Raw genomic sequence first — 65,764 nt, 5'->3', positions numbered from 1 at the left:
GGCTCACAGTCTAAAAGGGGGAGACAGAGAACAAAACTAAACATACTAACAAAATAAAATAGAATAGATATGTAGAAGCAAAATAAATAAATAAATAAATAGAGTAATAAATATGTACAAACATATATACATATATACAGGTGCTGTGGGGAAGGGAAGGAGGTAAAATGGGAGGATGGAGAGGGGGACGAGGGGGAAAGGAAGGAAGGGGCTCAGTCTGGGAAGGCCTCCTGGAGGAGGTGAGCTCTCAGCAGGGCCTTGAAGGGAGGAAGAGAGCTAGCTTGGCGGATGGGCAGAGGGACGGCATTCCAGGCCCGGGGGATGACGTGGGCCGGGGGTCGATGGCGGGACAAGCGAGAACGAGGTACGGTGAGGAGATTAGCAGCGGAGGAGCAGAGGGTGCGGGCTGGGCTGTAGAAGGAGAGAAGGGAGGTGAGGTAGGAGGGGGCCAGGTGATGGAGAGCCTTGAAGCCGAGGGTGAGGAGTTTCTGCCTGATGCACAGATTGATTGGTAGCCACTGGAGATTTTTGAGGAGGGGAGTAATATGCCCAGAGCGTTTCTGGACAAAGATAATCTGGGCAGCAGCATGAAGTATGGATTGAAGTGGAGAGAGACACGAGGATGGGAGATCAGAGAGAAGGCTGATGCAGCAGTCCAGACGGGATAGGATGAGAGCTTGAATGAGCAGGTAGCGGTATGGATGGAGAGGAAAGGGAGGATCTTGGCAATGTTGCGGAGCTGAGACCGGCAGGTTTTGGTGATGGCTTGGATGTGAGGGGTGAATGAGAGAGCGGAGTCGAGGATAACACCAAGGTTGCGGGTTTGTGAGACGAGATGGATGGTACGGGACGGGATGATACACCAGGCCCCACCTCCAACGTTTTTAACGATTTTGAACACTTTCTCACCTTCCTTCTCTTCTTTTCCATGCCCACTCTGATCCTTGGAAAATTTAACATCTATATGGATGTTCCTGGTGACTCCTCTGCCGCCCGCCTTCTTTCTCTCCTTGATGCTGCAAACCTCCTGCTCCACCTCACCTCGCCCACTCACCAACTTGATCACACCCTTGACCTCATCATCTCCTACCGCTGCACTATCGCCACCCTCACCAACTCTGAAATCCGTCTCTCTGATCATAACCTTCTCACCTGCCTCCTCACTCACACTCCTCCCCCTTGTAAATCTATATTAGTACCCCACAGAGACCCCTGCTCTCTCGACCCCATCCATCTTTCTCAACGCATCACACCCTACCTCACCTCCCTATCCTGTGTACCCAATCTTGATGACAAGATTACTGCTCTCAACTCCACCCTCTCTACTCAACTCAACTCACTCGCTCCCCTTTCCCTTCACCGCTCTCGTACCACTAACCCACAGCCTTGGATCACTGCCACTGTCTGCCTCCTTCGCTCTGATGCTCGACCTGCTGAAAGCTGCTGGCGAAAGTCTGAACACCAAGCCAACCTTGTTCACTTCAAGTTTATCCTTTCATGCCCTATCTCTGCCCTCACCTCTGCCAGGCAAAACTATTTTTCCTCCCTTATTGACACCCATGCCCATCATCCCCATCAGCTGTTCTGTACATTTACCTACCTTCTCAGACCCCCTGTTCCTCCCCCTCCTCTGTCCCTCAACCCCAAAAATCTGGCCTCCTACTTCATTAGTAAAATTAACTCCATCAGGTCTGAGATCACCAAAGTCACCCCTCCCCATTCTCCATCCCCCCCACCCCCGCTCTCAAAGCTCTCCGCTACTCTCCCATCCTTCCCAGAAGTATCTTCTGATGAGAGCTCCTCCCTCCCCTCAAGTGCTACTCCATCCACCTGTGCTTCACACCTCATTCCCTGTCATTTTACTGTATCAGCCTCCTCTCCAATCTCCCATCCTCGTGTCTCTCCCCACTTCAATCCATACTTCACACCGCTGCCCGGATTGTCTTTGTCCAGACACGCTCTGGGCATGTTACTCCCCTCCTCAAAAATCTCCAGTGGCTACCAATCAACCTACGCATCAGGCAGAAACTCCTCACCCTCGGCTTCAAGGCTCTCCATCACCTGGCCCCCTCCTACCTCACCTCCCTTCTCTCCTTCTACAGCCCAGCCCGCACCCTCTGCTCCTCTGCCACTAATCTCCTCACCATGCCTCGTTCTTGCCTGTCCCGCCGTCGACCCCCGGCGCACGTCATCCCCCTGGCCTCCCTCCCCACATCCGCCAAGCTAGCACTCTTCCTCACTTCAAGGCCCTACTGAGAGCTCAACTCCTCCAGGAGACCTTCCCAGAATGAGCCCCCTCTTTCCTTTCCCCCTCCTCCCCCTCTCCATTTCCCCCGCCTTACCTCCTTCCCTTCCCCACAGCACCTGTATATATGTAAATATGTTTGTACATATTTATTACTCTATTTATTTATTTATTTTACTTGCACATATCCATTCTATTTATTTTATTTTGTTAATATGTTTTGTTTTGTTCTCTGTCTCCCCCTTCTAGACTGTAAGGCCACTGTTGAGTAGGGACCGTCTCTATGTGTTGCCAACTTGTACTTCACAAGCGCTTAGTACAGTGCTTTGCACACAGTAAGTGCTCAATACATACGATTGATTGATTGATTGATTTTATGAAATCTCTCGGCCCTTCCCTCCTCCCCTCCTTAGCGTCCATCTTCAACCGCTCCCTATTCACTGGTTCCCTCCCCGCTGCCTTATCTTTCATCCCAAACCCTGCCCTCTCCATGACTTTCCCATCAGTGTAGACAACACTATCATTTTTCCCATTTCACAAGCCCGCAACCTTGGTGTCATCCTCGACTCCGCTCTCTTGTTCACTCCCCAAATGCAATCCATCACCAAAACCTGCCAGTCTCACCTCCTCAACATCACCAAGATCCGCCCTTTCCTCTCCATCTAAACCGCTACCTTGCTGGTTCAGTCTCTCATCCTATCCCGACTGGATTACTGCATCAGCCTCATCTCTGATCGCCCATCCTCCTGTGTCTCCCCACTTCAGTCTATACTTCCCCCTGCTGCCCGTATCATCTGTGTGCAGAAACGCTCTGTGCATGTTACTCCCTTCCTCAAAAATCTCCAGTGGCTGTCTGTCAACCTACGAATCAAGCAAAAACTCCTCACTCTCGGCTTCAAGGTTCTCCATCACCTCGTCCCCTCCTACCTCACCTCCCTTCCCTCCTTCTACAGCCCAGCCCACACTCTCTGCTCCTCTGCCGATAACCTCCTCACTGTACCTCGTTCTCACCTGTCCCACCATCGATCTCGACCCATGTCCTGCTGGCCTGGAATGTCCTCCCTCCCACATCTGCCAAACTAGCTCTCTTCCTCCCTTCAAAGCCTTACTGAGAGCTCAGTTCCTCCAGGAGGCCTTCCCAGACTGAGCCCCTTTTTCCTCTCCTCCTCCTCATCCATCCCTCTGCCCTACCTCCTTCCCCACCCCACAGCACTTGTATATATTTGTACAGATTTATGACTCTATTTTATTCGTACATATTCACTATTCTATTTATTTTGTTAATGATATGCATTATAGCTATAATTCTATTTGTTCTGACGATTTTGACACCTGTCTTTATGTTTTGTATTGTTGTCTGTTTCCCCCTTATAGACTTTGTGCCCGTTGTTGGGTAGGGACCGTCTCTATATGTTGCCAACTTGTACTTCACAAGTGCTTAGTACAGTGGTCTGCAGACAGTAAGCGCTCAATAAATACGATTGAATGAATGAATGAATATATAGCTATAATTCTATTTATCCATTCTGATGGTATTAACACCTGTCTACTTGTTTTGGTTTGTTGTCTGCCTCTCCTTTCTAGAATGTGAGCCCATTGTTAGGTAGGGACCGTCTGTATATGTTGCCGATTTGTACATTCAAGCGCTTAGTACAGTGCTCTGCACACAGTAAGCGCTCAATATATACGATTGAATGAATGAGTGAATGAATGAATGAATGACAGGCTACCGCTCTCCCAAACTTTAAAGCCCCACTAAATTCATATCTCCTCCAAGAGTACTTCCCTGCTTAAGCCCTCCTTTTTCTTATGTTCTCCCTCCCTTCTGTATCGCCTGTGCACTTAAATCTGTACGCTTTAAGCACTTTGATATTTACCCCCACTCAGCCGCACATATCCTTATACTGTATTGCTTCCCATACCTGTAATTTACATTAATGTCTGTCTTCCCCATTATATCGTAAACTCCTTGAGAGTAAGGATCGTGTCTACCAATTCTTCTGTACTGCATTTTCCCAAGTGCTTAGTACAGCACTCTGCACACAGTAAGTATTTAGCAATTGCCATTGACTGATTAATAGATTGATTATGTGGGGAACCAATCCCTTGGTAACAGAAGGAAAAATAAGATAACATAGAAGGCATTAATCTAGAAAAAGCCGAGGGAATGTATATATGTATTGTTTTTGGACCAAAGATATCCTTCAGGACTATTGTTAGAACTGGTCATTCCCGACCTTCATTTAAATGATTTCCACCTAACAAATAACCGAAGAGATTTTAGAGTACAAGAAAGAATAGGGGTTATCCTGACCAACCTTTGATTTAAAATCCTAAAGTCTCTTGAGAGATAAAGATCTCTAGAAGGAGTATACTTTCTCATTACTTTCATCTGAACCAGAGCTGGAACTTCTGGTCAGCCTTCCAGAGGGTTCCTAATAGGTTTTTAACTACAAAATTTGTACAATCTACAAATTACAGAACTACAAAATATTCACGGGCTTGGGAGTAAGAGGTCTTGGGTTCTAATCTCAGCGCTGCCACTTGTCAGCTGTATTACTTTAGGCTAGTCACTCAACTTCTCTGTGTCTCAGTTACCTCTTCTGTAAAATGAGGATTGAGACTGTGAGCCCCATGTGGGACAACCTGATAACCACAATTGTATCTATCCCAGTGCTTAGGACAGTGCTTGTCATATAGTAAGTGTTTAACAATTATTATTATTATTATTATTATTATTATTAATTATTATTATTATTATTATTATTATTATTAAATAATGGAAAGAGCACTGGACTGGGAGTCAGGAGAGCTGGATTCTAATTCTGGCTCAGACACATGACTGCTGTGTGGCATTGGGCAAGTCACTTAGCTTTTTAATGCCTCTATTTCCTCATCTGTAAATTGAGGATTCAGTGAATGTTCTCCCTCCTCACTCAGCTGTGAGCTCCATGTGGGACAGGGACTGCATCTGATCTGATAATATTATATCTTCTCCAGTGTAGAGTTCAGGGGCAGGGACACAATGAGCACGTTACAAATAATACCATTACTGTCATTGATTACATGGCTCCACAGTGGTCTGCCTGCCAGAGTTTTCATTAGAGATGCAGTTTTATCTGAGGCCTTGTTTTATTGTATCACTGAAGCACTTCATCCACTTCACTTGCCAAAAGGCTGCCCAGTTTCAGCTCAATCCAGAGCAGCAGCTGACTCAATCTTGCAATCCCACATCTCCACTCCCTAGGGAGACCCTCACTGACAATCAATCAATCAATCGTATTTATTGAGTGCTTACTGTGTGCAGAGCACTGTACTAAGCGCTTGGGAAGTACAAGTCGGCAACATATAGAGACAGTCCCTACCCAACAGCGGGCTTACAGTCCAGAAGGGGGAGACAGAGAACAAAACCAAACATACTAACAAAATAAAATAAATAGAATAGATATGTACAAGTAAGACAAATAAATAAATAAATAGACTAATAAATATGTACAAACATATATACATATATACAGGTGCTGTGGGGAAGGGAAGGAGGTAAGATGGGGGATGGAGAGAGGGACGAGGGGGAGAGGAAGGAAGGGGCTCAGTCTGGGAAGGCCTCCTGGAGGAGGTGACCTCTCAGTAGGGCCTTGAAGGGAGGAAGAGAGCTAGCTTGGTGGATGGGCAGAGGGAGGGCATTCCAGGCCCGGGGGATGACGTGGGCCGGGGGTCGATGGCGGGACAGGTGAGAACGAGGTACGGTGAGGAGATTAGCGGCAGAGGAGCGGAGGGTGCGGGGTAGGCTGTAGAAGGAGAGAAAGGATGTGAGGTAGGAGGGGGAGAGGTGATGGAGAATCTTGAAGCCGAGGGTGAGGAGTTTCTGCCTGATGCGCAGATTGATTGGTAGCCACTGGAGATTTTTGAGGAGGGGAGTAACATGCCCAGAGCGTTTCTGGACAAAGACAATCCGGGCAGCAGCATGAAGTATGGATTGAAGTGGGGAGAGACACGAGGATGGGAGATCAGAGAGAAGGCTGATGCAGTAGTCCAGACGGGATAGGATGAGAGCTTGAACGAGCAGGGTAGCAGTTTGGATGGAGAGGAAAGGGCGGATCTTGGCAATGTTGTGGAGCTGAGACCGGCAGGTTTTGGTGACGGCTTGGATGTGAGGGGTGAATGAGAGAGCGGGGTCGAGGATGACACCAAGGTTGCGGGCTTGTGAGACAGGAAGGAAGGTAGTGCCGTCAACAGAGATGGAAAAGTCAGGGAGAGGGCAGGGTTTTTGAGGGAAGACAAGGGGTTCAGTCTTGGACATGTTGAGTTTTAGGTGGCGGGCGGACATCCAGATGGAGATGTCCTGAAGGCAGGAGGAGATGCGAGCCTGGAGAGACGGGGAGAGAGCAGGGGCAGAGATGTAGATCTGGGTGTCATCAGTGCAGAGATGATAGTTGAAGGCGTGGGAGCAAATGAGGTCAAGAAGGGAGTGAGTGTAGATCGAGAACAGAAGGGGACCAAGCACTGAACCTTGGGGAACCCCCACAGTAAGGGGATGGGAGGGGGAGGAGGAGCCTGCAAAAGAGACTGAGAATGAACGACCGGAGAGATAAGAGGAGAACCGGGAGAGGACGGAGTCAGTGAAGCCAAGGTCAGATAGCGTGTTGAGGAGAAGGGGGTGGTCCACAGTATCGAAGGCAGCTGAGAGGTCGAGGAGGATTAGGATAGAGTGGCAGCCGTTGGATTTGGCAAGCAGGAGGTCATTCATGAACTTTGAGAGGGCAGTTTCTGTGGAATGTAGGGGATAGAAGCCAGACTGGAGGGGATCGAGGAGAGAGTTGGTGTTGAGGAATTCGAGGCAGCGCGTGTAGACAACTCGTTCAAGAAGTTTGGAAAGGAATGGTAGGAGGGATATGGGGCGATAACTAGAAGGTGAGGTGGGGTCAAGAGAGGGTTTTTTTAGGATGGGAGAGACATGGGCATGTTTGAAGGCAGAGGGGAAGGAACCAGTGGAGAGAGAGTGGTTGAAGATGGAAGTTAAGGAGGGGAGAAGGGATGGAGCTAGAGATTTCATGAGATGAGAGGGAATGGGGTCTGAAGCACAGGTGGCCGGAGTAGCACTTGAGAGGAGGGAGGAGAGCCCCTCTGAGGATACCGCTGGGAAGGATGGGTGAGTAGCAGAGAGTGTTGAGAGCCGGGGGGTTGGAGAAGGGGAGGGGTGACTTTGGGGAAGTCGGACCTGATGGATTTAATTTTGTTAATGAAGTAGGAGGCCAGATCGTTGGGGGTGAGGGAAGGAGGAGGGGGAGGAACCGGGGGCCTGAGAAGGGATTTGAATGTACGGAAGAGCTGGCGGGGATGATGGGCATGGGTGTCAATAAGGGAGGAGAAATAGTTTTGTCTGGTAGAGGAGAGGGCTGAGTTAAGGCAGGAAAGGATAAACTTGTAGTGAACGAGTTTGGCATGGTGTTTAGATTTTCGTCAGCAGCATTCGGCAGCTCGAGCATAAGAGCGAAGGAGGCGGACAGTGGCAGGGATCCAGGGCTGTGGGTTAGTGGTACGAGCACGGCGAAGGGAAAGGGGAGCGAGTGAATCTAGCTGAGTAGAAAGGGTAGAGTTGAGAGCAGTAATCTGATCATCAAGACTGGGCAGAGAGGATAGGGAGGCGAGGTGGGGTGTGAGGCGCTCAGAAAGATGGATGGGGTCAAGAGAGCGGAGATCTCTGTGAGGGAGTAATATGGATTTACAGGGGAAAGGAGTGTGAGTGAGGATGCACGTGAGAAGATTATGATCAGAGAGAAGGATTTCAGAGTTGGTGAGGGTTGACACAGTGCAGCGATAGGAGATGATGAAGTCGAGGGTATGACCAAGTTGGTGAGTGGGTGAGGTGGGGTGGAGCAAGAGGTTGGCAGCGTCGAGGAGAGATAGAAGGCGGGCGGTAGAGAAGTCATCAGGGATATCCATGTGGATGTTGAAGTCTCCGAAAATCAGAGTGGGCATGGAAAAAGAGAGAAGGAAGGTGAGGAAGGGGTTAAAATCGTTAAAGAAGGTGGAGGTGGGGCCGGGGGGGGGCGGTAGATGACGGCTACAAGAATCTGGAGGGGGTGGTAGAGTCGAATAATGTGGGCTTCAAAGGAAGGGAAGGAAAGGGAAGGGGGAGGAGGGATAGTGTGAAAGCGACATTGGGGGGCGAGAAGGAAACTGACACCTCCTCCTTTTCCGGTGAGTCTGGGGGAATGGGAGAAGAAGAGGCCTCCACTGGAGAGAGCAGCAGAAGAGACCGTGTCGTCCAGAGACAGCCATGTTTCAGTTAGGGCGAGGAGGAGTAGAGAGCTGGAAAGGAATAGGTCCAGGATGAAAGGGATCTTACTTAAAACGGAGCGGGGGTTCCAGAGGCCACACTTGGCAGTAGACGCCGAGGGAGTGGAGGGAGGGGGGAGGGTGCGAGGGGTGGGGAGGGTTTGGATTGGGATGAGTTGGCGGGGACCTAGGCGGGGAGAGTGGGAAGAGGGGTGGCGATGGGAAAGGAGGAGTGGGATGGGGTTGGGGCAGGGAGAAGGGGAGGGAGGGGGCTGGGAGAGAGGAGCAGAGGACTGATACTGGTACAGAGGGATCCTTGGTAGGGGGTGTGGGGGAGTGGTCTTGGTGGGGGAGAGGAAGGGAAAAAGCTGGGTGGGAGAGGGGAAGGGGAAGGTGAGGAATGGGAATGGCAATTGGGAGCAAGGGAATTAAAAGTTCATAATGAGGTCAGCAGGGCGAGTGACAGTACAGCGGGAGGTTAGCAATTGAGATGCTGAAACGATAAAACAGTAGCAATGATATAAGTAGGCGATGGCATCACAGGGGGTAGTTAAACAGTTAACATAGTACGGCAATAATAAAATTGGCAGATAATGATGTCATAAAGAGCAGATACAAACTATTAGGTGCTGGAGTAGGGTGGACCTGTTAAGGGGGTCAGGGAGCAGAGATACCTGCGGGGAGGAGTGAACAGCCAACTAGCATGGGAGGGCTGAGTAGGCGCGAATGAGGTTGTCGTTAATGTAATTTGGTGATAACAAGGGCCAGAACCAGGCCAGGATGAACATAAAGACAAACATTAGGCTAAAGGTCAGGGGCACAAATTCCCAGAAGCCCCCTATTTTCTTCCCTGAGTCAATAATTCTAATCCTGGCTGCTCACCATTTGTTTGTTGTGTGACTTTGTGCAAGTCACTTTACTTTCCTGTGCCTCAGTTACCTCATCTGTAAAAGGGGATTAAAAGTATGAGTCCCACGTTGGACAACCTGATTACGTTGTATGTACCCCAGTGCTTAGAACAGTGCTTGGCACATAGTAAACACTTAACAAATATCATAATTATTATTAGAAAAACATTTAAGTTGAATCTACAACTATGCATAAAACGGGAGTGACTTAGTTTTCTGCCCTCCTGTTGCAAGGATCTGGATCCAGGTCCAAAGAGAGCCTCTTATTCCTTTCTATAAATAGGCTCACCCCTCAATCCCACTTTCTGCTCCTTGGAGAGAACCCATTAGAAAGCCCAGTGTGAACTCAAATTGAAATACCACTCCAAACACATCACTCCCCTCATCAAAAGCCTCCAGGGTCTATTCACTTCATCTCACATAAAATGAAAACACCTAACACTGGTTCAAGGCTAATCTAATAGCTGTCTTCCTCTGCTCTATTTTACCTCTTCTACCCTGATAGCCCAACTCACTCTTCACTCTTTGAAACTTCCATTTTTGCCCCATTTTGCAGGTCTTTATCCTTGAATGGCGTTTCCTCCCCACTCAAATGTATCAATCTCCACCTCTTCCAGGAGGCATTCCCTGACTAATCCCCCACATTCCTGATCATGTTAACCATCAGCCTCATATAATATTCACTAGGTGCTTTCTTATGCAAACCATTGTGCTAATTGGATTTATTATTCATCTGGTTGCTTTCCTTTTAATCACTTGCAGCTATACTTTTGTTCTTCTCTCTTTTGCATATTTGGTAGTGAACATCCGCTTCTGTCCATCATTATATCATTATCCCCTCAAACACAGAATTTCTGTCTTTTGTTACATCTTCCCAAGTGCATAATAGAGTGCTCTGCATAATTATAATGATGAAAATAATAATGATAGTAATAATGGCATTTGTTAAGCGCTTACTGTGTGGCAAACACTGTTCTATGCTCTGCAGAAGATATAACGTAATCAGGTTGGACACAGTCCCTGTCCCACATGGGACTCACAGTCTCAACCCCCATTTTACTGAGGCATAGATAACTGAGGCCCAGAGAAGTTAAGTGACTTGCCCAAGGTCATACAGCAGACAAGTGGCAGGGAGCAGGGATTAAAACCCACAACCTTGCAGAAGGTACTCAATAAATAATGTTGATATTGATACTGCTGCTGTGCATTGGGAAAATTCCATTAGCAAAGGGTTTAAGCTTATTTCTCTCAGGTAGAGAAGGTAGCCTTGAAAGGATACTTTGATTTAGCCAACCCGCAAAAGTGGAAGTGGATGGGGCCAACAGAGTTGAGTCCTGCAGAAGCTGAACATGTATCACAAAATTTCTCTTGCCACATTAATTTATTCAAAATCAAAGTTCCTTTTTCTCCCCACTACCTATCTCACTCCTCTCCCTCTACAACCCAATGTGCCTACTTGGTTCCTCGAATGCCAACCTTCTTACTGTACCTCACTCTAATCTCTCTCTCCATCAACCTTTTGCTCACACTTTCCCTCTTGCCTGGAACTCTTTCCCCCTTCAGAACTGGTAGGTCTCCACTCTCCCCATCTTTAAGGTCGTACTAAAGTCATATTTACTCCAGGAAGACCTTCTTGACTAATCTCTCATCCCGTCATCCTATTTTCCCACGCTACTATGTCATCTATGCACTGGAGAAGCAGTGCAGTTTAGTGGAAAGAGCATGGGCTCGGGAGTCAGAAGTCGTGGTTTCTAATCCCAGCTCCACCATTTACCAGATGTGTGACTTTGGACAAGTCACTTAACTTCTCTGTGCCTCAGTTACCTCATCTTCAAAATGGGGATTAAGACTGTGAGCCCCACGTGGGACAAACTCATTACCTTGCATCTACCACAGAGCTTAGAACAGTGAGTGGCACATAGCAAGCGCTTAAGAAATACCATTATTATTGTGTCCTCAACCCCTAAACATTTTGATATGCACTCCACTCTCCCCCCTGCAGCACTTGTTATGTATCTTTATACACTGTTGCTGCCCCTTACCTATAAAGTTGCCTGTCTCCCTTGCTAGATTGTAAGCTTCTTCAGGGCAGGGATCATGTCTCCCCATTCTATTGCATTCTCCAACAGGTTAGTATTGTGCTCTTCAACAATAAATAACCCTCTAGACCGTAAGCTCATCCCCCTAGACTGTAAGCTCATTGAGGGCAGGGACTGTATTTATTATTATATTATACTCTCCCAAGTGTTTAGTACAGTGCTTGGCCTATGGTAATAATAATAATTATAATAATGATGATGATGACATTTGTTAAGCACTTACTATGTGCAAAACACTGCTCTAAGCGCTGGGGAGGATACAAGGTGATAAGGGTGTCCCATAAGGGGCTCACAGTCTTAATCCCCATTTTACAGATGAGGTAACTGAGGCACAGAGAAGTTAAGTGACTTGCTCAAAGTTACATAGCTGACAAGTGGCACAGCTAGGATTAGAACCCATGACCTCTGACTCCCGAGACTGTGCTCTTTCCACTGAGCCACATTCCTTGTGCTCAATAAATATGACTGATCGATTGAATGAATGAATGAATAAGCAACATGGCTTAGTGGATAGAGCCCAGGCCTGGGAGTTAGAAAGACCTGGACTCTTATCTGAGCTCTGCCACTTCTCTGCTATGTGACTTTGGGCAAGTCACTTCACTTCTCTGTGCTTCAGTTACCTTATCTGTAAAATGGGCATTAAGATTGTGAGCCCTTAGTGGGACATAGACTCTGTCCAACCTGATTAGCTTGTATCTACCACAGCACATAGTACAGTTACTGGTAAAATGTAAGCACTTAACAAAAACCATAAAAAATGACAAATTAATGTGTTGGAAATTCCAGCTCATCTGGTCTTCAACCAATGGTAAAGACAGAAGAATTCAAAAGGATCCAACAACCCTAATATGTTCTTGTCAATGATTGGTTTTCATGATGATTGGGCAGTTTAGTGATTGAACATAGAAAACTCATTTTAGTAGTTTTTTTCAATAACTCATATAGAGTTTAAAGATATCATTAAAGGTCATCTAATCTATCCCCAACTTCATCTGAACCAACTGAGATAGATAAAAATTTGCTTATTATGGATCCTGCCTTAATGTTGTCTTTTTCAGCTCTCCTCAGAATTTTATTAAAAACTATTTCAGTTCCTGTGTGTAATTTTTAATGAGATAAATAATTAGAAGACAAGAATGTTCTAGGAGGTCAAGGTGCATGTTTGAGGGTCTGAATTTCTGAGAGTTCCAAATACAATGAACTCTTACTACTTATGAACTTTAATGTTTTATGATCTCACCTTATATTTGCATTTTTTCCTAGGAAAACTCTGCAAACCATGCAAGTCTCAGATGGACTCTTTCCCTTCTGCAGCATCAAAGTCCTAGCAGCATGTGGGCTAATTGTATCTATAATTAAGTTAATATCTATGATCATCCAGCCTAATCTCTCCTGCAACCATGAACTCAACAAAATGTGGACTAACATTAGCTTGTCAACTGACAGGAGTTACTGTCTTCAAGGAAATCCTCTAGAGATATTGACTGCATTGCAGCAACTAGAAAAGCAGTGTGGTTTATGGTCAAGAGCACAGTCTTGGGAGTCAGAGGTCGTGTGTTCGAATCTCAGCTCCACCACTTACCAGCTATGTGACTTTGGGGAACTCACTTAACTTCTCTGTGCTTCGGTTACCTCATCTGTAAAATGAAGATTAAGACTGTGACCCCACGTGGGGCAACCTGATTGCATTGTATCTACCCCAGCACTTAGAACAGTGCTTGGCACATAATAAGCACTTAACAAATACCATCATCATTATTATTATTATTTTGGTGGGAGATAGCGTGATCTCAGCTCATTCAAAATTCAAGCATGCAAGGAAGTGAGGTTTCTAATAATAATAATAATAATGGTATTTATTAAGCACTTTCTATGTGTGAAACACTGTTCTAAGAGCTGGGGTAGATACAAGGTGATCAGATTGTCCCACGTGGGGTTCACAGTCTTAATCCCCATTTTACAGATGGGTAACTGAGGCCCAGAGAAGTGAAGTGACTTGCCCAAAGTCACACAGATGACAAGTTGGGGAGCTGGGATTAGAACCCATGGCCTCTGCCTCCTAAAACCAGGTTCTTTCCACTGAGCCATGCTGCTTCTACCTGGCCAATAGACCTCCAGGGATAGAGGAGGACCTACTCCTGAGTGATTTCTTTTCCATTTGTGATTTTCCCACTTAAGACAGTCTGTGGGGTACTATATGGCACTCCAGAACCTATGACTAATGAAGTACAGGGATATTTGAAATGGATAATATTTTAAGGATACAATTGATAGAATGTAGATTGTTTCCTGCTAAAAAGAAAAACCCAAAGAAATTATTGTACAATACATAATGTATTGAAATATAAGGTTTAATCAAATACGTGCTATTTTTCTTATCAAACTAGGAAGATGAAAACTAGAACAAAACAGTAAAATAAATCAAGGAGATGAGATTTATTCTCAGATTCTCCTCTGAGCGCCGCCATAAACGCCCGGGACTCCGTTCCCGAGAGGCCCGCCCGCCCGCCATCACACCGCGAGACGCCCAGCACTCCGTTCCCGAGAGGCCCGCCCGCCCGCCATCACACCGCGAGGCCTTGCTGCTCCCGGAAGGATCCTCTCCTCAGAGCGCCGCCATAGACGCCCGGGACTCCGTTCCCGAGAGGCCCGCCCGCCCGCCATCACCCCGCGAGGACTTGCCGCTCCCGGAAGGCTCCTCTCCTCAGAGCGCCGCCATTGACGCCCGTGACTCCGTTCCCGAGAGGCCTGGCCGCCCACCCTCCCGCCATCTCAGCGCCCCCACGGACGCCCCGCCTGCTTCCACCCCCCCCACTTAGGAGGCCTTCTGTAAAGTGCCCCTCATCCCCCCCCCCTTCCCGGTCGGGTCCTGACTCTACCCCCGCCCGCCCCCAGGTAAAAAGCCCTTGTTAGCACCTTGTTAGCACCATGTTACATGTTACATTAACGACAACCTCATTCACACCTCCTCAGCCCTCCCATGCTAGTTGACTGTTCGCTCCCCTCCCCAGGTATCTCTGCTCCCTGACCCCCCTTAACTGGCCCACCCTACTCCAGCTCTTAATAGTTTGTATCTGCTCTCTGTGGCATCATTGTTTGCCAATTCTATTATTGCCATAGCATATTGATTGCTCAACTACACCCTGTGATGCCATCGCCTACTTTTATCATTGCTACTGTTTTATTGCTTCTGCATCTCAATTGTTAACCCCCCACTGTACTGTCACTCACCCTGCTGACCTCACCATGAACTTTCAGTTCCCTTGCTCCCAACTGCCATTCCCATTCCTCACCTTCCCCTTCCCCTCTCCCACCCAGCTGTTTCCCTCCCTCTCACCCACCAAGACCGCTCCCCCTCAACCCCTACCAAGGATTCCTCTGTACCAGCGCAGGTCCTCTGCTTCTCCCTCCCGACCCCCCTCCTCCCCTTCTCCCCGCCCCCACCCCATCCCAGTTCTCCTTTCCCATCGCCACCCCCCTTCCCACTCTCCCCGCCCAGGCCCCCGCCAACTCATCCCAATCCAAACCCTCCCCACCCCTCGCACCCTTCCCCCTCCCTCCCCACCCTCGACAGCTGATGCCAAGTGTGGCCTCTGGAACCCCCGCTCCGTTTTAAGTAAGATTCCTTTCATCCTGGACCTTTTCCTTTCCAGTTCTCTACTCCTCCTCGCCCTAACTGAAACATGGCTGTCGTCGGACGACACGGTCTCTTCTCCTGCTCTCTGCAGTGCAGGCCTCTTCTTCTCCCACTCCCCCAGACTCACTGGAAAAGGAGGAGGTGTCGGTTTCCTTCTCGCCCCCCAATGTCGCTTTCGCACTATCCCTCCTCCCCCTTCCCTTTCCTTCCCCTCCTTTGAAGCCCACATTATTCGCCTCTACCACCCCCTCCAGATTCTTGTAGCCGTCATCTACCGCCCTCCGGGCCCCACTTCCAACTTCTTTAACGACTTTGACCCCTTCCTCACATTCCTTCTCTCCTTCTCCATGCCCACTCTGATCCTTGGAGACTTCAATATCCACATGGATATCCCTAACGACTCCTCTGCCGCCCGCCTTCTATCTCTCCTTGACGCTGCCAACCTCTTCCTCCACCCCACCTCACCCACTCACCAACTTGGTCATACCCTCGACCTCATCATCTCCTACCGCTGCACTGTGTCCACCCTCACCAACTCTGTGATCCCTCTCTCTGATCATAATCTTCTCACCTGCCTCCTCACTCACACTCCTTTCCCCTGTAAATCCGTATTACTCCCTCACAGAGATCTCCGCTCTCTGGACCCCACCCATCTTTCGGAACGCCTCGCACCCCACCTCGCCGCCCTCTCCTCTCTACCCAGTCTTGATGATCAGATTACTGCTCTCAACTCTACCCTTTCTACTCAGCTAGACTCGCTAGCTCCCCTTTCCCTTTGCCGCTCTCGCACCACTAACCCACAGCCCTGGATCACTGCCACTGTCCGCCTCCTTCGCTCTTATGCTCGAGCTGCCGAACGCTGCTGGCGAAAGTCTAAACACCATGCCAACCTCGTTCACTTCAAGTTTATCCTTTCCTGCCTTAACTCAGCCCTCTCTTCTGCCAGACAAAACTATTTCTCCTCCCTTATTGACACCCATGCCCATCACCCCCGCCAGCTCTTCCGTACATTCAACTCCCTTCTCAGGCCCCCGGTTCCTCCCCCTCCTCCTTCCCTCACCCCCAACGATCTGGCCTCCTACTTCATTAACAAAATTAAATCCATCAGGTCCGACCTCCCCAAAGTCTCTTCCCCCCTTTCTCCAACCCCCCGGCTCTCAACATTCTCTGCTACTCTCCCATCCTTCCCAGCGGTATCCTCAGAGGAACTCTCCTCCCTCCTCTCAAGTGCTACTCCGGCCACCTGTGCTTCTGACCCCATTCCCTCTCATCTTATGAAATCTCTCGCTCCATCCCTTCTCCCCTCCTTAACTTCCATCTTCAACCGCTCACTCTCCACTGGTTCCTTCCCCTCTGCCTTCAAACATGCCCATGTCTCTCCCATCCTAAAAAAACCCTCTCTTGACCCCACCTCACCTTCTAGTTATCGTCCCATATCCCTCCTACCATTCCTTTCCAAACTCCTTGAACGAGTTGTCTACACGCGCTGCCTAGAATTCCTCAACAACAACTCTCTCCTCGACCCCCTCCAGTCTGGCTTCCGTCCCCTTCATTCCACGGAAACTGCGCTCTCAAAGGTCACCAATGACCTCCTGCTTGCCAAATCCAACGGCTCATACTCTGTCCTAATCCTCCTCGACCTCTCAGCTGCCTTTGACACTGTGGACCACCCCCTTCTCCTCAACACGTTATCTGACCTTGGCTTCACAGACTCCGTCCTCTCCTGGTTCTCCTCTTATCTCTCCGGTCGTTCTTTCTCAGTCTCTTTTGCAGGCTCCTCCTCCCCCTCCCATCCTCTTACTGTGGGAGTTCCCCAAGGTTCAGTGCTTGGTCCCCTTCTGTTCTCAATCTACACTCACTCCCTTGGTGACCTCATTCGCTCCCACGGCTTCAACTATCACCTCTACGCTGATGACACCCAGATCTACATCTCTGCCCCTGCTCTCTCCCCCTCCCTCCAGGCTCGCATCTCCTCCTGCCTTCAGGACATCTCCATCTGGATGTCCGCCCGCCACCTAAAGCTCAACATGTCGAAGACTGAGCTCCTTGTCTTCCCTCCCAAACCTTGTCCTCTCCCTGACTTTCCCATCTCTGTCGACGGCACTACCATCCTTCCCGTCTCACAAGCCCGCAACCTTGGTGTCATCCTCGACTCCGCTCTCTCACTCACCCCTCACATCCAAGCCGTCACCAAAACCTGCCGGTCTCAGCTCCGCAACATTGCCAAGATCCGCCCTTTCCTCTCCATCCAAACCGCTACCCTGCTAATTCAAGCTCTCATCCTATCCCGTCTGGACTACTGCACTAGCCTTCTCTCTGATCTCCCATCCTCGTGTCTCTCTCCACTTCAATCCATACTTCATGCTGCTGCCCGGATTATCTTTGTCCAGAAACGCTCTGGACATATCACTCCCCTCCTCAAAAACCTCCAATGGCTACCGATCAATCTGCGCATCAGGCAGAAACTCCTCACCCTGGGCTTCAAGGCTCTCCATCACCTCGCCCCCTCCTACCTCACCTCCCTTCTCTCCTTCTACTGCCCAGCCCGCACCCTCCGCTCCTCCACCACTAATCTCCTCACTGTACCTCGCTCTCGCCTGTCCCGCCATCGACCCCCGGCCCACGTCATCCCCCGGGCCTGGAATGCCCTCCCTCTGCCCATCCGCCAAGCTAGCTCTCTTCCTCCCTTCAAGGCCCTGCTGAGAGCTCACCTCCTCCAGGAGGCCTTCCCAGATTGAGCCCCTTCTTTCCTCTCCCTCTCGTCCCCCTCTCCATCCCCCCGCCTTACCGCCTTCCCCTCCCCACAGCACCTGTATATATGTATATATGGTTGTACATATTTATTACTCTGTTTATTTATTTATTTATTTATTTTACTTGTACATTTCTATCCTACTTATTTTATTTTGTTGGTATGTTTGGTTCTGTTCTCTGTCTCCCCCTTTTAGACTGTGAGCCCACTGTCGGGTAGGGACTGTCTCTATGTGATGCCAATTTGTACTTCCCAAGCGCTTAGTACAGTGCTCTGCACATAGTAAGCGCTCAATAAATACGATTGATTGATTGATTGATTGATTGATTTACAAAACATGAAGACATGTCATGAGGTGCTGCTGCAAACTTACTTGTAGAAGAACTCATTTAGGACAGATAAGATGAAAAGGAGAATTTAAATCGTTTTCAGTAACGAAAGCTGATAACACAATTTCATCACTGGAACCAGACTGTTTTTAATGCTTTTTAAAAGGCTTCCTTCACATCCTTGTTCCTCAAAATATAGATCAATCAATCAATCAATCAATCAATCGTATTTATTGAGCGCTTACTATGTGCAGAGCACTGTACTAAGCGCTTGGGAAGTACAAATTGGCATCACATAGAGACAGTCCCTACCCAACAGTGGACTCACAGTCTAAAAGGGGGATACAGAGAACAGAACCAAACATACCAACAAAATAAAATAAGTAGGATAGAAATGTACAATTAAAATAAATAAATAAATAAATAAATAGAGTTATAAATATGTACAACCATATATACATATATACAGGTGCTGTGGGAAAGGGAAGGAGGTAAGACGGGGGGATGGAGAGGGGGACGAGGGGGAGAGGAAAGAAGGGGCTCAGTCTGGGAAGGCCTCCTGGAGGAGGTGAGCTCTCAGTAGGGCCTTGAAGGGAGGAAGAGAGCTAGCTTGGCGGATGGGCAGAGGGAGGGCATTCCAGGCCCGGGGGATGACGTGGGCCAGGGGTCGATGGCGGGACAGGCGAGAGCGAGGTACAGTGAGGAGATTAGTGGTGGAGGAGCGGAGGGTGCGGGATGGGCAGTAGAAGGAGAGAAGGGAGGTGAGGTAGGAGGGGGCGAGGTGATGGAGAGCCTTGAAGCCCAGGGTGAGGAGTTTCTGCCTGATGCGCAGATTGATCGGTAGCCATTGGAGGTTTTTGAGGAGGGGAGTAATATGTCCAGAGCGTTTCTGGACAAAGATAATCCGGGCAGCAGCATGAAGTATGGATTGAAGTGGAGAGAGACACGAGGATGGGAGATCAGAGAGAAGGCTAGTGCAGTAGTCCAGACGGGATAGGATGAGAGCTTGAATTAGCAGGGTAGTGGTTTGGATGGAGAGGAAAGGGCGGAACTTGGCAATGTTGCGGAGCTGAGACCGGCAGGTTTTGGTGACGGACGGCTTGGATGTGAGGGGTGAATGAGAGAGCGGAGTCGAGGATGACACCAAGGTTGCGGGCTTGTGAGACGGGAAGGATGGTAGTGCCGTCAACAGAGATGGGAAAGTCAGGGAGCGGACAAGGTTTGGGAGGGAAGACAAGGAGCTCAGTCTTCGACATGTTGAGCTTTAGGTGGCGGGCGGACATCCAGATGGAGATGTCCTGAAGGCAGGAGGAGATGCGAGCCTGGAGGGAGGGGGAGAGAGCAGGGGCAGAGATGTAGATCTGGGTGTCATCAGTGTAGAGATGATAGTTGAAGCCGTGGGAGCGAATGAGGTCACCAAGGGAGTGAGTGTATATTGAGAACAGAAGGGGACCAAGCACTGAACCTTGGGGAACCCCCACAGTAAGAGGATGGGAGGGGGAGGAGGAGCCTGCAAAAGAGACTGAGAAAGAACGACCGGAGAGATAAGAGGAGAACCAGGAGAGGACGGAGTCTGTGAAGCCAAGGTCAGATAACGTGTTGAGGAGAAGGGGGTGGTCCACAGTGTCAAAGGCACTTAACGGATTAACGGATTAACGGATTAACGGATTCAACACGAATCACAATGGCATAAAATGACACCACCATGCCATGCTTCAGAGTGTAGCTTGCACTGGGTTTGATGTATGCAAAGAGTAATGTACTGTGATATATGGTCTCTCCCTCCAGGTGGGAGGTGCAGGTTGAGGAAGCCTTGTGTTTCTCTTGAGTGGAGCAGATCCTCAGGATCCTCAAGATGGCATCCAGGATGTAGCCATAGGAGATGAGCAAAATCAGGATGGTGACGACCTCAATAGCACTCACAATATTGAAGAGTAACAGTTTGTTGATGTGTGTATCAGAGCAGGAGAGAGATAAGAGTTTGTGGGGGGGGGGATATCACAAAAAAATGTCTGATTTCATTGGAACCACAGAAGGATAAACTGAAGGAATGCGAGGAGAGTAATTGTTGGATATAAGGAGGGAGGGTGTTCCAGGGCAGAGGCAGGCCATGGGCGAGAGGTCAGCAGTGAGATAAAGGAAATCTAGGTACAGTGAGAAAGTTAGCATTAGAAGAGCGAAGTGTGCTGGATGGATTGTAGTAGGAAGGTAGCAAGGTGAGATAGGAGGGGACAATATGACTGAGTGCTTTAAAGCCGATGGTGAGGAGTTTCTGTTTGATGCGGAAGTGGATAGACAAATACTGGAAGTTTCTATGATGGGGTCAGAAACATAGCCTGAATATTTTTGTAGAAAAATAATCCAGGTAGCAGAGTGAAGTATGGATTAGAGAGGAGAAAGACAGGAGGGTGGGGTGTCAGCAAGGAGTCTGATACCGCAGTTAAGAAAGGATAGGATAAGTGATTGGATTAACGCAGTAGCAGTTTGAATGGAGAGGAAAGGGTGAATTTTAACTATGTTGTGAAGATCAAACCGACAGGATTTAGTGATGAATTGAATATGTGCATAGGCACAACTTAGACTAAATCTACAGAGGAAAAATGACCCCAAAATTAGGTAATGATGATCAGTCTAAAACCAAATTCAGCTCATATTTTTCCACATCACTGTAATACTCATTTTTCTGGTAGCCACAATTTTTGCCTCTTCCCCAACAGTTTCAACAAATTCTTTAATTTCCTAATCATTTCAATGTTTTGTTCAGGATTAGAAGTTTAAATGTTTACATTGTTCACTATGCTGTAGTGCCAAAAATACTTTGGCCTACATCATCTGCACTATTGTATCCTTCTCTTATTACTCACCTGCAGGCTAGATTATTATTATTATTATGAAGTGCAGGCTAGAACAATGGTTTAAATGGACATAAATCCTAGTTTGGGGGGATTTGTTGAAGGGAATGAATAGTAGTTTTATTATTTTCATTGAGCATTTATTTTTCAACAGTGTTCATTGATTAGGTGATACATTACTTTTATATCACAGTCAGTGATAGGCAAGATAAAGCAAATTATTAGAATTCACATTTCTACAAATATGCAGTTTCTGGTGAAATGTTGCTTACATGAAAACACAGATTCATTCTTTGATAAAAACAAATGAGGGTTTATTGTGCCAAACGTGGAAATACTGATGTTTTGGGATTTGATTTTAAATTCACTTGATTTTCTTCTTTCTCTCATTCATTCATTCATTCAATCATATTTATTGAGCACTTACTCTGTGCAGAGTACTATATCAAGTGCTTGGGAAAGTTCAATGTAACAATAAAAACATACATTCCCTGCCCACAATGAGCTTTAAGTCTCATGACAGGAAAATATGGTTCTTTACTTACTTTAAGATCATCATCATCATGTATATTAAGGGCTTACTCTGTGCAAGGCATTGTTCTAAATTTTTCCTTCTTTTTCTAAGTGCTGGTGTGATTTCATGAAACTCAACTAAGACAAGATTGAGAAGCATGGTGGCCTAATGGAAGGAGCATGGCCCTGGGAATCAGAGGACTTGTCTGTTGTGTGACCTGGGTTAAACCACTTAACTTTTCTGTGCCTCAGTTCCCTCATCTGCAAAATGAGGATTCAATACCTCTTTTCCGTTCTAGTTTGATTGTGAGCACTAATTGGGGCCTGTTTATCTTGTATCTACCTCAGCACTTTGTACAGTTCTTGGAAAATAGTAAATGCTTGACAAGTATCATTATTATTATCAATATAATTATTGCATGTCTGATAATTCTGTTGGATTGTACTCACCCAATCACTCAGTACAGGGCTCTGCATATAGAAAGTGCTCAATAAATATCATTGATTGATATTATTATTATTAGAAGTAGTAGTAGTAGTACTGACCCAGAAGAGGAAGGAATAAGTATATGGAACAAACTGCAAACACACCATCTGGGAAAAAAATATGAAAATTAAACAATTCAAATCCAAAAACATAAATATTTAAACTATATAGTAATGAATCACAGCTCACTGCTTGAGAGGCGTAGTCCTTGGTCCCTCACCTCTTCAGATAAGAGACACCTTGGTGAATCAAAACCACAGCCTCACTAGTGTTCAAGCCATTGCTTCCCTGGAAATTTGTACATTATTCTTAAATTGTAATAATAATAATAATGATGGCATTTATTAAGCACTTACTATGTGTAAAGCACTATTCTAAGTACTGGGGAGGTTACACGGTGATCAGGTTGTCCCACGGGGAACTCACAGTCTTAATCCCCATTTTACAGACTAGTCCAATGTCACACAGCTGACAATTGGTGGAGCTGGTATTTGAACCCATGACCTCTGACTCCAAAGTCCGGGATCTTTCCACTGAGCCACGCTGATTCTTGTATCTACCCCAGTGCTTAATACAATGCTTGGTATATAGTTAGAGCTTAAAAATACTATAATTATTATTAGAGGTTTCTACTCTCCCTCTCATCTTACAGGACATCAATCAATCAACCAATTGTATTTACTGAGCACTTACCATGTGCAGGGCACTGTACTAAGCACTTGTTAGAGTTAAAACATAACAATATAACAGATACATTCCCTTCTAAGCCTTCTCTTGTAGAAATGAGGGGTGTGTGAAAAGGCAAACATTTCCCTAGTATCTTAAGAGACCTCCTCAAACCCCAGCCTCCAGAATCAGGATTAAGGGAGTCAGGGCTGCACAGTTCTGAGCTTCTCCTTGCCTACTGCTCCTGTTTTTGTGATTCCTCCAAGCCTAGTATTTCTATCCCCTACTTCCTACCTGTTGTGAGAAGGTCCAGGAAGAACAGTTCTTATTGATAATGACTAAATAATGAGATGGGGTGACTGTACTGTACGGTAAGAGACTGGCCATTTTGCTATTGCTTTTGAGATAATCAATCAATCATATTTATTGAGGACTTTCCATATGCAGAACACTGTACTAAGTGCCTGGGAGAGTACAATATGAATCATTAAGTGTTTGAGGACCCTGACTTGCTCCCTTTGTTGCTTCCCCCATCCCAGCCCCACAGCATTTATTTCCATATCTGACATTTATATGTCTGTATTGATGTCGGTCTGACACCTCTAGACTGTAAACTCATTGTGGGCAGGGAATATTTCTGTTTATTGTTGTAGTGTACTTTCCTAAGCGCTTAGTCCAGTGTTCTGCACTTGGTAAGCACTCAATAAATGATTGAATGAATAAATGAATGAATGAAACTAAGAGGGTTGGTAGACAAGTTCCCTATTCACAATAAGTATTCTTCATTCCAGATTAGTTAATTCACTATGGGTGAATTGAAAGGAATTTAAATGCGTTCCTATCATTGAAAACCAGAACATAGATTAGTTTTAAAGCAGTTGTTTTTACTAATGTGAGTTGTGGTTAATTGTAATATTAATGAATATTATGGCATTTGTTAAGTGTTTATTATGTTTTAAGTACTGGGGTGGACATAATGTAATCAGTTCAGATACAGTCCATGTCCAACATGGGGTTCAAAGTCTTAAGAGGTGAAAAATAGGTATTTAATTCTCATTTTACAAATGAGAAAAATGAGTCACAGAGAATTTAAATGACTTGTCCAATGTCACACAGCAGATAAGTGTGGAGGCCTTCCCAGACTGAGCCCCTTCCTTCCTCTCCCCCTCGTCCCCATCTCCATCCCCCTCATCTTACCTCCTTCCCTTCCCCACAGCACCTGTATATATGTATATATGTTTGTACATATTTATTACTCTATTTATTTATTTATTATACTTGTACATATCTATTCTATTTATTTTATTTTGTTAGTATGTTTGGTCTTGTTCTCTGTCTCCCCCTTTTAGACTGTAAGCCCACTGTTGGGTGGGGACTGTCTCTATGTGTTGCCAATTTGTACTTCCCAAGCGCTTAGTACAGTGCTCTGCACATAGTAAGCGCTCAATAAATACGATTGATGATGATGATGATGATGATAAGTGGTGACACTGAGATTAGAACTCAGGTCTCCTCACGTCAAATTGTGTGTTAGAGTCATAGCCCTGTGAGGAGTCTATTGTTCCTTATATGCTTCATCACTGAAAATGTTTCTCTAAATCTTTTTTAAAAGCATCCTTCACATCCTTGTTCCTAGACTGTAAATTACTGGATTCATCATGGGAATCACAACGGTATAAAATAGACATCACCATGCCATGCTCCAGAGTGTAGCTTCAACTGGGTCTGACGTATGCAGATAGCATCATACTGTTATATATGGACACTCCTGCCAGGTGCGAGGCGGAGGTTGAAAAAGCCTTGTGTTTCCCTTGAGCTGAGCGGATCCTCAGGATGGCATCCAGGATGTAGCTGTTGGGGATGAGCACAATCAGGACGGTGACCAGCTCAATAGCACTCACAAAATTGAAGAGTAACAGTTCATTGATGTGCATATCAGAGCAGGAGAGGGATAAGAGTGTGAGGATATCACAGAAAAAAATGTCTGATTTCATTGGAGCCACAGAAGGATAAACTGAAGGTGGCAGCTGTATGTAAGTTGCCAAGCAGGAGGTCACCAATATAGGAGTCAATGATGAGAAACACATAGATTCTGGGTGACATAATGGACATGTAGAGCAGAGGATTAGAAATGGCCTCATAGTGATCATAAGCCATGGCAGCCAGGAGAAAACACTCAGTGGTTCCAAAAGTTATGAAGAAAAGCATTTGTCTGACAGAGCCAGAAAAAGAGTTGGATTTATTCCCCACCAAAAAATTCACCAACATCTTGGCGGTGACCACTGATGAGTAGCAGGCATCCAGAAAAGATAAGACACTGAAGAAATAATACGTCCAGGTTCCCCACCAAAGTGAAAAGATATATGGCTAGAAACAGCAAGAACAGGATGATCTATAACTCCTCAGGAATCGGGAATCCCATCAGAACAAACTCAATTATAGTAGAGTCATTATGCATGTTCACTGGCACCATGTTCAATCTGTAAATTATGCTGATTATTGAAATAAAGAACTAAGCCGAAATGATCATTTAATCATTTGTAAAATGATTTAGCCTTACATGGACTTTTATCAGACATTTATTTATGAAATCAGTGTATTTATTCAATGTGTCAAACTTCTGTTTTCTTTATTTTCCTTAAATGAAAACGACCCGATTCAGTAGACAGTTTTAGAGTAAAATATGGACTGGATTCCCTTGAAAGCATCCAGTCCATATTGTCTAAATTTCAAGGTGTTTCACAAATTTCACCTTGACTTCAAACTTTCTCTGCTTAAACATTCTTTCTTCTTATTTACTCTCCACAAGCACAGAGAAATGGCATAATGAGTAAGCTGGGTGAGTTTGAGTCCTAGACAATTTAGATAAATGAGAATTTTTTTAAAAAACCCACACAACTCCATTCACCATCATTCACCATCCATTCATCTTTCACAATAGGTTTTGCACCTGAATGTTACTTCTCTCCCTTATGCCTCTCCAATTTTTCCTTCATACAGTTGACATATCACCTTTTCAATGTGGCATTTGTAAGATATCATTCTCATCCTTCCAAACATCCGATTTCTTCTTACGTGAAAGAAAACTCACATTTTCCTTCAAGGTCCTCCATCAGTTGCTTCATTCTTAGTTATCCACTCTTCTCCTGATACTCTGCAGGTAATACTCTTCATTTTGTGGCCATGAGAAATAGGATGTCAATGAGAAGCAGCAGGGTTTAGTGGAAAGAGCCTGGGCTTTTGAGTCAGAGGATATGGATTCAAATCCCAGCTCCACCACTTCCCTGATGTGGGCCTCAGTTACCTCATCTGTAAAATGGGGATTAAGACTATGAGCCCCACATGGGACAACCTGATTACCTTATATCTACCCAGCGCTTATAATAGTGCTTGTCACATAGTAAGCGATTAAAAAATACTATTATTATTATTATTATTATTATTATTATTATTATTATTATTATGTGTTTTTCTAACTGTGCTTAGCTCACTCCTCTCTCACATCTGTTGTTCAAACCTTCCCTTCTTCATCATACTCTTCCTCCTGCCAGTCCACTAAACCATGTATCTCCCTCTCAAAAAGTCACCTTCTTTAGGAGACTTTCCCAACTAATTCATGATTTAACTGGGCATGCCACCTCAATTCTAATTGTTAAATGACTATTATTATGTATCCATATTAGTTATTTAATGGCTTTTGTTTTCTAATTTTACTTCAATGTTCTTTACTCTTTTGCTGAATGTAAATTTGACAATATGTGTCTGCTCATCTGCCATGGTTTGTAAGCTTCTCCAGGTCAGGAAATGTCTTTAAGGCCTATTGTATTTTCCCCAACAGTTTGTTCAGTGCCAGTAAATGCTGAAGATATCCTTATACTGCTGCTGGTGATAATGATAATGATAACAATATCAATTTAAAACTCTACTTCACTTAGCTCATGTGGACATAGTCTTGGCCAGACACTTTCTCAATACACTCCAAAAATACAAATATTGCCAGAACGTGAAGTTTCCTAACCTCATTGAATCTGAACAGTAACACATTAGCATTAATATTCATGCCCAATCACACTAACTGCTTAATAAATTCTATTATTACTACAACTACTACCACAATAAAAATACCAGAGAAGAATTATGGGAATGATCACAACCATTTATAAAAACCTCATCCTCGGCCCATACTTTAATCAAATCTTCCAGACATTTGTTCATCCTTAAAACAAATCCGATTTTCAAATTTTGCACTAGGCAAGTTTCATACTAATAAGGACATATGCTATCAATCTGAAAATCCATACAGCCACATATAACTTACTAAAGGATGCCTTGCCTGGTAGCCAGGGAAAAACTTCGAGTACACAATGCCAATTTTTCTCTCCTTTGGCCCCTTTGCATAGCTAGGTGTGGATGGAATAGCATCATGCAGGAGAGGAGAGGAAAATGAATTGATATTTACCCAATCCTGAGCTGAATAATTATGTTTGGGGCCTTTCAGTTCATGTGTAGCCCCACAAACGTTGGCCTAAAACCGCCTCCACCAAGAGACTATCACCTTAACCTTCCCGACTTCTTTCTGTCCTTGATCATTTCAGGCTCAGTACCTTGGTGAAACCCCCTCCTCCTTGATCTATCTATTTTCTTCCCCTTTTTCCCCATAGAAGAGTTGAACTAGGAGACAGGGTTTCCTTGTTCCACATTCAGGACTGGCAGGTGACCCCTTTCCCTGATAGCCCACCTCTCAGGATCCTGAAGTCATCATTGGTCTCTCTATACTATTTCTTTTCCCCAGGTTTGAGCTGTGTCATGCCCCACAGTCTTTCAGTATCCTGACTGAGCCAAACACAACATTTGATGCTCACAGTCTTTAAATCAATCTGATTCTAAAATGTTAGATGTGAAGAAACTAGAATTTCCATTCAGAGTTATTTCTGGGGCTATATTTATTCTTACCATGAGTCTTTGGGAAGTATTCTCTTACATACCCATGATTTACATAGCTTGGGGGAGTTGCCAAGACAAACCAGGTACATTAAGTGTCCTTTGTGAAGAATGAGAGCATCAGAAGCACATTACAGAGATCTATTCTGTTCAGGTTTCCTATTGAGTTTATCCAACATGCAAGATGCCATTAGTGGTCCTTTGATTATAACCTTTCATCACCGATGGTGCTGAATCATTTTTCTACAAAATGCTTCCCTGTTTACCCACTCCTCAAGAAACTCCAGTGGCTTCCCATCTACCTTTGCATCAAACAGAAACTCCTTACCATCTGCTTTAAGGCACTCATTAACCTTGCCCCCTCCTACCTCACCTCACTGCTCTCCTACTACAACCCAGCTCACACATTTTGCTCCTCTAATACAAACTTTGAACTCGTCTATCTCGCTGCTGACCTATGGCCCACATCATGCCTCTGACCTGGAACTTCCTTTTCACATCCAACAATTACTCTCTCCATCTTCAAAACACATCTCTTCCAAGAGGTTTTCCCTGGCCGAGCCCTCATTTCCTCTTTTCCCACTCCCTTCTGCATCACCCCGATTTATTCTCTTTATTCATCCCACCCATAGACCCACAGGACGTATGTACATATTCGTAATTTATTTACATTAATGTCTGTTTCCCCCTCTAGACTGTGAGCTCGTGGTGGGAAGAAAGTGTGTCTACTGACTTCGTTATATTGTTGTATTGTACTCTCCCAAACACTTAGTACAGTGTTCTGCATGCACTAAGCATTCAGTAAATACAATTGATTCGTTGTTTGATTTATTGATTAAGAAGTACCATAATGATGAAACCACCACTTTGTACCTTTTGAGCTACGTTGCATTTACAGAACTAGAAATATGACAGAGCAGATCAGTAAAAGTGGAAATGGTGAATAGATTATAGGGAAAGGGGAACCAAAAAGAAAGACATAAAACATGGGAATCATTTACCTTGGAGAAGATTGTAATTGTTTCATTATTATTAAGTGCCATCGAGTCATTTCTGATTCATAGTGACTCCATGGATGTACTTTCTCCGGAACATCCTGTCCTCTGCCATAATCCATAACCTTTCTAATGGTTCTTCCGTTATCATTGTTATGGTCTCTATCCATCTAGCTGCCAGCCTGCTTCTTCCACGTCTTCCCTGGACTTTTCCTAGCATTAGTGTCTTCTCCAAAGAATTATTTCTCCTGATTATGTGTCCAAAATGTGCTAATCTAAGTCAAGTCATTTGGCCTTCCAAATTGTCACCTCATAGAGATTTGAAAAATCCCTACACTTCAGCCATCCACAAGGAAATGACGTAGAATAATTTTGAAAAACTACAGTACCATTTTGTGGGAATGTTAGGGATATCATTATTAAATCAATTGTTGATAAGAAAATTATATTGGGCTGAAACAACCTTAATTAGAATATAGAGTGTGGATCTCGCCTCATTCTTAAAACAATTTATATGAAAATTTAGAAATGATGAGCATAATCTCCAAACCACTATGAACTACAGTGAATAGAACATATTTCAATGCTTCAGGTTTCACAAGCACCCATTTCACATAAGTTCCACGAAACTAGAGCAGTAAAACAATAAAACATTACAAGAACCCTTTTTCTACTGACTCTGTTTTTATTAAGCAGTTCTTAAATTCATATTTTTAAAGATTTATAGGAATTAGTCGAGTCTTTTCAAAGCATCTTTTACTTCCTTGTTCTTCAGGCTGTAGATCAAGGGATTCAGCATGGGGATCACCAGGGTATAGACCACAGAAGCCATTTTATCTGTATCCAAGGAGTGACTGCCTTGGGGCAGCAGGTACATGAAAAAGAGAGTCCCATAGAAAACTGTTACAGCCATCAAGTGAGATGTGCAAGTGGAGAAGGCTTTCCACCTCCCCTCAGAGGAGCGGATCCTCACAATGGCCAAGATGATGAAAGAATAGGACACTAGAACAACTGTGAGGGTGAAAGTCAAATTACAGCCAGAAAATATTAAAATGATTGTCTCCGGTATATGGGTATCAGAGCAGGAAAGTGCCAGCAGAGGGAAATGATCACAATAGAAATGGTTGATTACATTTGAGGAACAGTAGGACACTGAAAATGTGTAAGTTGAGACAATCACTCCTTCAATGAAGCTATAGGTGTATATAAGAATAACCATTACGATACACACTTCTCTCGAGATAATCACCCTATAAATCAATGGCTTCCAGATAGCCATGTATTGGTCATAGGCCATAGTAGTGAGCATGAAAATCTCTGCAATAATTGAAATTGAAAAACAGCCTGTCTGTGAAGCACATTCATAATAGGAAATGGTTTTATTCTCTGCTAAGAGGTTCACCAACATTTTGGGGGCAATGGTGGTGGAATTACCTAGATTGATGAAAGCCAAATGCCTGAGGAAAAAATACATCGGAGCTTTTAGTAGGGAATCTATATTGGTAATCGTGATTATCCCAAGATTTCCTATTGCTGTAATAAGATAGATGATTAGGACCACCAGGAAGAGAGGAATCTGCCATTCCGGATGGTTTGAGATTCCCAAGAGAACAAACTCAGTCACATAGGTCAGGTTTCTCTCTGCCATATATTCCGTCTGCATCAGCTGCTGGAGAAAGAAAACAGAGGTGTCTTAGTAGGCAAGTGTCTTCTGAGCAGGGTGATAGTTGCTTTTTAATGGTATTTGTTAAGCGCTTACTATGTACTATTTGATAGTTTTATTATCAAATGATTAATAATTGCATTGGAGTAAAGTAGTACTCTCCCATGTGTTTAGTGATGCCTTGGTCAAGTGCTTATCATAAAATATTAAATGTTAATATTGTATGAAATAGCTGCATTTTCTGTCAGGGTGAGTGTTCTAATGCTTATCTATATTAACATGTACATTATATGTCTATTTTGTATTGTATGCATATTACATATTAGAGAAGCAATATGGCTTTGCAGAAAGAGTAGAGGCCTGGGAGTCAGAGGACCCGAGTTCTAATCTCAACTCTACCTATTGCCTGATGTGTTACCTTGGGCAAGTCACTTAATTTCTCCGTGTCTGTTTCCACTGTGAAATGGAAATTCAATATCTGTTCTCCCTACTACTTAGACTGTGAGCCCCATGCAGGAACGGGACTATGTCCAACCTGATTAACTTGTTTCTACCTCAACACTTAGTACAGGTATTGATACATAGTAAGCACTAAACAAATACCATAATTATTTACTGTATTTTCTATTATTGGTACTATACAACTTGATTAATCACTAAATCAACCTTAAAATACTTAACTGCAGTATTTGTTAAATGCTGGCTGTGAACATGGGGTTCACAGTTTTAATCCCGATTTTACATATGATATACCTGAGGTGTGAGGAAGTTAAGTGAACTGTCCAAGGTCACACAGCAGACATGTGGCAGAGCCAAGATTAGAACACATGTCCTCTGATTCCCAGGCCTGTGCTTTTTCCATCAGACAACACTGCTTCTCAGTCCTTGTGTTGAAACCAGAGGTTTGGGAGGTTGGGGGTGACAAAGCCCTCCCCATATCCATAGGCATATCCTTCCATAAATGGCGCAACCAACTCTCCACTTGCCTTGGGGCAGAATCAGTTTCATCAGGTCAAGACAAATTCATTCAGGTCATATAGACAGCCTACATTGTTATGCTCTGACCATGCCTTTACTTTGCATCTCCTTCTTCAGAGGAATGTGGAGGTAAAGCCCATGCAGAAGTCTAAGAAGTAAATCCTTTTCTGCAAGAATGGAGAGCTGATTATCTAGATGGCTATAAATAGCCAGTTACCTAGGTTTAAGGAATGTGAATTATTGTTTAGATACATTTAAAGAGTGGGTGGACAAAAATTCACCCAATGACTGGAATGACCTAAAAATTAGCTGTTGCCATCTGAACTTTTAATTACCTAAACTTGACTTGATTAAAATTAGATCACATAAAAAATATCATCCTTTTCAGAAAGGTCTATCTAAACAATTATTATGAGATTTGTCATGATGATATTTTTTAAAACACTTTCTGTGTGTCAAGCATTTTTCTAAGCTCTGGGGTAGATACGACTTATTCAGGTTGGACCCAGACCCTGTCCCCCATGGGACTCACAATATATGTAAGAGGAAAGACAGATATTTAATTCCCATTTTACAAATGAGGTCACTGAGGCACAGAGAAGTCAAATGACTTGCCCAAGGTCACCCAGCAGAGAAGTGGCAGAAGCAGGAATAGAGCCCAGATTCTCTGACTCCCAGGCCTTGTGCTCTTGACACTAGGCCACCATTACTCCTCTAATATCTATCAGTCTTTAACATCAACTGGATTTAGCTTTTTCACAATTATTAAATTTGTTTCACAGTTCCTTTTACTAAGTAGGTTCCACGGGACCTCAGGTTCCAAGGAGGTTCAGTATCCAGCACTAACTCACTTAAAGGCACTGTGAGGCAGGCTGGCACATAGAAAGCACTAAACAAATGCCATTAAAAAATATACTGACAATGATTGAGGGGATGCACAGGAATCGTAGATAAATGGGAAAACCAAAGGGAAAAAGGGTTAGTTGGAAGAGGGGTGGAGTGGTGAAGCAGAGGATTGTTAGGATAATTAATTAATGGTTAATTAATACCATTGATTAATTGAGGGAATTTTTTACCGCCAGATGGGGTCATTAGTGGGAGTGGATACATCCACTGTGATTTCGGAGAGAAGTGAAAGCCCGCTCTCCTGTTGTGGAACATCTCTGACTAGATATAAATGTTTTAATCTAAATATATTCTTTATTTTTCACTGATTGAGTACACAATTATGGGGAATTTTGGAAAGAGTAGACTCTTCAACTCTGATACGGGAACTAGTTTCTATTCAGAACATTGTTTCAGAAGAAAATCGAGAAGCAGCATGGTCCAGTGGAAACAGCACAGGTTTGGGAGTCAGAGGACCTGGGTTCTAATCCCAGCTCTGCCAATTGCTTGGTGTGTGACCTTTAGCAAGTCCCTTCACTTCTTTGTGCCTCAATTTCCTCAACTGTAAAATCAGGATTAAATACTCGCTTTTCCTCCTACTTAGAATGTGAGCCACATTCTTTCAATTGTATTTATTTAGCGTAGTGTGCAAAACACTGTACTAAGCGCTTGGGAGAGTACACTAAAACAACAGACACATTCCTGCCCACAACGAGCTCACAGTCTAAAGCAGGAGACAGACATTAATATAAATAAATAGATAGATAAATAAATAAATAAATAAAATAAGCCATATGTGGGACATGGAGTGTATCTAACCTGATTAACTTGTATCTACCCTAGCCGCTTAGAACAGTGTTTGACACACAGTAAGTGCTTAATAAATGCCAAATGCTAGTTGGTTCTGATGCATTGTTATGGCTTAGAGCACAAGTTTCAGGGACCAACTGATTAGTAAGTCTGAGGACTGCCAGCTGCACCTATATCAGTTCTTAGATCACTGAAGTTCAGCAGCATGGAGTAGCACAATTAGCACTGGTCAAGGAGTCAGAGGAGCTGAGTTCTAATCTCGGTTCCGTCACTTGCCTGCTGCGTGACCTAGGGCAAGTCACTTCACTTTTTAGTGCCTCCGTTTGGGACATAAATCACACAGCAGACAAGTGGCAGAGCTGGAATTAAAATCCAAGACCTTCTGACTCCTAGACCCATGCTCTATCCACATTATCTATAACATTAGAGAAGCAGCAAGGCTTAGCAGAAAGAGCACAGGCTTGGGAGTCAGAGGTCATGAGTTCTAATCCTGAATCTGCCACTTGTCAACTGTGTGACTTTGGGCAAGTCACTTAACTTCTCTGTGCCTCATTTACCTCATTTGTAAAATGGGGATTAAGATTGTGAGCCCCATGTGGGACAACATAATCACCTTGCATCTACCCCAGCGCTTAGAACACATACCAACACATAGAAGCGCACATAGTAAGCGCTTAACACATACCAGCATTATTGTTATTGTCAAAGATACAAATTACTCAAAACTCCATCAAGAATTCTCTTGGTTAATCTTCAATGAATCTTAAATGAACAACCAAAATGGAAACTTAGATAACTTTCTGGTTATCACAGGTTTCTGCTGAATTAAATGAGTTGATTTAGGGTGGAAAATAAACCCAGTGGTTCAACCTACCTGTGGAGGAAAAGCTGATTTTCTTCACTCAGGTGGTTCTTGTTTAAATGCTGCTGGGGATTTTATTTGCTCCCGTTTCCCATGGGATACACAGAATGCAAAGGATCTCAAGATGTGAAGAATCCTTTAAATGAGTGACCTCTCCAGAGGGAAGATGGAAATTGTTTCGAGCAGTCAGGTGGGACACCCTTCTTTTTCTCCCCCCAACCTCCCACCCTCCACCCGAGGGGAGGGGATGCAGCTCATCAGGGTGCGGGGCCTGCTTTTCTTTACTCAGGTGGTTCTCGTTGAAATGATGTTGGGGTTTTTGTTTCCTCCCATTTCCCATGGGATACATAGAATGCAAAGGATCTCAAGACACAAAGAATTATTTAAATTAGTGTCATCTCCAGAGGGAAGATGGAAATTGTTTCTTATTTAGACAACACTGCCCTGTAATCCCTGAGCAATAAAGATTCATAATCACTTAAAACCTGAGGACCAGAGAATCATATTTTCTGTGTTGTTTGCAAGTAATTCAAAGGTACACGGCCAAGTTGGAGACAGGAGGGGGACTCAAGGGCATTGTGAAGTGGAATGTTGAGGCAACTTCCCTTCTGGTGAGAAAAAAGTGGTTTCAGTCTGAATAGCTATTAACATCAAACAAATTCAGTCAACAATTGTTCAATTTTGAGTTTACATGTGCTGAGTTTAATAGTTAAAGCAAATGGGTGTTATGTCTGTGTTTTTTAGGAGTTCAATTGTAATTGATAATAAATGATGATGATCCAGAGAAATTGATGATTTTGGGCAACCAAACTGAATAATATGGATTATTCAGAATAATATGAATAATATTAATAATACGAATAACTGAATAATATGGATTCATTGAAGATTAACCAAGAGAATTCTTGATGGAGTTTTGAGTAATTTGTATCTTTGACAATAACAATAATGCTGGTATGTGTTATTCTTTTTCCTCAATAACGAGTTTGGTATTTTGGTTCCTTCATTAGTAACAATAATTGTGTTCTCTGTTAAGCCTTTACTATCTGCCAAGCACTGTATTAAGCGTTAGAGTAATTTCAAGATAATAAGGTCAAACATGCGGCTCACAGTCTAAGTAGGAGGGGGAACAGGTATTGAATACTCATTTTATATACGAGGAAACTACAGCACAGAGAAATTAAGTGACTTATCCAAAGTCTCAGAGCCGGTAAATGGTGGAGTAAGGATAGGAACACAGGTTCTCTGACTCCAAGGCTCATGCTCTTTCCACTAGGCCATGATTGTCCCTTCTTCATTATACTAGAAATTGGTTCAGCTTTCCATTTCTCAAGTATGGGCACAACCTACAACGACTAATTTGTTTGGGTGTCACATTCCCTTTGTGAAACAGATAAGAAAAATAATGGCCTTCTGCAATGGATCAGTTCGAAATTAGGTTTCACTTTCAGAAGAAATACCTGGAATTTAATATCTTCATGGAATAAAACAAAGTTTCAGCCCCAAAGAAAGGTTTTGAGGTATAGTTCTATTCATTCATTCAATCGTATTTATTGAGTGCTTACTGTGTGTAGAGCACCATACTAAGCGCTTGGGAAGTACAAATCGGCAACATATTGAGATGGTCCTTACCCAACAACGGGCTCATGGTCTAGAAGGTGGAGACAGACAACAAAACAAAACAAGTAGATAGGTGTCATTACCATCAGAATAAATAGAATTATAGCTATATACACATCATTAATAAAATGAATATAGTAAATATGTACATATAAAATAGAGTAATAAATATGTACAAATATATACAAGTGCCCTGGGGAGCAGAAGGGGGTAGAGCAGAGGGAGGGAGAGGGGGCGATAGGAAGGGGAAGAGGAGGAGAGGAAAAAGGGAGGGATCAGTCTGGGAAGGCCTCCTGGAGGTGGTGAGCTCTCAGTATGTCTTTGAAGAAAGGAAGAGAGTTAGTTTGGCGGATAGGTGGAGGGAGGGCATTCTAGGCCAGAGGAAGGATGTGGACCAGGGTTAGATGACAGGGGAGGTGAGGACGAGGCACACAGTGAGGAGGTTCACAGGAGAGGAGCAGAGTGTGCGGCCTGGGCTGTAGGAGAGAAGGGAGAAGAGGTAGGAGGGGGCGAGGTGAGGGAGAGCCTTGAGAGAATGAGGAGTTTTTGCTTGATTCGAAGGTTGACAGGCAACCACTGGAGATGCTTGAGGAGGAGAGTGACATGCCCAGAGCGTTTCTGTAGAAAGATAATCCGGGCAGCAGAATGAAGTATAGACTGACGTGGGGAGAGAAAGGAGGATGGGAGATCAGAAAGGAGGCTAATGCAGTAATCCACGAAACCCCAATCTCTCTCAGCGCATCACACCCCACCTCGCCTCCCTATCCTCTCTACACACTCTTGATGAGCAGATTACTGATGTCAACTCCACGCACTCTGCTCAACTCAACTGGCTCACTCCTCTTTCCCTTAGCCACTCTCGCACCACTAACTCACAGCCTTGGATCACTGCCACTGTTCTGCTCCTTCGTTCTTAGGCTCAAGCTGCTCAACGTGCTGGTGGTCTAAATGCCAAGCCAATTTTGTTCACTTTAAGTTTATCCTTTCCTGTCTTAACTCTGCCCTCTCCTCTGACAGGCAAAGCTATTTTTCCTCCCTTTTTGACACCCATGCACATTATCCCCATCAGCTGTTCCATACATTTAACTCCCTCCTCAGGCCTCCTGTTCCTCCCCCTCCTCCATCCTTCATCCCCAACGACCTGGCCTCCTACTTCATTAGTAAAATTAACTCCATCAGGTCTGAGATCCCCAAAATCACCCCCCTTTCTCCATTGTCCCCCGCTCTCAACTCTCTCCACTGCTCTCCCATCCTTCCCAGCAGTATCTTCAAATGAGATTTCCTCCCTCCTCTCAAGTGTTACTCCATCTACCTGTGCTTCGGACCACATTCATTCTCATCTTATGAAAACTCTCGCCCTTTCCCTCCACCCCTCCTTAACTTCCATCTTCAACTGCTCCCACTCCACTGGTTCCTTGCTCTCTGCCTTCAAACATTCCCACGTCTCCCCCATCCTAACAAAACCCTCTCTTGACCCCACCTCTCCTTCTAGTTATCACCCTGTATCACTCCTACCCTTCCTTTCCAAACTCCTAGAACGAGTCATCTACACTCACTGCCTCTAATTCCTCAACTCCAACTCTCTCCTAAACCCCTTCCATTCCGGCTTCCGTCCCCTACACTCCACCGAAACTGCCCTTTCAAAGGTCACCAAAGACCTCCTTCTTGCCAAATCCAACGGTTCCTACTCTATTCTAATCGTCCTCGACCTCTCAGCTGCCTTCGATACTGTGGACCACCCCCTTCTCCTCAACACGCTATCCAACCTTGGCTTCACAGATTTCCTCCTCTCCTGGTTCTCCTCTTATCTCTCTGGCCGTTCATTCTCAGTATCCTTTGCAGGCTCCTCCTCCCCCTCCCATCCCCATACTGTAGGGGTTCCTCAAGGGTCAGTTCTTGGTCCCCTTCTGTTCTCCATCTATACTCACTCCATTGGTGAACTCATTCCCTCCCACGGCTTCAACTATCATCTCCATGCTGATGACACCCAAATCTACAACTCCGCCCCTGCTCTCTCTCCCTCCCTCCAGGCTCTTATCTTCTGCTGCCTTAAGGACATCTCCATCTCGATGTCTGCCAGCCACCTAAAACTCAATATGTCCAAGACTGAGCTCCTTATCTTCTCTTCCAAACCGTGTCCTCTCCCTGACTTTCCCATCACTGTAGACGGCACTACCATCCTTCCCATGTCACAAACCCGCAACCTTGGTGTCATCCTTGACTCTGCTCTCTCATTCACCCTACACTTCCAATCTGTCACCAAAACCTGCCGGCCTCACCTCCACAACATCGTTAAGATCCGCCCTTTCTTCTCCATCCAAACTGCTACCTTGTTAGTTCAATCTTTCATTCATAATAATAATAATAATAATAACAATAATAACAATAATAGCATTTATTAAGCGCTTACTATGTGCAAAGCACTGTTCTAAGCGCTACTGCCACTGTTATTGTACAAAACATGATTGGATTGCAGGCCTGGGATAATATCAAGGGGCTTAGCTCAGAGATGATATTGATTCATTCAATCATTTTTATTGAGCGCTTACTGTGTGCAGAGCACTGTACTAAGCGCTTGTTGGGAAGTACAAGTCGACAAATATACAAATGGTCCCTTCCCAACAACGGACTCACAGTCTAGAAGGGGGAGACAGACAACAAAACAAAACATGTAGACAGGTGTCAAAACCATCGGAATAAATAGAATTACAGCTATATGCACAACAGTAACAAAACAGAGTAGTAAATATGTACAAGTAAAATAAATACAGTAACAAATCTGTACAAATATATACAAGTGATGTGGGGAGGGGAAAGGGGAAGGGCAGACGAGGGGGATGGAGAGGAGGACAGGAAAAGGAAGGCTCAGTCTGGGAAGACCTTCTCGAAGAGGTAAGCTCTCAGTAGGGCTTTGAAGGGAAGAAGAGACTTAGCTTGGTGGATGTGTGGAGGGAGGGCATTCCGGGCCAGGCGAAGGACGTGGGCCGGGGGTCGACAGCGGGACAGGTGAGAATGAGGCACATTGAGGAGGGTAGCAGCAGGGGAGTGGAGGGTGTGGGCTGGGTTGTAGAAGGAGAGAAGGGAAGCGAGGTGGGAGGAGGTGAGGTGATGGAGAGCCTTGAAACCGAAAGTGAGGAGGTTTTGCTTGATTCGTAGGTTGAGAGGCAACCACTGGAGATTTTTGAGGAGGTGAGTGACATGCCCAGAGCATTTCTGTACAAAGATAATCCGGGCAGCAGAATGAAGTATAGACTGAAGTGGGGAGAGACAGGAGGATGGGAGATCAGAAGGAGGCTGATGCAGTAATCTAGTCGGGAAAGGATTTCAGATTGAACCAGCAAGGTAGCGGGTTTGGATGGAGAGGAAGGGGCAGATCGTGGCGACAGTCCTGGACATGTTGCATTTTAGATGGAGAACAGACATCCAGATGGAGATGTCCTGAAGGCAGGAAGAGTTACCAGCCTGGACAGAGGGAGAGAGAACTGGGGCAGAGATGTAGATTTGGGTGTCATCATCGTAGAGATGATAGTTGAAGCCGTGGGACCGAATGAGTTCACCAAGGGACTGAGTATAGATGGAGAACAAAAAGGGACCAAAAACTGACCCTTGAGGAGCCCCTACAGTAAGGGGATGGGAGGGGTAGGAGGAGCCCGTGAAGGAGACTGAGAATTAACAGCTAGAGAGATAAGAGGAGGACCAAGAGAGGAGGGAGTCTGTGAAGCCAAGGTTGGATAGTGTGTTGAGGAGAAGGGGTCGTCCACAGTGTCTAAGGCCGCTGAGAGATCGAGTATGATTCGGATAGAGTAGAAGCCATTGGACTTGGCAAGAAGGAGGTCATTGGTGACCTTTGAGAGGGCAGAGAGGGAGTGTAGGGGAAGGGGGCCAGAATGGAGGGGGTCTAGGAGAGAGCTGGCATTGAGGAATTCGAGGCAGACTGTGTAGATGACTAGTTCTTGGAGTTTGGAAAGGAATGGTAGGGGTGAAATAGGGCGATAACTAAAAGGGGTAGTGTCAAGAGAGGGTTTTTTTAGGATGGGGGAGATGGGGCATTTTTGAAGGCAGAGGGGAAGGAACCAGTGGAGAAGTAGTGGTTGAAGATGGAAGTTAAGGAAGGGAGGAGGGAAGGGGCGAGGGTTTTCATAAAATGAGAGGGAATGGGGTCCGACGAATAGGTGGATGGGGTGGCACTTGAGAGGAGGGAGGAGCTCTCCTCTGAAGATACTGCTGGGAATGATGGGAACCATGGGAAAGTAGCAGAGAGGGTTGAGAGCAGGGGCGGGATAGAGTAGGGAGGGGGTGACTTTGGGGAGCTCAGACCTGATGTTGTTAATTTTACTAATGAAATAGGACGCCAGGTCATTGGGGGTGAGGGATGGAGGAGGAGGGAGGAACAGGGGGCCCGAGGAGGGAATTAATTGTACAGAACAGCTGACGGGGGTGATGGGCATCGGTGTCAATAAGGAAAGATAAATAGTTTTGCCTGGCAGAGTAGAGGGCAGAGTTAAGGCAGGAAAGAATAAATGTAAAGTGAACAAGTTTGGTTTGGTGTTTAGACTTTCACCAGCAGCGTTCAGCAGCTTGAGCACAAGAGCAAAGGAAGCAGACAGTGGCAGTGATCCAAGGCTGTGGGTTAGTGGTGTGAGAACGAAAAAGCAGAAAGGGAACGACCGAGTTGAGTTGAGAGGGAGGAGTTGAGAGCAGTAATCTGGTCATCTAGAGTGGATAGAGAGGCTAAGGAGGTGGAGTGTGATATGCTGAGAAAGATGGATGGGGTCAAGAGAGCAGAGGTCTCTGTGGGGTAGTAATATAGATTTACGGGGGGGGGGAGTGTGAGTGAGGAGGCAGGTGAGAAGGTTATGATCAGAGAGAGGGATTTCAGAGTTGGTGAAGGTGGAGCTAGTGCACCGGTAGGAGATGATGATGTCGAGGGTGTGACTAAGTTGGTGAGTGGGCGAGGTGGGGCAGCAGGAGGTTGGCAGCGTCAAGGAGAGATAGAAGGTGGGCGGCAGAGGAGTTATCAGGGACATCCATGTGGATGTTGACGTCTCTGAGGATCAGAGTGGGCATGGCAAAGGAGAGAACGAAGGTGAGAAAGGGGTCAAAACAATTAAAAAATTGTAGGTTGGGCCAGGGGGGTGGTAGATGACGGCTACAAGAATCTGGAGGGTGTGGTAGAGGCGAATAATCTGGGTTTCAAAGGAGGGGAAGGAAAGGGAAGGGGAAGGAGGTATATTGCAAAAGTGACATAGTGGTGCCAGAACGAAGCCGACACCTTCTCCTTTCCCGGTGAGTCTGGGGGAGTGAGAGAGGAAGAGGCCTCCGCTGGAGAGAGCAGCCGAAGAGACCATGTCATCCGGGAATGAGCCAAGTTTCAGTAACGGCAAGGAGGAGAAGAGAGCAGGAAAGAAATAGTCAAGGATGAAAGGGACCTTACCTACAATGGAGCAGGATTCCATAGACCACACTTAGCAGCAACTGTGGAGGGAGTGAAGGAAGGTGGAAGAGTGCAAAAGGTGTGGAGGGTTTGGATGGGAATGAGTTGGCGGTGGCCCGGGTGGGGAGAGGGGGAAGAGGGTTGGTGATGAGAGAGAACTGGGATGTGGCAGGGGCGGGGGCGGGGGAGTTGGAGAGGGAGCAGGTTGGATGGGGGCGTTGAGGGTTGGCTCTGGTACAGAGGGTTTCTGGGGAGGGGGTGAAAAGGGGGGATGGGGGCGGGGGAAAGGGAGGGAAAGAGTAGGGTGGGAGAGGGGAAGATGAAGGGGAAGGCGAGGACTGGGAAGGGCTGATGGGAGCAGGGAAATTGATAGTTCATGGTGAGGTCAGCGAAGTAAATGACAGCACAAAGATTAGTTAACAATTAACATGCAATAGTAATGATAAGATAAGCAGATGATGACATCATAGAGAGCAGTTAACAATTAACATGCAATAGCATTAATAAAATAGGCAGATGATGCCTACAGCAGAAGGTTGATTTGTCCATGGGTCAGTAAAATCAAAAAGGCTAATGGCAAGGAAAATCCAGGGGCTCTTCGCAAATTTGTCTCTGAGGTGGTGGAGGATGGAGTCCCGTGGATGGCAGTTCAGGAGTAGGGTTGAACTGTTATGGGGTTTCATGGGAGAGGAAACGCCTGGGAAGAGGAGTAAACAGCCAAATAACATGGGTGGGCTGAGTAGGTGTGCATGGGGTTGTTGCTAAAGTGATGCAGTGAGAACAAGGACCTTGTTCCCCGGGGAGGGGGGCGGGGGGAATCAGTCATGTCTGGTCCAGTCCTAACCCAGGGAATGAGAGAGTGGGGGCTCCCCAAAGTAGGGGGGAGCAGGGGGACACAATGTCCCATGGCCCAGGTTGGCTACCTGGATGGACTAGAGGTCGCTTCGAGGGGTGAGTCTTGTGATGATGGGACAGAAAGCGGGGTCCTGTGGGAACGTTTGACCCCTGCAGGGTGGTTTAATGCAAAGAAATTGGCAAACTATTAAAGTTAATGGAGATTGGTCAAGTGTACTGTTACACAGTTCGTTATAGCTCTGACTTTTCTGCAGGGATTTGACAGGTAATAAAGTCCAAAATGGGAGTACTTAGTTGTAACCATGGAGGTATCCTGCAGTGTTCTTCATGATTTTTCTAACTACATATCCAATTTTAGGTCAGTATCCTCCTGGTGGAATGTCATGTAAATTCATTTCTGGGGAGTGCATGGGGTAAAAATTTTGGAAATATGTATACTTTGGTTGGCCTAGTACAATCAATTAATCAGTGATAATTATGGAACCCTTGCTATGTGCAGAGCATTTGACAAAGGTCTTGGGGACGTTCACTCAATAAACTCAGGCTTGTGTCTGTTTATTGTTATATTGTACTCACCCAAGCACTTAGTACAGTGCTCTGTACACAGTAAGCGCTCAATAAATCCTATTGAATGAATGAATGGACTAAACCCTCCTTTCCTCTTCTTCCACTCCTGCGTCACCCTGTGTCACTCTTTATTCACTTCCTGCTCCCAGCCCCATAGCACTTATATACATATCTGTAATTTCATTTATATTAATGTCTGTCTCCCCCTCTAAACTGTAGGCTCATTGTGGGCAGGGGCTAAGTCTGTTTATTGGTGCATTGTACTCTCCCAAGCACTTGGTACAGTCTCTGCATACAAAAAGCACTCAATAAATAGGATTGACTGACTGACTGACTGCTAAACATGCTCCCTGCCCAGAAGGAGCTTAGAGTCTATAGGAGGAGCTTACAGTCTGCCACTCTCATCGCCTCAGGCTATCACCCCTTTGACAACTGCCTTCATGTCCCTTACACACTTTAAATTTCACTCTCCCCCAGCACCACAGCATTTAGGTACATATCCATCAGGAATGTATTTTATTGCCTGTTGTGCCCTCTAGTTCAAAAGCTCCTTGTGGGTAGGGATCATCCATACCTACTCTTTCGTGTTATACTCCTGCAACCACTTAGGACAAGTGCTCTGCACAGTGTAGGCATTAAATAAATACCATCTGAAACACGTGTTTGGTAATTTTTTTGTACTGTTCTCTCCCAAGTTCTTAGTATAGTGCTCTGTACATAGTAAATGCTCCATATTTTTGATCGATTGATTGATTGATTGAAACAAGATCTGCAGGTCAGAGGCCAATGCAAAGATGTAGCTCTTATGCCCCATCTTTCTAAGCCTGTGGCCACTGCCCTATATAACCACATATAATGGAAACAGTGTAATACAATAAGACATGAGAAAATGTTTTATTGATAACAATAATAATAATTGTGGTGGTTGTGAAGCACTTACTATATGGTAAACACTGATCTAAGTGCTGGGTTAGATTTGATGCATTCAGATCAGAGAAAGTTCTTGTCCCACAAGAGGCTCACAGTCTAAGCAGGAGAGAGAACAGGTATTGAATCCCCCTTTTACAAATGAGATACCTGAGACACAGAGATGTTAAGAGACTTGTCCAAGGTCACAGAGAAGGCAAGTGGCAGGGCTGGAATTAAAACCCAGGTCTCCACCCTTCCAGGCCTATGAACTTTCCATGCTACTTTTGTGCCTTCAGTTACCATCCAGAAATACATTGTATTTCTGTCCCATTTGTATTTGTTCCCAAAGATAATTGGGATCCTCGTTGGATTATATTCCCCTGAGGCATTTATGTGTATTGAACCCTCAGAGCTAGTTAAGTAAATATAAGTGATGTAGACACAAACCACCTATAGCCCTTCCCTGCCCTGTGATTTTTTGATTATCTGTTCTACAGGTAGGTTAGGCAATTGTAGATTTTGTGGAAAATGAGATATATAATATCGAAATGACTGACCAAATTTCTCATTCGGAATTCCATTTGGAGAAAAGAAAGATTAGCATTTTAGAATATTTGAGTGTATGTCTCTATATGAAGGGTTTTTTTTTTATTCTTACTGATAGCTACTTACCCCAAATCTCAACTGGTATTGAAAGCATAATGATGTCAGTCTGGACTCTCTGAAATGTTACTTTGTGTTGCATGATGGATAGGATAAGTGGAAAGTGATTGGAAGTGACTTGCTCTATGTCATTCAGCAGACAAGTGGCAGAGACATGCTGCTTCTCCATCATTTCAGTAGAATTGTTGTAGGGGCCAGAGATAACATGAACCATACTGGCCTAGCTAATAGAGAATGGTTTGGGGAGTCAGAAGGACCTTGGTTCTAATCCCAGCTCCGTCATTTGTTTGCTGTATGACCTTGGGCAAGTCATTTAACCCTGTGCCTCGGTTACTTCATCTGTAACATGGGGATTAAGACTGTCAACTCTATATGGGACATGGACTGTGTCCAACCTAATTAGTATGTATCTATCCCAGCGCTCAGTACAGGGCCTGGAACATAGTAAGTGCTTAACATAATACCATAAAAAAACTTTTAAAAATCAGCTGTTTACCATTTTGCCTGCCGCTCTGGGCAGCTGGTTTACTGCTGTTCAGCCCCCATTCCAATATATTTTTTTATTATTTTCCTCCAGATAATAAATGCTGAAATGGTGAGGGACAATCACACTGCAGTGACAGGGTTCGTTCTTGTGCGATTGAATGAGAACCCATCGCTTCGGGCTGCCCTGTTTGTGCTATTCTTAGCAATTAATGTCTTTATTCTCATGGGAAACCTGGGGATGGTGTTATTAATCTGGATTTATGCCCACCTCCACACTCTCATGTACTTTTTTTCTCAGCAATTTGTCCTTCTTAGAAATTTGCTATTCCACTGTGACCATGGCCAAAATGCTAACAAGCTTTTTAGTAGAGAAGGTCATTTCTTTTGCTGGATGTGCAGCCCAGATGTATTCCTTTATAGCTCTGGAAACTACTGAATGTTTCCTTCTGGCAGCAGTGTTCTACAACCGCTTCGTGGCCATCTGTAATCCGTTAATATATCTAATTATTATGTCCTCAAAAGCGTATGTCCTCTTGGTCATTGGTTCCTACATAGGTGGCTTTCTTCACCCAGCCCTACATACAGATTGCACTTTTTCATTATCGTTTTCTGGCTATAATGAAATCAACCATTTCTACTGCGACATCACCCCTCTGTTTTACCTCTCTTGTTTGAATACCTCCCTTACCAAACTGCTGCTTTTAAACTTTGTCTTTTTCATTGAAATCATCATGGTGATGGCCATCCTGACCATCAACTCTACCAGAGGCAAGTGCCAGGCTTCCTCCACATGTGCAGGCCATTTGGCTGCTGTGAGCATATACCATGGGACAATACTCTTCATGTACCTAAGGCCCAGCTCCAGTTACTCTTTGGAAATAGATAAAGTGATCACTGTCTTCTATACAGTAATGATCCCAATGATGAACCCTCTGATCTACAGCCTGAGGAACCAGGATGTGCACCCTGTTTTGAGAAAAATTTCATCGAGGAATTTATATTTACAGTTAAATTTTGTCAATTAGTAGGAGAACCTATTCCAGTGGTTATAGTGCTGGGATAAGTGCCTGGATGACGTTAGGTGATTCCCTTTGCTCCTCTGTGCCTCGATTTTCCCAGCTGAAAAGTGGGAATTAGAATAAATTTACCGTGATTTTTTTCCCATTCAGGATATCTGATTTCAAACCTGAATATCTCATAGTACAAACTGTGCCATTGAGAGTCACTGAGTCCTTACTGAAGCTCTATCAAGTCCTTCAAGAAATTAGAGAGTAATTTAGTTCTTCCTACACTGTAGGGCATTAATTATTAACAGTGACAAGACGATTTTATACAGCTTCCTAAAGTTATTATCTTACCAGGGCTTAGTATTTCCATTAAGTTCAGAAGATGTTAAATATTTTGATTACTTAAAGAGGGTTTTTTTTCTCCATATTAATTCAAGGCACTACTGGTGGGGTAATTGCACACAATAATTACATGGCTAAATTCACTCACTGCTGGTACAACTAGAAAATCTTTAATAATGCCAGCTGTGGCATAGAGTCTGCGCTTGAGGCACATATGGATGAAAAACAGGACATTATTGATCACTTTAGCGAAGAGCTATGTACTGGCAATAAATCTGAGGAAAAGCAATATTATGTATCCTCCTACCCTGGAAAATCTTTCACATGACCAGAAATTTTGCATGACCACATGGAACTTAATATGGTCACTACATCTTGCTCACCCACGTAGTGCTTAATCCAATGATGCACAGCTAGATGAATAATTAGAGTACAGAATCCAAATGGTTGCACAGTTGGGTGGAGATTGACAGAATTCAGAGGCCATGGATCATATAGCTTCTCAGGGAACTGAAGCTCTCGACAACTGTTGGGGTCTCCAGTCTTTCATATAACTCTACGACCTGGATCTACTACAAAAGACTCATTCAGCATCTTAGGCAGTTTCATCAGCCCAACCTGTGAGCCACACTTAATAGCAAATGGCAGGATAAGATGACCAACAGTGAGGTCCTGAGTCACAATTAGCTCACAAACATTGTAAACCAGCTTTAGTGTGAGGAGAATAAACAATAGCAGAAGACCAAAGCAGCTGCTAAATGGAAAATTTAAGTGGGGCACCCATGAGCCGGGTAATCAGAACAAGAGTTTCACAAACAGGGAAGCAAAAGTCACGAACAAAATGATACATCTACATCTTAACATTTAAGAATTTTATCCCTATTATCGGCACTTATGTACCTATTATTATCATATACATATTTCTATTTGTTTCTGTGTGTATTCAATTATGTAATCTGCTATCTCATTTTGATATTGTTGAACTACTTCCTGTTACATCCTCCTATCACAGAACTAGTAAATAAATTATGTCTGCCTATCTCAGAGAGTAAGCTGCTTGAGGGCAGAGAGAGTGTATCTTGCCTCAGTTGTATTTCCACAGGTGCTTAGAATATGGCTTTACACTCAGTGGGTGCTCAATCCGTATCACTGATTGATTGATTAATCTACATGTTCTATCCACAATTTCTATTATTTACATGTCTTATACACTTGTTACTCCATCCCAGCTCCGCTACTTGTCTGCTGTGTGACCTTGGGCAAGTCACTTCACTTCTCTGGGCCTCAGTTTCCTCATCTGTAAAATGGGGATTGAGACTGTGAGCCCCAGGTGGGACAGGGACTGTGTTCAACTCTGATCTGCTTGTATCCACCCCAGTTCTTAGTACAGTGCCTGGAACACTGTTCTACATGGGACTTGTAGTCTAAGTAGAAGAGAGATACCAGATTTATCAGATAAAATTGATATATTGAACAGGTCCTAGCAACAATCCCTATTAACTCTTCTCTGACTAGGAAAATGACCATTGAGAGCAGCATGGCATAATGGATAAAACGTGGTCCTGGAAGTCAGAAGGTCATGGGTTCTTATCCCGGCTCTGCCACTTATCTACTGTGTGAGCTCGGGCAAATCATTTAAATCCTCTATGCCTCATTTCTCTCATCTGTAAAATGGGAATTGAGACTGTGAGCAACACGTGGGACAGAGACTGCATCCAATCCACTTTGCTTATATCCACCCCAGCACTTAGTACAGTGCCTGACACATAGTAAGTGTTTAACAAATACCAGAATTATCATTATTATTATTATGATTATTTATCCCCCTAATCTTTTTTCCCATCTTTACCAAGTTTCCCATCCATGACAGAATGGCCTCTCCAGTCCTAGAATCACAATAGGTAATAAGATACATGATTGTCTTCCAGCATGCAGGAGTGACTATATTAATATACTTTGCCATGATAATCAGGGCCTAAAATAGCATCTTGAAGTGAATCTTCCAGAGCAAATAAATCCATCCACTCAAAATATTTGAATGTTGCAGGGATAATTCAGATCCAAATACATTTTGAGGTTAGACTTTTGAGATAATGTGGGTCCGGATGGACATATACAGAAAAGTAACACTCAATCAATATAAATACCGAGAATTTCTTTCTCCCTGGACCAGTAATGTAGAGAGGTAGTTCCCAGGACTATCTAGCCCAAACTATGTCACATTATATGTCCAAATTCATCAAGTAATTCTCCTCACTCAGTTTAATTCAATTTGCATAGGCTGACAATAATAATAATAATAATAATAATAATAATAATAATAATAACATCATTAAGCACTTACCATGTGCCAAGCACTGTACTAAACACTGGGATAAAATATAAGAAAATTAGGTTGAGCAGTTGGGGCTCACAGTCTAAGTGTCCCGGATATTTGTTTTATTTTGCCTGGGACATTAAAGTTACTGAGAGCTATCAATTCCCTGGTTCCCAAGGAGGAAAGTCCTTGAAAGTAGCTTATTTAAGGATTACAGAGTAGGGTGCTGTCTAATTAGGAGACAGAATCCTTCTTCTGCTCCCTGGGAGCTGGCATTTCCTCTGTGATTCCATTCTAGCCTGGGAGGAGGGGGCAAGTCTGAGATTCTTAGAGGGAAGCAGAAGCAAACAAAATGCTCCAGCAGCTTCAAGCAAGAGCCAACTCAGTGAGGATAAACAACTTCTCCTCCTCAGGTCAGTCAGATTGCCAGGTTTCTTTCTGCATTTTTTGTTATGCTCAGAACCAAACCAAATGTTCACCTGACAAGATGTTATCTATCTCACTTTAAGGAAACTGGGTATCGCTTCACTCAGGACAAAATGCTGCCATTGCTATTGAATTAAATTTCCATTACATAAGACAGGTAATTCATGTTTTTCAGAACCACCACAAATAAGTGGTGGGAGGGTATGTTCTCTGTCTTTATGAGCTGACCTGCTGCTGCTGCCATCTTGTCTTCTGCTCCAGTACTTCCTGCTGCAGGAATTTCCTTAAAGGTGAACACAACTAAATTCTCCTTTAAAATAAACATATAACATAGCTATTTGAATGCTTGATGCTAATATTTTGTTAATTATCAATTATTAATGCTTGAGAAACAGCATGTCTCAGTGGAAAGAGTATGGGCTTGGGAGTCAGAGGGCATGAATTCTAATCACAGCTCCACCATCCATCTGCTGTGTGGCCTTGGGCAAGTCACTTCACTTCTCATCACTTCACTTAGAGAAGCAGCGTGGCTCAGTGGAAAGAGCCCGGGCTTTGGAGTCAGAGGTCATGGGTTTGAATCCCGACTCCACCACATGTCTGCTGTGTGATCTCGGGCAAGTCACTTAACTTCTCTGGGCCTCAGTGACCTCATCTGTAAAATGGGGATTAAGACTGTGAGCCCCACGTGGGACAACCTGATCACCCTGTATCCTCTCCAGCACTTAGAAGAGTGCTTTGCACATGGTAAGCGCTTAACAAATGCCAATTATTATTATTATTATTATTATTATTATTATTCTCTGGGCCTCAGTTACCTCATCTGGAAAATGGAGATAAAGACTGTGAGCCCCACGTGGGACAACCTAATTACCTTGTATCTACTCCAGTGCTTAGAACAGTGCTCGGCACATAGTAAGCACTTAACAAATACCATTTGTTGTCCGCCAGTGGACTTGGCATGACCGACTCCATCTTGTGCATACTGAAAGTAACCCTCCATTTTGTGCAGGCTGAGAGCAACTCCTTCTCCCCTTCTCTCCTTCTGGGTTGTTAATTTGGAGTGCCCAGAGAGGCCAGGTTAGTGGATTTTCTCTCCCTAAGTGGCTGTGGGAGGGAGGTGTGCCCCTTGGGTTAAGGGGTAAGTGGGTTGTCGACCTCAGAAGACGTTCTGAGAGACCTAGGAGACGTCCTAGAGGTTAAGCTGAAAAGGGGTTCTGGTTGTTGGAACTCCAAAACAGGCTCGTGTCTGACTACAATTCTCCGATCATGGGACGAGGGTCACCTTCCGGTAACTAAAAGAATGTCTAAAAAACAACTTGTAGGGTGTCACAGGGTCTGGACTCAGTTCTGAGACACACGGAGTTATTATTTCTGGCCCGAGGGAGGGTCTTTTGATCCTCAAACTTTTGTCAAATTCTGGGAGGTTTTATCCTGTTCCCGGTCCGATGAAATATGCTATTGGTATTGTTGGGCTGAAATTTATTAAGGTTCAGGCCTCTCAGACTGAAGTAGCAACATAGCCACCCATAGGAGAAAAGGCTGTGTTGCCTTCAGCCCTGGATCCGCAGCCCCACTCCGCGGACCTGATGGGTACCTCAGTTCCTATTCTCCAGCTTATTTACCTCCAGTACCACTTCTAGCAGTAGTTCTTGAGAACTACCAGCAGATCCCAAGGGCAGACGGGAACATTCATAGTAGCCGGGGTAAGGGCTTATGTCCCTTTTGAGCCTCCAAACTCTTATAACCTGGCAGCAGAATACTCCAAACTTTCAGAAAATCCTCAAGAAGTGTATCAGAGGATCCTGGGAATTTTTAGAAACCATCTTCCTACATGGGCAGCTGTAGAGGAGCTGCTAGAATTGTTTTTCACTTCTGATGAGCGCTCCCGTCTCAGACCTCTGACTGTAAAGTTAGAGAACGGTAGTCAGCCCCATGTAGCATGACCAGCAATCGATCCTGATTGGAATTTAAATGTGGAAATAGATTGGAATTGCCTTAATCAGGCACAGCAAAATCTCCTGGCCGCCATCCAAAAATTAGGCCATAAACCTCCTAACTGGGACTCCTTTCATGAGATGGCCCAGAAGGAAGGGGAAACCTCTGATGAATTTTTCCCTCGTCTTAGTGAGAGAGAAGAGATGATGGTTTAAGGAATTGTATGTGTATGAAGGAAGGAGGAGGGAAAAGGAGAAACAAAGAGAAGAGAATAAATTGCAGTTGAAGGAAACTGCTCAGGCTTCTACATCCTGTGAAGCAAGTGTCCCATAATGGGGGATGATGGGTGGAGAAATTACCATTGGAGGAAATTGTATGAAGGCTAGAGGGAGTGTATGTGAAAGAAAAAGAGAAGAGACAGAAGTTAATTTTGGTCGAATGTCGGTCTCCTTGTAATACTCCTGTGTTGCCTGTGTGAGAACCGGGCTCCCCTTCATCTTATCAGTTAGTCCAGGTCTTGCGTGCAATTAACTCTTATGTCTTACCCATGCATGCTGTGGTCCCTAGCCCCACGATGGTAGTTAGCTCCATGAGTCCCAAAGCAACCTGTTTTACTTGTATTGATCTGTCATCTTCTTTACCATCCCAGTGGCCTGTGAGAGCCAGTACCTTTTTGCCTTTACTTGGGAGGGCCATCAACTGACCTGGACGAGACTTCCCCAGGGTTTTGTCTGCTCCCCAACCATCTTTTTGAGAGAATTGCACCAAGCCCTATATCCCCTCAAATTACCCAAAGTGGTCATTATGTTCCAGTTTGTGGATGACATCCTTATTGTTGGGGGCATGGAGAACCTGTGTTGGTCTGGTTCCCTCCAGGTTCTACCTTATTTGCATCAGCTTAGTCTTAAAGTCAGCCGCGAGAAACTACAGTGGTGTCAACCCCAGGTTAAATATCTTGAGTTCATGTCGAGGGCGGGAGAGAGAGCAATAGCCCCCAAGAGAGCAGGCCTGATTCGGTGCATGCCTCGTCCCACTACCAAACGAAACTTGAGAGAGTTTCTTGGGGCAGCTGTGTTTTGTCGAGCCTGGATTCCGGAAGTTTGGCTGATGACCAGACCCCTTTTTGAGCTCCTAAAAATGACCTCCCCAGAGCCTCTGGACTGGACTCCTGAGGCTGCAGAAGACTTTTGGGCCCAAAAATCGTGCCTGAGTTCAGCCCCTATTTTGGGACTCCCTGACTATAGTAAGCCATTCTATTTGTACGTTCATGAGCACCACGGAGTGGCCTCAGGTGTCCTGTGCCAAACCCTCGGTCCTCACTATCAGCCAGTAGCCTGTTATTCGGGTATCCTCGATGCTGTATCCGCTGCATAGCTGCAGTGGTAATGTTGCTCAAAAAGTCTCAGGATATCCTCTTGGGCCATCCCGTTGTTGTTCAGACTCCACATGAAATTGTGCACCTCCTTCATGGAGCAGCCACACAAGACTTATCTGTGGCACATCTGACTAAGTATGAGATTGCCTTATTGGAGAATCCACAGGTACATGAGGAGCACTGTGGCTCCTTGAATCTGGCTACCCTGCTGGAGTCTTCCCAAATGACTGACCAAATTTATGACTGTGACGAGGTATCTCGGGAAAGTGTCGCTCCTCGACCTGACCTATGCGATGAGCCTCTGTCCACTCTTGATCTAACTTTGTTTTTGAATGGCTCCTCCTTTATGGATCAAGGTGTGCACCTCACCGGCGCTGCCATTGTTACCCTAACTTCTGTGCTGTGGACTAGCTTGCTTCCACCTTCCTGTAGTGCTCAGGAAGCTGAGCTCAAAGCCCTTACACAGGCATTATTACTCAGTAAGGGGAAGCATGGGACCATCTATATAGACAGTAAGTATGCCTTTAGGGTCTGTCATGCTACAGGTGCCCTGTGGAAAGCCCGTGAGTTTCTTACCTAAGATGGCCATCAGGTTGTTAATAGGGATCGTATAGAGCACCTACTAGGGGACCTCATGCTCCCAGTTGTGGTGGCCATTGTGCATGTGCATGCCCACACCCGAGAAAATGATTCCCTGAGTTTGGGCAATCGCCAAGCCAACGAGGCCTCTTGTTGGGCAGCCGGGCATGCCACCCCGTTTGTGTAGCTCCAGTTTTCCTGTACATCTTGCTTATGGTATGCTGTGTTTTTCGGGTCCTGAAGGCCTGCCTCCTATGTGCCTCATCTACCCTGATGTTTCTGCAGCCCCCGATCGAACCCCTGTCCAAGGCTGAGATCATGGACATACAACACTGTCTGGACGCCGTGTTTCACTGAGGGGGGATTGTTGTACGTGGTCTGTGGGCTGCCATGCCGTCTGTTGTGCCTAGATTTTGTGCGATCTGTTGTCCCAGGATTTTTCTGTCTTTTCCTTTGTGCCTCGAATTTTTTGTCTTTGCCTTGTCCTTTGCTTTAGGCGCCTACTTTGGAAGACCTTTGTTATTCCTAGGAGGGTCATATATGATCTTCCCGGAGGCCGTGGGCATCAGAAGGATCAAAGGGGGGATTGTTGTCCGCCAGGGGACTTGGCATGACTGACTCCATCTTGTGCATACCGACAATAACCCTCCATTTTGGGCAGGCCGAGAGCAACTCCTTTTTGTATTTTATGCAAGACTCAACAACAGAATGTCTTTAAGGCCAGTAACAAGTAACACCTGTCGATGCAAGATTGAAGGGTCGATAACAAGTAACTCCAGTCTGTACGGCAAAGTTCATTCATTCATTTAATAGGATTTATTGAGCACTTACAGTGTGTGGAGAACTGTACTAAGCGCTTGGGAATTACAAGTCGGCAATATATAGAGACAGTCCAACGGGCTCGGAACCTAGAAGGGGGAGACAGACAACATAACAAAACGTGTAGACAGGTGTCAAAATCTTCAGAACAAATAGAATTATAGCCATATGCACATCATTACCAAAATAAATAAAATAGTAAATATGTACAAGTAAATAGAGTAATAAATCTGTTCAAATATATACAAGTGCTGTGGAAAGGGGAAGGAGGTAGGGCAGGGGATGGGGAGGAGGAGATGAAAAAGGGGGTTCAGTCTGGGAAGGCCTCTTGGAGGAGGTGAGCTCTCAGTAGGGCTTTGAAGGGAGGAAGAGAGCTAGCTTGGTGGATGTGTGGAGCGAGGGCATTCCAGGCTAGGGGAAGGACGTGGGCTGAGGGTCAATGGCAAGACAGGTGAGAATGAGGCACAGTGAGGAGATTAGCAGCAGAGGAGTGGAGGATTCAGGCTGGGCTGTAGAAGGAGAGAAGGGAGGTGAAGTAGGAGGGGGCGAGGTGATGGAGAGCCTTGAAGCTGAGAGTGAGGAGTTTTAGCCTAATGCAAAGGTTGACTGGCAGCCACTGGAGATTTTTCGAGGAGGGGAGTAACATGCCCAGAGCGTTTCTGTACAAAGATAATCCGGGCAGAAGAGTGAAGTATAGACTGAAGTGGGGAGAGACAGGAGGATCGGAGATCAGAGAGGAGGCTGATGCAGTAATCCAGTCGGAATCCAGTCGGGATATGATGAGAGATTGAACCAACAAGGTAGCGGTCTGGATGGAGAAGAAAGGGCAGATCTTGGCGATGTTGTGGTGGTGAGATCAGCAGGTTTGGGTGACGGATTGGATGTGTGGGGTGAACGAGAGAGCAGAGTCGAGGATGACACCAAGGTTGCGGGTTTGTGAGACGGGAAGGATGGTACTACCGTCTACAGTGATGGAAAAGTCAGGGAGAGGGCACGGTTTGGGCGGGAAGATGAGTTCAGTCTTGGACATATTGAGTTTTAGATGGCGGGCAGACATCCAGATGGAAATGTCCTGAAGGCAGGAGGAGATACGAGCCTGGAGGGAGGGAGAGAGAACTGGGGCAGAGATCTAGATTTGGGTGTCATCAGCATAGAGATGATAGTTGAAGCCGTGGGAGCGAATGAGTTTACCAAGGGAGTGAGTGTAGATAGAGAAAAGAAGGGCACCAAGAACTGACCATTGAAGAACCCCTACAGTAAGGGGATGGGAGGGGAAGGAGGAGGCCGCAAAGGAGACTGAGAATGAACAGCTGGAGAGATAAGAGGAGAACCAGGAGAGGACGGAGTCTATGAAGCCCTGGTTGGATAGCGTGTTAAGGAAAAGGGGGTGATCCACAGTGTTGAAGGCAGCTGAGAGGTCGAGAAGGATTAGGATAGAGTAGGAGCCATTGGATTTGGCAGGAAGGAGGTCATTGGTGACCGTTGAGAGGGAAGTTTCGGTGGCGTGTAGGAGATGGAAGCCAGATTGGAGGGGTTCAAGGAGAGACTTGTCATTGAGGAATTCGTGGAAGCGGGTGTAGATGACTCATTCTAGGAGTTTGGAAAGGAATAGTAGGAGTGAGATAGGGCTGTAACTAGAAGGGGAGCTGGGGTCAAGAGAGGGTTTTTTTAGGATGGGGGAGATGTGGGCATGTTTGAAGGCAGAGAGGAAGGAACCAGTGGAGAGTGAGCGGTGGAAGATGGGCGTTAAGGAAGAGAGGAGGGAAGGGGCGAGAGATTTCATAAGATGAGAGGGAATGGGGTCTGAAGCACAGATGGGAGTAGCACTTGAGAGGAGGGAGGAGATCTCATCTGAAAATACTGCTGGGAAGGATGTGAGAGTAGTGGAGAGGGTTGAGAGTCCTGGGGATGGGGAAGGGGGAGGGGTGACTTTGAGGATCTCAGACCTGATGGAGTTAATTTTAGTAATGAAGTAGGAGGCCAGATCGTTGGGCGTGAGGGATGGAGGAGGGGGTTTTCAGGCCTATAACAAGTAACTTTTGTCTGTACAAGGTTGTGATAACAGAGACCAGTGAAAATTCACAACAATCCTGTCGGTCCTCAGTGGTTCCCTAAATTTCCCATTGCTCACTCCCGCGTTGCTGTAACTCAATAAATGACACAGTGTGAATGGGATCGGGGCTGCATGTCACTCGTACCTCTCTCGGGAGGTGAACGGGCAGGTACAAACCTTCCTCCTTTTCTGCTCTATCTGAACTCATGTCTCTGAATCATTTTTCCTATCTGCGTCACTACCTCGGGTTCTTGAACTCTGCCATCTATTTACACCGGTTAACTTATTTTGCACTTTACTGTCAATAACACATTATTATTGATACTTCATATTGTCTTTCTAGTTGACCTTAGTATATGTTTTCTCTCCCACTCTTTTCCTCTAATACTGTCATTAGACCCTCATATTTTCACGTTTACTCCAGTCCTGATAGGATAATCTTATCTTCCTTTTGTGCACAGCACTTTTCTAGTCACTTGAAAAAGCACAACAGAGTTAGAAGACCCAATCCCTGTGGAATACGGAGTTGCTCTTCTGCTTGTGGATTTTATTTTACCGATTAATGTCCCTGGGTTTTTTTGAGACGTTCCTAAAGTCATTTGGAAATCCTTGACTTTACTTGGGACTGAAATGATGCAAAGGCAAATCAAGATATCTGAGACCAGGGACATCTGTAGGAATGGGAAGTAGCATGGCATAATGGCAAGACCACAGGGCTGGGAAGCAGGAAACCTGGGTTCTAATCCCACGTTCACCACTTACCTGATGTATGACAATGGACTTCACTTACTTTCTCTGTGTCTCAATTTCCTCACCTATAAAAGGGGAATAAAATGCCTATTTTCCCTCCTCCTTTCATAGACTGTGAGTCCCATATGGAAAAGGGATTGTTTCTGATCTGATTGTACTGTACCTACCCCAATGCTTAGCACAGTGCTAGAACATGATTGCTTAAGAAAAATAATAATATTTTTCTTGAGTGACTGCTGTGTGCAAAGCACTGTACTAAGTGCTTGGGAGAGTTCAATATAACAGAGCTGATAGGCATGTTCCTTGTCCACATGGCCAAGAGCTTGTTTTGAGGAAAGGTGGACAGTGTCCAGCATGAGGACTACGTTTGGTAGATACTAATAATAATGATAATTGTGGTACGTGCTAAGTGCTTACAATAATAATAATGGCATTTGTTAAGCTTGTACTATGTACAAAGCACTGTTCTAAGCGCTAGTTGTTCCAAGTACTATTCTAAGCTCTGGGGTAGATACAAGATAATCAGGTTGGGCACAGCCCCAGTCCCACATGGGGTTCCCAGTCTTAATCCTCATTTTACAGATGAGGTAACTGAGGCATAGAGAAGTTAAGTGATTTTCCCAAGGTCCTACAGCAGACAAGTGGTGTAGTCAGGAATAGAACCCACGTCCTCTGACTTCCAAGCCCCTTCTTTTTCCACTAGGACATGAGAATGAAAAGCAGTCCTGTTTTGGGGGCTCAGCTATCTATGGAAAGTTTTCTGGGACTGCCCACTGTTGCCCCCTCTCTTGAGGCCACCAATTTCTTTAAAGAGGTATAGAGTCACTAACTTCAATCCCCTCCATCCTTCCAAGGATCTCTAAAGGGCAACTCCTGTCTGTACCCAATAGGGAAACTGCTTGCCAAAGAGGCAGGCCAGCACTACGCCAAGCATCCGTGCTCCCCCCACACATTAGCACTAATGTGTGGCCTTTGCTTGTGCTTTATGTACATTCAGCTAAAGATCTAATTTCTCTTGAGAATTGAGTTGGTCAGTCAGATAACCGTATTTATAGATGCTTACTGTGTGAAGAGCACTGTACTAAGCACCTGGGATAGTACAACCTAACAATAAACAATCACATCCCCTACCCACAATGAGCATACAGTCTAGAGGGAGAGATGGAGATTAATATAATTGAATTAATAATAATGATGATGTCTGTTAAGTTCTTAGTACAGTGCTTTGAACACGGTTAGTACTCAATACATATGATTGAATGAATGTGCCAAGCACTATTCTAAGCACTGGGGGAGATACAAAGTAATCAGATTGTCCCATGTGGGACTCACAGTCTTAATCCCCATTTTACAGATGAGGTAACTGAGGTACAGAGAAGTTCAGTGATTTGTCCCAAGTCACATAGCTGATGAGTGGCAGACCCTGGATTAGAATAATAATAATAATAATAATAATAGCATTTATTAAGCGCTTACTATGTGCAAAGCACTGTTCTAAGCGCGTGGGCGGTTACAAGGTGAGCAGGTTGTCCCACGGGGGGCTCACAGTTTTAATCCCCATTTTACAGATGAGATACCTGAGGCTCAGAGAAGTTAAGTGACTTGCCCAAAGTCACACAGTTGACAATTGGCAGAGCCGGGATTTGAACCCATGACCTCTGACTCCAGAGTCCGTGCTCTTTCCACTGAGCCACGCTGCTTCTCTAACCTACAACCTCCGACTTCCAATCCCATGTTCTTTTCACTAAGCTACGCTGCTTCTCATTTACAGAAATACAGATATATATGTAAGTGCTGTGCGGCTAGGAAGGGGAATGAAGAAAGGGTGACGCAGAAGGCAGTGGAAGAAGAGGAAAGGGGGACTTTTGGAGGAGACACACTCTGAATAAGGCTTTGAAGCAGAGGAGAGTCATTGTTGGATATGAGAAGGGAGTTGAATCTATGCTTCTCGGTGAATTCTCATCTATAACACACAAGCATGTCCATTCTGTTGTAAACTTTGCATCTAATCGATACCAAGGTCATTACTTAGAGTCTTGATTATCTGATATGTTGAAGGACAGTTCCTGTTTGTTGTAAGGACCACCAATTAGGTATACGAAGTAACCCCCCTTATGATAATAATAATAATAATAATGATATTTGTTAAGCGCTTAATATGTAACATGCACTGTTCTAAGCAATGGGGTAGCTATAGGGTAATCAGGTTGTCCCATGAGGGGCTCACACTTTTAATCCCCATTTTACAGATGTGGTAACTGAGGCACAGAGAAATGAAGTGACTTGCCCAAAGTCACACAGCAGACAAGTGGCAGAGCTGGTATTAGAAACCACATCCTCTCACTCCCAAGCCCATACTCTTCCACTAAACCATGCTGCTTCTCTGATCAGAGTAGAAAGGAAATGCTCTCTTTTGAGTAAATTTAAACAGCACACAAAATTATAAAACTATTCTGTGGTCATTTTTATATTTTCATGTTTGCTTTCCCCAGTAGAATGTAAGCTTCTTGTGGGCAGGGAACATGTCGATGTGATAGTCTGTACTCCCCAAGCACTTAATGCAGTGAACCACACCAAATGGGTGCTCAATAAAAGCTACCACTGCTACTTGTTGACCAGAGGTCCCTAATCTTCTCTGCATCATATACCAGAGTGGTGATAGTTCTTCATTGTTTTTTTCAATATTTGTTTCATGTTAACATGTTATGTTAACATGTAAAAGAACTGGGTATAAAAAGAGGCGTGGAACCACAGACCATTTAAGATCCAAGAGGGACTATTCATTCATTCAATCGTATTTATTAAGCACTTACTGTATGCAAAGCATTGTACGTAGCGCTTGGGAGAGTACAATACAACAACAAGCAGACGCATTCCCTGTCCGTAATGAGCTCACAGTCTAGAGACTAGAATAACTTTTCTTTAAGGTGAAAAAAAATCTAAATTGAAGGTGCTCTAAAGAAATGTCTTTTACCTCCCCTTCCTGAATGAATGTGAGCTAAAACGTGAAGGATAGTACTTAGACTGCTCTCCTTTCTCCAGTTACAGATACCTACCCCGGGGATCATGGATGAGGGAAATCGTTCCCAGCTGAGTGAGTTCATTCTCACCGGGCTCACAAAACTTCCAGAGCTGCAGATCCCTCTCTTCGTTGTGTTTCTGCTTATCTATTGTACCACAGTTGTGGGGAACCTGGGCCTTATCTTCCTGACCAGGACTGATTCTCGACTTCAAACTCCCACATACTTTTTCCTCGGCCACTTGGCTTTGGTTGATGTTGGCTATTCCACAGCTGTGGGCCCCCAAATGATGGTAAATTTGTTGGAGGAGAGAAAATCCATTTCCCGCTACCTCTGCACAATGCAACTCTGTTGTTTCATTATTTTTATCATTACCAAACTTTTCTTCCTGGCTGCAATGGCCTACGACTGCTATGTGGCCACCTGCAATCCTCTGCTCTACAGGATCATCATCTCCTGATGATTGCAAGAAAGTTTGCACTCTTTTGGTTGCCATTCCCTACATCTACAGCTTGTCTGTCACCCTGTTCATGGTAGTCTCCACATTTCAGTTGTCCTTCTGCAGTGATATCGATCATTTCTATTGTGATAAGCCTACCCATCCTTGCGTTGTCCTGATCTGATACCCGTGTGGTAGAATACTTCATTTTGGGGGATTCTACTTTCATTTTGTTTTTCTCCCTCCTGGTTGTCCTGATCTTCTACATCTTCATCATCTCTACCATCCTAAAGATCCATTCTGCCCAAGACAAGCTAGCTAGTCAACCATTTGAAACAGATAAAATGGACTCCGTGTTTTACACCCAAGTGATTCCTATGCTGAACCCCCTGATTTACAATCTGAGGAACTAGAAGGTGAAGGAGGCCCTGGAAAGAACTCTCACTGCTTGTTGGCTACATTTCAAATTCCTGAAATCCTGAAATCCATTCAATAAAACACTTTAATAATGAGACCAAAATCCTGTTTGAAACATCTCTGGACTGTTTCCTTTTAATATAAAGACCAGATAATCAAGCTGGGGAATTAGAAAAGGACCATGCTTAGAAATTTGCACCGCATTAGAAGGTGTTTTCAGTCATTTTCAAATGTTCCCGTCAATTATATTTGACTTGATAATAGAACTTCGTTATCATCTTGGGACAGAAAAAGGCACTAGTCAAGCAAGAAGCAGAACATGTAAATCCGTTCTGAACCTCTGCGTTCTGCCCATATTTCCCTCAGTTTGAGACATAATGGAGGGACAGAAGCCTGCCCAATTTCCTACCACTGTTCAGAAAAGATAGGGACAAGCATAGCCTGGTGGAAAAATCACAGGAATGGGAGCTAGGAGACCTAACTCTAATCCCAGCTCCACTCCTTACCTGCTATGTGATGTTGGGCAAGTCACTTTACTTCTTTATACCTCAGTTTCCTCATCTGTAAAATAGAGATAAAATAGGGATTAAATACTGTTTTCCTTTCCCCTTAGACTGTGAGCCCCAGGTGGGAAGGGACTGTGTCCATTCTGATTTTCCTGTATCTACCCCAGGGTTTAACTCTCTTAATAAATACCACAATTATCAGTAAACTCACTGCAGTTTCCTTCGGAAAATCCATCTTGCTCCTGTGACTTATGACTTGACCAATGTCTCTTACCCTACAGGCAGAGCAGTCTGGGACACTTCTGGAAGCCAACATCCTCACTGCACTGGCTCCAACATCTAGGGCCATTTCACTACGTTATCCAGCCTTAAATTAATCCATTTGTATGTCCATGTAGGATGGGAGGGTAGACCAGCGTGAGAAGCAGCACAGCCTAGTGGAAAGAGTACAGGCCTAGGAGTCAGAAGGCCCTGATTTCTAATCCCAGTTCTACCACTTGTCTGCTGTGTGACCTTGAGCAAGTCACTTCACTTCTCTGGGCTTCAGTTACTGCATCTGTAAAATGGGGATAAATTCTTCTCCTTCCTTCTTAGACTATGAGCCCTTTGTGGGACCTGATTATCTTATATCTACTACAGTACTTATTACAGTGTTTAGCATATAGTAAATGCTTAGCAAGCACTATGATGATGATGATGATGATGATGATGATGATTGGACCAGAAATTCAGGGCTTGCAAAAAAAATTCTGGTAAAATACAGCACAGGTGGAGTGACCTGAACTTTTTCCAGTGGTGGGAAAAAACAGAATCAGACAAAAATTTAAAACCAAATCATAATGGAGTATATGAATATAATATAGGAACTAGTCAGGGCATTTGAATTTTCCTAGGAAGTTTTAGGTTCAAAATGTTTGCTGATGAATTTTAATAAAAGTCAGCTGTTTGTCAACCAGGAACACTGAAAAAAGAAGAGTTTGTGATATTTGATATAACTACTTAACATTCACTAAGCCCAAGCAATAATACACTTTGAAAGACATCAAATTAAACTTTGGAAATGAAATTCAATTTCTATAGGATGAAATTCAAATGAACTTCAATTGAGTTACTTTTCAGAATCAAAGCAAGCAAACAAGACTGGATAACTGGATAACAATTCATTATAAAATTGAGCCCCCTGAATTTGCTTATATCCCCTACATGGAAAAGATGGAAGAGAATTTTTGATAGAGATACTATTACTTACAATAACTTTAAAATGTTAAGTATAAAAAACAGCAACTTTCAAATAATTAGCAATTCAGAAAGGATTTTCTAATGAGAAATAATTCTCTTGAAATCGTAGTAACAAAATTTTCAGCAGGAGAAAATTCTTCCTAAATGAAAACTGCCTCTCTCTCTTAGAGTGTGAGTCCCACATGGGGCAGAAACTGTATCTGAAGTGATTATCTGTATACATCTGAGAAGAGTAGTTGACGCACAGTAAGGATTTAACAGACAGTAATTACTGTCAAGTCATAATCAACTCTTTCAATTGCATAAGGGGCTGTGGATTGTGTGTGTGTTTGTGTGTGTGTTTGTGTGTGTGTGTGTGTGTGTGTGTGTGTGTAGGGGCAGATGGGACAGCTAAAGAAGCAGCAGAACCTAGTAGATAAAGTACACACCTGGGAGTCAGAAGGACCTGGGTTCTAATCCCATCTCTGCCTCGAGTCTGCTGTGTGACTTTGGTCAAGTCACTTCACTTCTTTCTGCCACAGTTACCTTATAAGTAAAATGGGAATAAAGACTGTGATACCCATACAGGACAGGGACTGTGTCTAACCTGATTACTTTGTATCTATTCCAGTGCTTAGAACAGTGCTTGTCACATAGTAAACACTTAACAAATATATAATTATTAAAATAATTACAATTATTATTATTTTTACCCAGCCTAACTTCCACAGATGCAATGTATTACATTTGGCCTCAACACGTTTGGAAAACCCCAAGCATGAAACTTGAAGAAGAGGTCTACTTGGGTTGAGGCAGGAGTAGGAAGGGGTCCATTGCTGCAGTAATCTTTCATCAATTTCTTTGGTTTCATTCTTTACCCTCTGTGGATGACATTCCCTTTTGAAAGCTATTTTAAGCTCTTTGAGGGCAGGCATCATGTCTACCTTCTTTATGGTACTCAACCAAATGCCTAGTACAGTGCCCTATGCACACTAAGCACTTGTTAAATATTAATGATTGATTATGTGGTAAAATAATCCATCAATGACATTTATTGAGCATTTACTATGTGCAGAGCACTGTTCTAAGAGATTGGGAGAGTACAATACAAGATAAATTAGCAGACATGTTCCCTGCCCATAATGAGTTTACAGTATAGAGAGGAGCTTACAATTCCTCACTTCCCACTTACAAATATCTCTGTGACTCTTGGTCCACTAGGGTATGCTATTTAAAATCCTTATTAAGGAATGCTCCTTGGTTACCTACTGTTTACTTTATATATTCTCTGATGGGTCCTTCATGAGCCATATTCCAAGAAGAATATATTTCAGTATATAGTTTATCCCATGTAATCTGCATTTTTACCAGGAGTATTTGGAAGAAGAAGAAACTGGATCGTTCATTTTTCCATAATGCAACATGTGTTATAAAATAATGGTTAAAAACCCACTGCTTTCCTAAAGAAATTGCCCTCTAAATTATCCAGATAAGAGTGGAAGAGGTAAAGAGGTATGGTGAAGGATTTCTGCTAGGGACTGTTGATCTTGGGGATTTCATAACTTCCAGTACTGAGGTATGTTGGGCTTTACAGAATTGTGTGATTTCCTGGTAATTAATTACCATGATGAGATAATTGAGATGGCATAATATCTGGCTTCTTCCTTAAATAGTTACACTGCAAAGGAAGGTGTTATGTGTAAACAAGTTATGTCATCAACTGCAACAAAGTAACTAGCTTGAGTCAATCAATCAATCAAAGGTATTTATTGAGCCCTTAATGTATGCAAAGCACTGTACTAAGTGCTGGAAGAGTACAATAAAACAGAGTTGGCAGACATATTCCCTGCCCACAGTGAGTTTACATTCTAGAAACGTATACTCATGCTAACACAATATGGCTGTAATGACAAAAGTGACCAATTCATTTAAAATTTGTTCGGTCAACATGCCAACCAGTGCTTAGAACCGTGCTTGGCACGTAGTAAGTGCTTAATGAATACAATAATAATAATAATTACTATGATGTTTCCTGACAATTCCTCAGTTCATTCAATCATATTCATTGAGTGCTCACTCTGTGCAGAGCATTGTACTATGTGCCTGGGAGAGTGCAATACAACAATAAACAGACACATTCCCTGCCCACAATATGTTTACATTTTTCTCTGTTGAAAATGACCCTAACTATAAATTCTGTGACTTGCCAAGGAAAGTGAAAAGTTTGCTATCCTCAAGAAAAGGTGATATTCTTGGGAGCATTCCTGTCATGGAATTTCAGTCTTCTTATAACAGATTGAAAGAGTAAGGATTTATAAGTATTTCAACCTTTCCTTTGCATATACATAAGCCAAAACCCTAGCAAAAGGGGTCATCCAGGAGAGTAGCTTAAGCAATCCTCTTACTTGTGGGAAAAGGCATGGCCTAGTGGATAGAGCATTGACCTGGGAGCCAGAATTCAATTTAATTCAATTCAATTGTATTTACTGAACGCTTACTGTGTTCAGAGCACTGTACCAGAGAATTGTACTTTCTCTGTTGCAGTTGATGAAATAACTCTTGTTTATACACAAGGATCTGAGTGCTAATCCCAGCTCCGCCACCTGTCTGCTGCATGACCGGGGGCAAATTACTGAAATTCTCTGTGCCTCAGTTACCTCACCTGTAAATTGGAGATTAAGACTGTAAACCCCATGTGAGACAGGTACTGTGTCCAAACTGACTAGCTTGTATCTACCGCAATGGTTAGAACAGTGCTTGAAACATAGTAAGTGCTTAACAAATACTATTATTATTGTTGTTGTTAATAAGCCAGGACAATCTTATTTGTTTCTCAAATCGTAGTAGTAGTCACTGAAGTAATATTTACTGAGTGTCCACTGGATGCAGTGCCTTGTACTAATCGCCCAGGAAATGCAAAACAGAAAAGTGACAGATTCCCTGCTCAACTGTGCACACTCCAATGGAAGAGATACAGAAGAATATTTACAAATAGGTTAATAAAAGGAAGGAATTAAATTATGATTACAATTTTCTATCCACAGAGCTACAAATCCAGTATTGTCCCCTTTTATTGGCGGTGATTTTTAAAGGTGGTTTCTGTCTAGTATTTTGCTGAACTTCAAAAGCTAAGGTTCATCCTCCTCCCTGCTCACCTCCCCTATTGGCTCCCCAAAAATTTCTCGTGAAAAACCTCCTGGAAAACTGAAGGGAAAAAAAAACCTAACATGAAAAACAATGTTGAACGTGATTACCATCTGTGTCTAAGGGTAAAATGGGGAGTCTTGAGACTGCAAAGGGACATTCCTATAAATGTAAATAAATAACAATAATGCATTTTTCCATCTTTCCCAGCTTGGGGAGTGAACCCAAGAATTCCAAGATCCCTCACAGGAAGTGTCAGGAGAGAAACTATGTGTATTACTGACAATTCGATGTCGGGCTCATTTTCCAGCAAGCTGGCTCCCTGAGATTTAAGAGTCATCTTGGACAGAAGTGGAGTGGCAGACTATGCAAGCCATTTTGCCCAGGGATGATTCTCCAATTATAGCAGGCACACCCCTGCTTCAAACAGAGATTAGAGGAGAGTTCTGTAGCAGGCACATACCTGTTTCGAATGGAGGCTAGAGGAGGAAGTGAGGGGTGAGTGACTTTCCACTCAGGGCTCATTGGACGGACCTCAAGAACCCCAGCCAAATGGATGTAGTTGAAAGATTTGGCAAGCTCAAGAACTCTTCAGTAACAAGCCTTTCCTCTTCACAGTTCCTCTGGTGAAATTTGCTTCTACTTCTCTCCAGGGTAAATGGTTCCTTTTCCATCCCCAAAATGAAGCCTTGAAATAATTTCCCCTGAGAAGGAGTTCATCTCGTTAAAGTTGCCAATGTTTCTGAAGAATATTAGGGAACTAATGAAATTCCTATCCTTATCAAGTCTGCACCAACCATCGGACACAAACTACTTGGTGTAAATCTGTAAATGAGAACAAAACATTTACCTTTTCAAGTATGGTTTCAAGGAGTTCACTCTTGCCCTTGGACAAATGTTAATGAAATTAAGATAATCAACATCCCTAATTTTCTGGATAGGAAGGTCTATTACTTGAACTAAGATTCTTGATTCTGTCCTT

General features: G+C 44.3%; 2 protein-coding genes and 2 pseudogenes across 2 annotated transcripts; 2 read left to right on the top strand and 2 right to left on the bottom strand.

Annotated features, from left to right (window-relative positions):
- Positions 1-24,385: 24,385 nt before the first annotated feature.
- Positions 24,386-26,544, bottom strand: LOC119925336 (annotated as a pseudogene).
- A 2,889-nt stretch (positions 26,545-29,433) lies between these two features.
- On the bottom strand, positions 29,434-30,351 carry LOC119925809 (olfactory receptor 8J2-like). The gene has a single exon (XM_038744272.1). The coding sequence runs from the start codon at positions 30,349-30,351 to the stop codon at positions 29,434-29,436; it is 918 nt and encodes a 305-aa protein (XP_038600200.1).
- A 14,422-nt stretch (positions 30,352-44,773) lies between these two features.
- LOC119925335 (olfactory receptor 1102-like) lies at positions 44,774-45,460 on the top strand. The gene has a single exon (XM_038743433.1). It carries the CDS (start codon positions 44,774-44,776, stop codon positions 45,458-45,460), a length of 687 nt encoding a protein of 228 aa, XP_038599361.1.
- A 13,644-nt stretch (positions 45,461-59,104) lies between these two features.
- Positions 59,105-59,979, top strand: LOC119925452 (annotated as a pseudogene).
- The last annotated feature ends 5,785 nt before the right edge of the window (positions 59,980-65,764 follow it).

Source organism: Tachyglossus aculeatus, chromosome 3, assembly GCF_015852505.1.
Source record: "Tachyglossus aculeatus isolate mTacAcu1 chromosome 3, mTacAcu1.pri, whole genome shotgun sequence".
Taxonomy (NCBI): domain Eukaryota; kingdom Metazoa; phylum Chordata; class Mammalia; order Monotremata; family Tachyglossidae; genus Tachyglossus; species Tachyglossus aculeatus.
This window is presented reverse-complemented; position numbering and strand designations above follow the sequence as displayed.

Coding starts and splice junctions, on each gene's coding strand:
- LOC119925809 (XM_038744272.1), bottom strand. CDS start 30,351: ATGGCAGAGAGAAACCTGACCTATGTGACTGAGTTTGTTCTCTTGGGA.
- LOC119925335 (XM_038743433.1), top strand. CDS start 44,774: ATGGCCAAAATGCTAACAAGCTTTTTAGTAGAGAAGGTCATTTCTTTT.